Raw genomic sequence first — 71870 nt, 5'->3', positions numbered from 1 at the left:
AGACACCAGCTGCACTTGTTCTGCCTGCCATTGCCGAAATGCACGCAGGCAAAAGAAACAGGACCAAAGGAAGATCTGGCTGGTGTTCCCCCAGGAAGGGAGAGCATCCAGCTCCCTCCCAGAGGCTGCATTCCAGTCAACTGAAGGCTGGCTGAGGCTGGTCATTGGTGTCAGGGAGTGGGACCCCTGACATCCTGGGAAGCGATGTGCCGAGTCATAGGATGGCAGCGCGTTTCTGAGCGCTAATGCTCGTGGCACATGGCAGGACTGTCAGGCGGAGGACGCAAAGAACAGTTATTTCTTTCAATGAGTGGGGAATGTGACAGAGCTGGCATTTGGACCCTGTTTTTACAACTTCTTTGAAGTGTTTGATCTCAGCCGCTAACGATACAAAGGCTATCGAAGCGCTACTGGTGCTATCTTCAAAGGGTTCGGACGTTCAATGATTAATAGGAACCGTGCACGGGATGGGGGACAGGGACTGTTATGGGAATGCTGGGGGGATCCAAGATGTGTTAGGTACCTTTACTCTTTGACACCAAGGTATTCCCAGCCTCCCCTAAAACAGACGACTTCAAAGGCGGGGGTGTCGCAGGTCCCGGGTGAGCCCGGCCACCGCAGGGCGCAGCCAGAACGGCCCCAGCGCCGAGTGTCCGCTCCAGCCGCGGCCGTCACCGCCCGCCCCAGCACCCCGGGGCAGGGGACAAGCCGGGGGGCTCGCAGAGGCTCCCACCCGCCTTTCCCTGGGGCGGGGAGCCACGAGCACTCGTTCCCCGCCCGGGCAAGGGGCACCCCCGCCCTGCCGAGGCTCCGCGCCGCCGGGAGAGGCGGCGGCAGGTGCACCCGGGCTGGCGGCGGGGGAGCGGGGATGGAGGCGCGGGGGATGGATCCCGGCTTTTCCGGGGCCGCGGTAAGGATGAGATGGGGTGGGCTGAGACTTACGTATCTCCGTAACTTCTTCTCCGGCGGTGACTTTCGGAGCCAGCCCGAGCACACCACCTCCCCGCCGCTCATCGCGGCAGCCGGGCGCCGCCGGGCGCTGCCTCCCGGCGCTCAGCGCCGGCCGCGCCGGCCCATGGAGGGCGGGCGGGGGTGGGTGGGTGAGCGGATGGATGGATGGATGGATGGGTGGAGGGAGGGAGGGAAATAGGGAGGGAGGGATGGAAGGATGGATGGGGGGGCGGCGAGCGCCTCCCCCCGCCGCCGCGGCCGCTGGGCTGCGAGCGGGGAAGCAGGAAACTGGCTCCTTCCCGCTCACCACGCCTCCGCCCGCCCGGCGCCCCGCCAGCCGTGTTAAAGACACAAACCCCGCGGGGAGAGGGGCTCCCTGGCCCCACGCCGCCCCCGAGGGGCTGCCGCTCGTCCCTGTCCCCCCCGCACTCATACAGTGCCCATAGAGAAACTTTATCCATACTGCAGCAGGTGATCTCTAACAGCGCAACGTTTCCTTAATTAAAAAGTGCAGCTCCCCCCAAACCTCTCCCCTGTAAGGTTTCATTATCCCAGGACCCTTCCCCTCTCTTGATGGAAAAGGCCTTCTCACCTCGGAAAGGAGAGGCTGGCTTTAGCCCCACTGTGCTCAGGGGCTTGTGCCTGAGATGAAGGTGCCATAGGAAAACAAAGAGGTTGAGCAAGAAACAGCCAAACACCAGTGATGCCAAAAACCCTCCTGGAGAATAAAAATAGCAATAAAAAAACCACGAGGGAAATCAATAAAAGCTTCGAATTTTATTATTGATTTTTAAGTAATGGAGCAGTGGCCACTGAAAGGGGATTTGACTGCCATTGGAGTCTCAGGCAGACAAGCCAGGTTTTGTATTTCAGTGTATTATACCCTGGCTGAGATTCACTATCAACTTTCAGATCTCGAAACATCATACATTTCGAAGCCTGATCCTCTCCTCCCCAGCTCAGTAACTAATAAAACGTCCCTCCACAGCCCTGCAAGTTGGGTTATGCTCTAACCCTCCTTTCACTGCACCCTTTAAAGCAAAACTTGGGCATGGCACCCATAAAAGCTGACTCCTCTTAGCCCACGCTCACATGGAAAACACAACCCATTTGCTAGGGATGGATTTCTAAGACCTGTCTCTATACAACAGCTCTGCCCCAAACCTGCCTGGGCACATTCAGTCATCCCTGCCTCAGCTTCCCTGCCTGTCCAACCTCTGTGGGCAGGGATGGTCCCTCCTTATGTGTTTGTACCGTAGCTGGTGCAATAACTCCATGCTGGCTGGATGTGCTACTGTATGTCAAACTACAACCTTTATATAATGCTGCTCGAGCAGGGATCTTGCATCACTTTAGAGCAGTAATTGCAACTTGCAGTGCCTCTGGGAGGTAGGAACAACACCTCTTTTCAAGATGGGGACAGCACGGTTAAGCCATATGTTGTTTATCATCTTTGTGAATGCATAAAGTAGGGAAATAACCCCTTACAGAACAAGTCAGTCATTTGTTAGGAATGTATTTTCTCAACAGCTTTGTTTTCCTGCCAGTGAAATGCAAAGGCTACATAAGAAGATTTTTCTACCTTCTCATTACCCAAAGGAAGGGCTTGATCCTACCCCAGTGCTGGGCAATCTCTGCACAGAGAGGCTATGCTCAGATCAGCTTGCCCATCTCTGCCAACGTGGCATGTGTGATGGGGCTGAGAGCAGAGGAGGATGGAGAGACCAGTTTTGTGCTAGCCTCAGCCAGCATCACCTTATTCAGTGCACTGGAGCTATATCAATTTACACTGCATGAGAGCAAGAGTCTCACCCGCAAACTCTCCTGGCTTAGAGGCACTTTGTACATTCGTAGAGAAAACTGTGTCCTGGTGACCTGCACTTGAGACATCTTCCCAAAACACACAGTAGTTTCAGGGAGGCCAGTGAACTATTGGGGATTTAGAAAGACTCAGTCAAGAACAGATGATCATGATTAATACACAGGTATTGTGCAAAACTATTCCACGGTGTATGCTAATGATTCACAGGTTAGGAATTCACTCATACTGACACCATTGCAAAGTGGTATCAGTTTGAAGATCAGTTGCAGTTGCAGAGAACCCTGGCTGCATTTTTATGTTAACAACTTCCACCACACGGGGTTGGAACACTTCATTTGGGTGATGGATGTTTAAAGAAATGCTCCATAATTATCATTGTGTGAATTTTAATGAATTATTCTATGTGTTCTCTGACAGCCCTTGGTTTATTACCCTGCTCCTTTGCTCTACTATTCCTTCTCTCTGCTCATCCCTTGTTCTGGATCATATTTACTGACTTGGTTATATCACAAGATATATCTGAGCAGTGTCCAAAACATGAAGAACCCCTGTGAATTCTTTTTTCCATGCTTTTGGTGATGCCTGACAAATGTATCTCAGATTGCTGGGCCTTTTGGATGGGAAATGGTTACATTTTCTGTACATTTAAATATGCAGCTGTCTCAGATGTGACATAGAATCATAGAATCATTAAAGTTGGTAAATGCCTCCAAGATCATCGAGTCCAACCGTAATATAAGCTCTGTGCAGAAAAATGCTTCAAACAAAGATGCTGCACGTGAACGTGCCTTCCCAATTCCATTGTGGCTGTACGCAGAGTGGGAACAGTGAGTTAATTCTGGCATCGGGCTGCCAGATTACATATGATCCAATGCATGTAACATTACAGCACCTTATAATGCTGGCCCTCCTTAAAGCTTTTGGCCAGGAAGATACACAAATACTACCCTCAGTGCCCCTGGGAGTTAAAGACAATGTCTGTCATGAGCACGGCTCTGATTTGGCAGCGCTTGCATGTTCGTAACAGCTTTACCAACTTCAAGCTGTTCCTCCAACCGGCAGTGGAGAATGAACTCAGGCTGGCCCCAGCTGACTGCGTAAATCTCTGGAGTGTGAGCTAACAGCCAGCAGCCTTGGCGGAAAACTGTGTGAAAACCACATCCCTGTGTTGGAAAAACCCAGCAAGGGAGTTATGTGAAGCCATCGAGAATCCATCTCTGCCAGCAGGAGTAACTGTAGGAGGAGCAGCAGAATTAGCAGGCATAGCAAGGGAGAAATTAAGAGATGCCATGTAAGAAATAATGTTACTTGAACAAGCGTAAGGCTGAGAGAGAAACATTTTTCTAAGAAGAAGCCCTTGTACCGTCTTTAGCATGCTGGGGTGCACGACAAGTGACACTTTCTTCTGCAGAAACCCCTGGAGTTTTGAATCACAACCTTCAGTGTGATTTCTTGTTCATCTCTGAAACTGAAATCTATGAAAAATCAGAACTTCTAAGAAAGAAAACCACAATGTCCACCGCTACTTCTTCCTGCTCCAAATTTATTCAAATGAGCTGTGCCATCTGCTGGCAGACGGGAAAGCTGCAGGCGGAGCAATTCCCCTCCTCGCTCCCCGTCGCCGGTGCAAGCAGTCGGGATGCATGGAGACACTGGGCATTTCCTGTGGATTAGGGACCAGCTGGCTGAAACGCTTCGGGCTACTTACCCCAGCCAGGCACAAATCCCTTGGAAATGCCCTATACGGAGGTTAATATAAACCGAAACAGGCTGGAGGAAAAGGCTTGAAAAAATCTGCTGTAAGGCTTGGTGCTCCTTGCCTGCTTTTAATTCTGAGCAAATGCTCAGTCTCCTGAGATCCAGCTCCACAACAAGAGGACCCGACTTTATCTTCATGCAACAGTTCCTGCAGCAGAGCAGGATGGGAGCAGCATTTTGATTTCATGAAGAATTTTCAAGGTTAAAAAAAACATAAATCACCTCTTTCAAGAACCCGAGTCTTTTCAAGCTTTCCACCCTCCGTAAAAGAGCACAGCAAGCCCTCCAGAACAACTGCAATTGAAGCCAAACTACAAGACAGTCCTTTCCTTCTTGTGACAGACAGCAGCTCCAGCAGCACTGGCTGCTTTCCATGAGCAGAGGGAACAGTAGCACAAGGTGCTTTGATCAGATAATGAGACAGTTTGAAGCGTCTTCAGTACAGTGTTGTGGGAAAGACGGGCATCAGAGCTCTGATGCCTTAATACAGGCTTGAAACAGAGAAAAGGGAGATGACTTGCAGGTCAGCAGTGTTCAAGGCACACAGGCTCCCTTGGACTTGATGGTCCTACTTTGTCCTCTTTCTGTTGGAGATCCTGGCTAAAACCAGCACATCTCATCCAGAATGGATACAGGGAGGGGCCTGGGGTGCTGAGCTGGACAGTGTCTGTGGATACAGACGGAGGACACTTCCAGTCCTCACACTTAAAGATTAATAAATATGTTTTCCTATTCCTAATCAGTCCACACTGAAGCCCAGTCCTACTTCTCTCACCAAACTAGACACAGAAATAACTGCTTGGAGCTGAGCTGGGACAGAGTGCTACTGATGCATTTCTCAGTTCTGGACCCAGGTAAAGTTTCTTCATGTCTGGTGATTCCTTCTAGATCCTCATGCAAACTCTGCTGCCTGGATCCAGACACATTTTTGGCAGCTACCTTTACCTCCCTCCCCCCTCCATGCTATTTTTACCATGGAAGAGAAGGAAACTGGGAGTTTTCCCATTTTTTTCTCACCTCCTCAAAACAGAAAACCATTATACAACTGCCTGGTGGAAAGTGCACCAGGCAATGCTCCAGACACAGACACTATTCTGACATAAGCATAAAGGCCACTTCATCCTTGTTTTTCCCCGATGAGACCAGCAGCTTGGTATGGGAAGGACTCCCTCTACGGACACTATTTGGCACAATGAGGCTTTGACTGCAGCTGGACCCAGGGCAAGCAACCATAAAACAAATGATAATAAAACAGGCAGGGAGAAATCTTCACCGGGCTCCTCTGCCTGCTTACCCGACCCCGGTGTACTCTCACATCCTTAGGCATTACTTCAAGAGCAGATGGTGCTCCGTGGTAGAGCAAACGAGCAATTATCCTCCCGACACCCTGCAAGGCCTCCCCACATGCGATTGCAAGAAGTTACTTTACCCCAAGCTAAGAGCTGTTGTCTGGCTTTTCAGCATAATTGGATGTAATCAAGTTTAATTTGGTTGGTGCAGTAACTCTGAAGACTTTTGTAACTGGATTACTGTTGGCTCAACAGTCATGTGCCATTATATCTGCTGGCCAAAACAGAAGCCAGAATAAAACCAGATGCTTTTCCCCTACTCCTCCTTCCAGTGACACCCCTCCAGGATATGAGCTTGCCCTGTACAGCCAATATAATGAACTAAAAATTCTATTAGAAGAAGGAAGTCATTGCTGTTGTATTATGTCCAGGCCTCTTCTACAAAGTGTAAATTACTTAGAATATGTATCTCTACATTTGTTTACAATTATTGACCGTGCACAGCTTAGAGCTAAAACTACTGGAACACAGACCTACTGTGCACGTGAGCTTTTAGAATTATAAATCTTATTACTCTAACCATACAAGTAGGGAAGCTGAGACCATGAGAAGGAGTGAGTGGCTGATGAGGATGGACTCCCCCAGGTCCTATGTTCCACTGTACACCACCATCTGAGAACAAGGAATATACAAAATGCTGTGTTTATAGCAGACCTATAGCTCTACTGCAGGTAATCTACAGGTGAGAGAGGGACATCTGGTAAATGTAACAAAGCCAGCAGAGTAAAGACCTCCAGCTACTACCAGTGTTAAGCCATGGAAGAGGCATGTGAAAGCCATCATGCTTCAGGTCAAATTTTGCAAATCCAAGAGCCTGTTGTCTTTTGTAATGCCCCTCAAATGCTGAGAGTTAAGACATGCTGATATCCTCCTGACAGATACTGAGGCCAGGCAAACAGAGACTGAAATATGGCACTTTTTTAACAGTGAAAATAATCACTGGAGCAGCACGTGGAGGGGATATGCCCTTGTGGTTTCAAAGCATTTTAGCCCCTCTAGAGTGTATTATATTCCTGGCTGAGATGTTGATTTCATTTTAAACAGACATCTCCTAGAAGTCTTAAGTGTGAAGAGACTTTGCTGAGATCAGAGCAAAAGCTGCTCTGCAGCTGCCAGTCCCAAATACTACGCAGCAGCCACCCTCCCAGCGGAATGCTGTTAAGCTGTGGTTGCAGGCATATGCACCTCTGGTTTTGGCCAGATGGCTATTTCAAGTTTCTAATGATCTGGGAAATTAACATTCATAATGTTCTATCTCAGAGGGTTTAGCACAAACTTCCTTCCTTTTATCCATGGCAGCACTGTTACAAATAGTACTGGATCTCAATTAGGGTCTGGAGTAACACAGTACTAAAAACATCGTGTTTTAGCATGTACCCCAAGGACATGGCTATATAATCCTGCCTGGCAAGTCATCCATCAAGTTCATTAACAAATAGGCTCATGAAATTTGTTAAATACTTGAACCTCATACTTCCTAAATCACCATGAATGCTAATAATTTATTAATGCCATTAGTAATACTGGAATTTGAAAGACTGTTTGTAGCCACTGCATAATCCAGGCCCTCGGATTTGATTTGTATGGTTATTTGAGTTTTGCAGGTGGCAAAGTTCAGCCGTGGAGTGTGATCTGGAAAAGCACCACCCATGCCTGTTCACAGAAAGGCACCTAAAGCACGCCTTCCCCAGCACTCCAGCTGCTGTGCAGAGCCCCATCTTGGCAGCTATGACGCCACAGACACGCTGCTGAGCCAGCCTGAAAGCACACGGTGATTTATTTATACTAAACAACTCCAGAGGTCATTTCAAGTGCTTCACAGAGATGCCATCATGTGAGTCCAACCTGCCAAAAGGAGACCTCCTCAGTTACAGTGATGATAGAATCTCTGCAGTAGGTAAGTGCTCACATCTGGATTTCCTGAAGCTGCAAACTGGCTACTGGTTGAGCACTGAGTTTCTCTAACTTTGTGCAGAAATCGCAGAAACCTGTTCTCAACTCTGATAGGACACCCTGGAAATTGATCCCTGATCCTGACTCTTGCTTCCCTCCACAACCTCTGGCAAGCCCCTTCATCTGCCACTGACCTGGAGTGTCCCAGCTGTGTGAACAGCCCTGGCAGCACCGACACTGCAAGGTCAGTCAGCCTTTGAGTTGTCTGTGGTGGGGGTTCAGCTGTCTCCCACTTGAACGGGCAGCTCATGGCCACGCATTCTTCAATGGAACAGCAGCAAAGCTGAGGGACAAGCAGAAAGCAGGAGACCTGTGTCTCAGAAAAATAGGGATCATACGCCTGCTTCACACAGCTTAACCACGGTACTGAGCACAGAGAGCCCAGGATCTTCAAAGGGCCATCAAAGATATTGGAATTATTGCTCAAAAATCACTTTGAAGGTAAAGTACCTTATAAATAAATACCACAGAAGTATTACTAAAAAACCATTTTGTTAATGAAGTATAATTATTTTCCACTGTGACTGGAAATGCAGTCTCTTTTTGAAGCCACGGCAGATAGTAGGGAAGAGTCCCATACTGAAATTTAAATGTTTACATGATTTACGCAGGCCTCCTCCCAGACCACACTGATTTTTTTCTGAGCAGTTTGCATACTTTTTTGCCAGCAAACTGGATGATCAGTGACTTCTAAAAACTCTGAACTCCATTCTTTCAGCACAAGTATCAGTACATTAACCTGCTGAAGACAGTAAGATACACAGGTATCAATGAAGAGCAAAGAGCAAGATCAAGCCTTGCAAAGAAAATTAAAAATCTACTCTGTCGGCTGTCTCAAATTATTCAGGAAAAAAATCAGTTGTAAGAGTAATAAAAATAAACAGCAGGACTTCTATCTCTGAAAGGCCCCAGGACATACAGGGATAGATAAAAATCACTGAAACACAGTCTAAGATCTTAGAAATGCCAAAAATGCATTTGAAACCAGATCAGTTGCAAACATCCTGCTTTACTTCTCGTGTGGCAGTGCACCCACAGGCAAACAGAAGCAAGTCTTGTGGGCAGGTGCCAAGCAGGGATTTGGTTGATTTGGGTCAGATCCATGCTTCTGCCACACATCTTCCATAACCTTGGGCAAGCAGATTAATTGCTCCGTGCCTCAATTTCCCGTAGTAAAATAGTGTCAGCAATAAGAGCAACATGGATTCTAAAGTAATTTCATCCGTATTTCACTCACAACAGAGCCTACAATTTCTGATGTAGCTGGTACATGACTTTTAAATGGCCACACTTGTCCCACATGGTCTTGTCCCTCTCTTGCCCCTTATGAGAAAGCCCTTCCTAATACAGCATCTTTTCTGTACACCTCATGTAGCAGACACTGCGGCACAGCAGCCATAAAACAACGGGAGCCATAATTTCTTTGAACTCTGGGTCAAACTTGTTGTTAGCCAAGTCTGTAAGAACTCGTACAGTAAATTACATATGTCTCTTTATCAGCAGGATCATAAAATAAAACTTTACAACCCCTCTGAAGGTCATGGCTCTGCAACAAACAGTAAGACAAAACAATAAATTCACCCGAGACCACCATTATTGTGGCTTTGGCAGCTTTGGTTAGATCTGAGGAAATTAGAACTCTGTCAATCTTTATACAAAGTCTTTCTTATTTCTCCTTTGGACCCATCTCTCATTTCTCCCTGAGTGTAAGGTAAAGGCTAAAACAACCGTCATAATGGCTGTTACTGCTTTCAGCAACAGCAAAGCCACATTTATCTCAATACACACATTTAATGGAAACAATGACAAAAGTGTTTCTTGGCAAATTAGTCCCCTTCACCCCCTGAAGAAAAACACATCTATAAGCTATTCCCAAAACAATCAATATTAGTCCAGCAAGCAAAACTGTACGTTATGGTTCCCATCAAAGTCTTGGCATTCCCTCAAACAATGTGATGCTTTATAAATTACTACTACTACCAAATAAACCGGAGAGAGAACTGCTGAGCTGGGCACCTTGCTGCTTTTCCCTCAGGTCTGGGGACCTGAATGCAGGTAACTCAGCTAAAATCCCTGTGCTGGTCTGCTGGGCCCAGCAATGTATCTTTTTGTCTCTGCTTGTACAGAAGGTAGTACAACAGTCCAGGATCTGACCACTGCCACCGTATCACAACAGAAGGGAGAGAACAGCCATCTCTACTTCTCGCTTCCAAGTGTGCATTTGCTCTTCTATGGATTTAAAAATGAGAAACGTGGCGTTAGTTCTGCAGGTATTATTTTTTCAATTAAAAATAGAGTACTTTGGGATACTTTGATCTTATGCCTTAAAAAATTAAGTGAAGGGATTATCTGATATTCTTGAAGCAAAAAAACCAGACGTTTTCCTCTAAACACTTCTGAGAGGCTGGCATTTAGTTATGCAAAGTTTATGGTGTAGCTCTTTTATCTCCCATCACTCTGCTCTAATGTTGCAAAGCTACTGACACAGTAATCAATGACACTCATTCCTTCCTCTGAAGCTCAGAGTGAGGACAAACTTGAAAAGAGGCAAGCACGGGCTGCCGAGGAACTGAAATTTCAAGAAATACTTAACAAAATGATGACAGTCCTCGTCACCTGGGCTTGAGAGCTGACTGCTTATGGCACTAAAACCACCCCAGTGTTAGCTACTGCACTGCATGGTCAGCCTAAGAGATGATTCCTGTGTGCCAAAATAACAGCTTTTTACTTGAAGAAGTGTCACCGTCTTTATCTGGCTTCAGTCACTGTCAGGGTGCAGTCTCTAAGAGAAGATGTAGCAAGGAAAGCTGCTTAAATTAAGAAGATCTTGGTGCATTTCCCTGCCTACATGTCCAAGGAAATGAACTCCCCATCCCCCAGATTAACTTCCGTTTCATTCTAGGGAGGGAGATTCAAAGGAAATACATGACATTCCACATGGAAATCCCAGAAAAAACATGTCGCATTCCTTGGCAATACCAGTCCGTGTTATATATACACAGCACGAGGTGAACAATGCCAGCCTGGAGGGAAACAATGGCTCCCACCCTTGCTGGCTACCCATAAATCAAGGTTCTCACAGGAACACCAATCTCGGTATTAACCCTGAGCAGTATCATAGTGCACAGGGCCTCAGCCTCTTCACTCTCTCTCACCACTAGTGAAAACAGCACGTGTTGAAGGCTGTTACCAAGACTAGACAACCTTTCCTTCCCCTTCTGAGCCATCTGGTTACCTCTCTTGGGACAACCCTGCTCAGCTCCTGCTTCATCTGCCAAACTACTGGGGGTAGTTTTCTTGTGCTTTCAGACCCAAGGGCAAAGCCCCCTTAGCTCACTGGATACCCAGCTCATCAAGCACCTTGAAATGAACCAGGACATGTAGAAGACTGGGGAGACTGCTTCCTCATGGACAGCTAGTTGGAAGCAGACAAAAAACCACTCACAGTACATCCTTGTTCTTTCTTTCTTACATACGTCTACCTATCTACAAATCAAAGGTTCAACCTTTACCTTCAGTCCTGCAACAACCTCTGAAAAGGGCAAAGAACAAAAGGCAGATTAGACCAGTTCTTTGTTCTTTCGGTGTCACCCTGACAGCCACCCTGCAAACCTGTTTGAAGCAGTTATGTCCTTCCCTGTACTTGTGACTCATGCCTAGTTAACCTAGAACTTTTTGGCACCTTCCACTGTCTTCTTTTTTACATCTTGTTTTTCACCTGTCGCTGTTTGGCCCCACCTTGCCCATCAGATCTGGCATCTCACAGAAGGATCAACAACCTCCTGCTGATGCCAAAACCAACACAGGCAGCCCAGAGCTGCTGTTAGGGATTGACAGCAGAGTGGACAGGAGATGTTTTGCTATCCCCCCACTCTGTTCTCAGAAGATGGGCTTCCAGTTCAGGCACTCTCATGTACAGCGACTGTGACAGAATCAGTGACTAAGGACCTCAATAAGGACCCCTGCTCATTGAAAGTTATTTAGGGAACATGCTATGGATGGGGCTGTTTGGCAGCTGTACTCTTTCCACATATTTCTGCAGAGAGAAGTAATTCCAAAACATAAAGGCCAGAAATAACACTTAAGACAACATACTAAAGGAGAGATGGTCCAAATGCAGGAAGATACTTGGGTGTCTGATGTAGGAACTTCACAGTGGTTTCAAAAGGAAGGCAGGTGCTTGAACTGTTTTGTGGAACCAGACTTGTCAACTCAGGGCTGTACTGGGAAATGCAAACCAGCAAACGCACAATTAACAGCCGCCTAATCAAGTGGATGAAGGAGACATGAAAAAGCCTTGATATGCAGGAGATGTCTCAGTGCACGCAAGAAACCCCCCAAGTAATGACCTCATGGTGGATGCCTGCATGATCATAACAGGTAAAAACCCCAGCCACAGAGCACACCGAGACATGGCAGGTGCCACATGACATAAACAGGTATTTTTAGATACTGCAGGTGCAGTACTACACAGCCTTACCAGAGAGAACTGTGACTGCACTATTACCAGTGCACTGCTAGTTGATTGCTATTTTTCAATCTCTCCCATCTACTTGGAAAAGAAGTCTTCAGGGCTGTCCTGCAACCACTTCATGTAGTGTGTGCCAATTTACACGGGGTTCATCAGCAGTAAGGCCACTACCTTGCTTTTTCTCTTTATATACATTGTTTATACTCCAGCAGTAGTGGGCTCCAGAGCAGCAAGCACTGTGCAAATGACCATTTGCTGGATTGCAATAATTTGGAAGGGAAGAAGGATGCTGGAAACCCTCAATTCAAGTCCCAAATAAATTACTGGTTTCCAGTTGCCTTAGGCAAGTCACTTGGTCTTTGACAATAGTCTTCGAAATAGAAATGAGTATTTCTTTACCTGGCAAGAAGCTGAGAACATAAACCCATTAGAGACTGCCAAGGAGTTCAGATCTTAGAGTGATAAGCAATTACTTCATACATAGCAATGCTTGGGAGCATCTGTCAGTTGTTTTGCAATAAAGACCAAACTGCTTGGTCCGATGAGCACATGAGAGATTTTCTCAATAACAACAACAGAAAAGCAAAGCAACAACAAAACCCCACCATGAACTCCAAGTTGGCTCTGGAGAGATGAATGGATGAATGAACTCTCATCTAACTGAACATTTCTGTCTGCTATGAATGTGTGCTTTCTTGGAGACAGATACTTTCTGCAGAAGTTGTGCAACTAATTTGGTTAGACAGAAAACGAAACCTCTACCAAAGACACTGAAGGAAACTCTCTGATGCTGAGACGTACAGTTTTGTAACAGAAGAAGAAACCATACAGAGTTATAAAACAACCCAGTGTACATCTTTATTGATGATTCACAAAATCAAACATCAATTCACCAAACTCCCTCCGGCAGTTCCAATATGACATTGTTCCTTGCTAGGTTTGGCTGATTTTTCCAAGGCAAACAATATTTGCTTTTAACTTGGAGTGGGGAGAATCATGCTTTGCAGCAGCCATTTCATGACAGCAAGTGCATCACAGCCATGACAATATTTTAGGCCACACTTCCTTATTAGTATTTCACATAAAACCCCCTGCTACCTTGCAACGATGCTTGTTCAGTACTTCCATGGCTTGTACTAGTCTCATGAGAATCGTAACCCTTTAGTTTAGTGGGATTTATTAATAGTCCCGAAGTGCACTGAAGACACAAGCTGCTATCAAATTAACTGCCAGTGTCTTTCTATAATCTCACCAGAACATATGTTATTTTCAATATCCCACATTAAATTGACCAAGAGTTTCATTGATATAAAAATTATCTTGATTTCCTACTAAAACACACTCGGTCATATCCTGGTATGTTATATACACATAGTTATGCCAGCAGTTTTCTCCATGTGAGTCAGCTGCTGAGCTACAGGAGACAGGAGTGAGAAAACCTGGGGAAAGGAATAACATCTTTGATATTGTCAACTCCCAAGATGTACTGCAGGTAGCGTTCAAACCCCATTCCAAAGCCTCCATGAGGAACTGATCCGAATTTCCGGAGGTCTAGATACCTGTAATTTAAACAGACAGTTACACTTGCAGCACAGTTATGCTCATGCCATTAAAGTCAGCTTTTTATCTAAGGTTTTGCTTTCCATCTTAATTACTTCCCTTTGACCCTAACCACTGTGATTTCTGTGTTGGTCAGTGGTGTGAAGAAGCAGAATTGTGTTAGCAGAAACCCCAGGTTTGAACCCATTTAAACCAGCATAGCTATGCTTTGCCAATACCCTACAGCATATTTTGTTTAGGAGCAAGAACTTATTTGGGTATGAAGTACAGCTTGAGCACCATAGCTCTCCTCGTATTGAAAACACCTTTGTAGTTTTAGTACCTAAAATATTCCTAGCAGAGGCATAAACCCAGGTTCCTACAGAATCACAAAGCACTTCCACTACTGGAGATGAAGCTCTCTGCTTGGGCTTGTCTAGCCCTTGCCATGCTGGTGTTGAAATCTGCCCTGCAAGTTCTTTCATTTTCTGTTTGCTTTTCAGTAGCCTAAGTCATTTCATTTCCAGTAATTTCTTCAGAAGCTTAAATGGGTCTTGCTTCTGTCTGCTCAACATTCCTTTTTTTTTTTTTTCCTTTTAAGGTAATTATGATGGCTTTTTGCTATTATTTCCCCAATCACTCTTACAGACTGATTCATTTATTTCCATAGTAAGCCAGAAAAAACCCCTTGAACAAATCTCTAAAAATGAGATCTGGAACAAGACATTTTGTTTTGCAGAACAGCAGCGGTTGTGCACAGAAAATTCAGAGAACGTTTGGAAGCAGATACTCCGAGAATGTGGGTGTCAACAAGATTATGATGGTTCTTCTATAGTTACCCATTTCCCAGCTGGACTGTGGCTGATGCGATACTGTATTTGCAGCTATAAATTGTCACCAATGGTTTTATTTTAATAGAAGTGAAGAACATCTCAGTGGGTCTATTGATTTGTGGGGCCACTTCTGGGATTGCTGAGGGCACAAAGTTATTCTGCTTTATATGAATGCACTAGTAGGAGGGGATTGAGCGACTCCAGATGTATTACTTGCTTCCAATCTTGGTGTATGAATATTTCATCATCCCAGTTAAAAAAAAAAATCAAGTGCACTAAAATATGGATGCATATGTTTTACTACTTATGCAGTGGAGTAGAGGGGAGGGAAACACTGTGAAAGAAATTAAGATTGGATTGATTGCAATAAATGGCTTCCCAGATTTTATATACTGTTAATAAACTGCAAGGAAATATTATATTTGTGTGTATATATACTTACATATGTATATATGCTTATACATGTATAAATATGTAAAATATACGTTATGTATATTTGAGTGTACTTGCTTGGACATCAGAACTTTCTGTATTTTAACAGAGTGAAGACAAAGTAAAGCCCATCATCACCCTTACTTGCAAAATAAAAGTAGTCTCCCACAAATTCTACAGCTGCAAGGTTGCCCTGTCACTCAGTTTGATAGTATGCCTTTCATACCATGAAATACTGTTTTTCCTTACAGCTCATTAACAGCAGTTAAAATTTGGGAAACCATTTATTACACTCAATCCAATATTCAGGTTTTTTCTTCCCCAGTGTTTTTCCCCACCTCTCCACTGCCCAAATAGCAAAAAGAGAAGCAGAGCTTACTTCTTCCTAGTAGCATTGACACACAAAGTACAGTTTGCAGGTTGAACAGGAGGCCCAAGAGTGGGACATGTTTTCTGATGACTGGGACCCATGTGCTTTTCTCTCTGTGCTGCTGGGTGCTAGCTTGGCTCACTAAGGGTCAGTGTATGCACCCCACACCTTGTGATGAGGATCATGCTTAGGATATGTTGCACACATAGGCTGTGCAGCAGTATGGTGGTGGTCTTCATCTCTATCCACTTTACACAGACTGCTTTAAGAAGAATTTGTGTCTCTGCAAATACCCTGGAACTGCTCCCGTGGGAGCTCCGCTGCGTAGCTGTACAAGGGTTTGCAAGGAAGGTGATGGGCAGACCTGATGCTGAGGGTGGTGACTCAGGAAACAGGAAAGACCTCAGAAATGTGAGGGATATGGGTGCTGGCCATGGCAGATCAATCTGACCCAGCTCAGGAGTGCTGAGCAGAACTGGCAAGCCAGCTGGTAACTACTTTAGCTGTAACTAGGAATACAAGTAACAGCATAAACTTTTGTGATGATGTCTGTAAGTGCATCAGCCTGTGCAAAGGCAGTTGAGACTAAGCCCAGCATCTTCTCTCCCTTTTTGCTGGCAACAGAGTTTATAAAGTCATTGTAAGAAGATGAAATAACTCAGCTTCTTCCAGAAGTACAATAATAATAATAAATTCTACCCTTGCTTATCCAGGACTTTGATCTGTAGATCTCAAAGCACTTTGAGAAGCCATTTTGGCAAAAGGAGTGAAACAAAACCCATCAAAGTTAATGGAAAAAGTCCATTGAATTAAAATGTGCTGAGGATCAAGACTGTGAATCCTTTCTGATGACTGTGCATAGAAGAAGCAGAAGAATTGAGAAATTTTCCATTCTTCACAGATGAAAGAAAAAGTAACTGCCTGCAGATGAAGAGAAAAATCTCTTTAGGCTGGAAAATGCTCCCTGAGGTTTTCCTCCATTCAATAGTCTACAGACATTGGATGTTTCTCACCTCAAAAAGAGTTGTGAACTAGTCTAGCTGTTTTTGCTAGTAGCTCATACTTAAGAAGAGAGCTGAGCACTCCACTGGCAACTGGTGGACTGTACAGAATTATTCCATAGGGGAAATAAGTTTCTGTGACCCCAGCTAGCCCTGGTGTTCCTGTTCTGGACCTCAGGACTGGTAGGTCTTCAGAGATTTGAATCTTACCAAAGTGTGTGCTGTAACAACATCCCCCAGCAATGAATTCCAGGAGCTCATTATGTGCCATGGTAGAAGAGCATTTCCATTGATCCTTTTAAAGATTTATATTCTTTTATCAACATCATGAGCTGTGTTGCACAGCAGGACACTATGAAGAGCAGTGCTCTCCTAGTGACCATTCATAAACAGAATGTGTTCTTTCCAGTCTCTTTTCAAAACAAATAAAATCTCAACCTTTTATACAATCCCCTTACTATACTGAAGCTTCTGTGGCCAGTTTGAAAAAAGTAAGGCTGAAAGAACAAAGATACCACAGTCCATGAAACTGAATATTCTGCTGGGGAGGTGTGTGTATGTGTGTTGTGTGTGTAAGGAAAAAATCCCTGACTTTCTGCCTGCCTCTGTCTGGCCCAGCACTGTGCTCCAGTTTCTTCTCAAAAGAGGAGTAATAGGACCAGGTGGCTGCCAAGGACAGTGATGGGCTACCTGTTTTCACTGGGCTCTGAAGAAGGTTAAAGGATGATGTGAATGTAGTCACTGGCCATGGGCTGCAAGTGGCTCACCAGTGCTACTTTTCCCTAAGCCCGACTCCTCCTTTTTACCCTGCCACACAGGGACCCAACAGAACAACACTCTGACATTCAAGCTTCAAAGAAAATCAGAAGTTAAAGAGCCCAACACAGCTCAACCTTCTTCATTGACAGCAGGAGCAGGGTCAAAACAACACAGTAACATCCACTTGAAGAGAGCAGACAACACCTGCTCTTCTACTGTGTACTTTCACCAGGGTTACACCAGAAGATCAAAAAGGTACCAGCTGCAAAGGGTTCTGTATGAGACAACTGTCTCCACTGAAGCACAAGGTGATAATCAGAGTAAGGAAAGCGGTGCCTAACACATAGGAAGACTGTCTGAAACCCTGCTCATGCTGATGGCTGTGGGAACACATTGGTGATTACAAAGTACCTGCTTTGTTACTTTTAAGATGGCACGTGGAGGCTGCAAGCAGGATCAAGTCCCCTGTTCACAAGGCAATACACTTAATACTCCCTGGTCACAGAGAAATCAAGTGAACTCCCAGAGTACTCACATCACTCGACTTTCCCACCTCATTTCCACAGACCTCTCAGTTTAGCCAAGATCATCATCTATAGCTCTGAGCTATTTTCTATCTACAATTCAAAGCAAAAAGTGTGAAAATAAGATAAAATAGCTACAAAGTCATGCCAAATACTACTCCAAGTCATATTCTATATGGAAAGAAACCTGCACAACAGCAAAGATGTAGTAAACTGAAGAAAACTCACAGAGTTTGACCATGTCACTCTATCTATTTTCTGAAAAGCTTGCTAAAACGTAGGAATGGCAAGAAGCAGAGCAGTATTTCAGATCATCAGTTGCCTCTGCCCTACAATTCTCCTACAAATAAGACAATCCTGAAACTGTCCTAGAAACAGTCAGACCCCACAATATCCTCTTGCTTACTGGGGCAAAGAAGACAGGTAGAATCAGAGATATAGCAATGGTTAAAGAATTTCAAAGAGATCACATTCAAAAGTCAGCAAATATTATATTTAAAAAGGAATGACTCAACTGTTCTTCCAGGAGTTTTTGAGCCAGCTTTGGAGACTCAATTCAATCACTAAATTGGAGGAGATTAATTTTAGTCTCTCCTGCCACCTCCACTGAAAAGATGGATGCTGGCAAACCACCCACCTGGCAGATTTTGGACTGCAATTCAGAAGCATCCAGAATTACTACTGTCCTGCACCTTCCTAGGACACCAGACCCTGCTATGGCAGAGAGTTAACAACAGCTTTCATCTTCTCCAGGAAGTTACATTGTCTGTGATGGAGCAGAGGGAGTAAAGGAGGAAAGAGTCTCCAAAACAAGATTACAGCAGGAAGAGTTTCCAGAATGTGATCACTACACATCCCATGAGAATGCAAATGGGTGACATGCAATGCCCTAATCTTTTTCTGAGGGAAGCATGAGGCAGGGCTGTGTGATCTTAGTAGTGCTGGAAGGCTCTGCCATTGAACACCAAACTTGCTTGGGCTGTATCTCAGTATCTAACCCCACAATTTATCACCCTTGTTCAGGATAACCCTTCCCTCAGATAAAGGGATATGGTGTATTCTGGCCCACAAATACAACAACAAAGGAAGAAATTAAATTCACCATGTTTGCACGTGGATGATATGAAGATCTGCCATACACTGGGCTGTTCCTCAGTCATTTCACACGGTGGAAAGGGGAGAGTGAAGAACCTATACCTTGCTTTCTTTCAAGGTGGCCTTCCTAATGATCAATCCAAATACTGCAGAATATTTGAATATACTCTTCTAAATTTAAAATTCTCTGCACCAGCACTCTCTCAGTAGCTATGACGAAGTATATGCCAAGGAACAATTGTCAAGAGGAACACTAAGAACCTTCTGTCGTTTTAATAGGTTAAACTTTTAATTCAAAGGTTGATCTGTCTCCTTAGAAGGACAGTTTTAATTGCTTTAACTGCTTTGCTAGGGAAGATTTTTCGACTCAATTGCCCTGTCAATTGCTAAGGGAGTTTTTCATAGACCTGTTAAAGGTCACAAATTGCTTGTGGTTCTGTAACCTGTTTATCTCGTGCAGAGTGGTCAGAATCTACCCAACTTCAAACACAGCCTAATGATTTAATATCAAAAATCATTATGGGTTGTAAATTAATCCACCTCATGCAATCCTTAGAGGAATGACCTGTGCCATGACTGGACAAACTGCAAGCATAAACTAAGAAGCATTAGATTAAACTTTGTTTAAATGAACTGCCTCTTTCATTTAGACTGGCAGTGATGGCAGGGCAACAGGCCAAAAAATGTTCCCTCAAGAACAGGACCAAAATTTTAAAAAAACAGAAAACCCCAGCTGCTTAAATAATCTCAAAAGAAGAAATAGAGCTTGCATCTTACCATTGATAGGCATCTGTGAGTCCTAATCTGTGAAACAAAAAGAAAACCCCCTGTAAGTAAAGGAACAGTTATTCTGCACAAGCAGCACTTGCCTGGAAGAGGATGCTACAAGAAAAGAGAAAGTCTGGTGAATTAATGCATAAGGAGACAAGAATCCTGTTCTTCTCTCTAAGGTTATGCTGGTTCTGCAAGAAATAGAATTCAAAGGTCTAAAGTATTGGGGCTCAACAAAATCAGATCCTGAGGACTCAAAATTAACAAAAACGTGAAAGGAGGTGTGACTTACTGAAGACACACCCCATTTGTATCTTGAAATGCTTTCTGTGACTTTCCTGACAAACAAGAAAGTCTGGCTTGAAACTCCACATGGACCATTCTCTTCTTCCTGAGGACTGTGGACTCAGATACTGGCAAAAAGTTTTGATTGAAAAAGTGCAGCAGGCAACACTGTACTTTACATCAATTGAAGCATCCCTACCTCAGAAAACCTACAGGGAGAGTAGCAGGAAGCACAGGGAATATCATTATCCTATACTAACAACAGAGAATTAATGTTCTGGTGATTTAACTGTCCTGTGCCTTTTGGATTCATTATGCTGAAATAGATTTTGCTCTTCTCCACTGACTAGACCTATCTGTGTGAGCATGTGGCTGATTTAAACAACAGATTAATTCCCAATGTGCAAGTGGTGTTACTCTGGGATTAACCTTCCTCCAGAACTACATTGCACAAGTGTATGACTGGCCCAAACAGAAGTGTTCAGGTGCTGGATGGGACTTTGCACAACCTGATCTCATGGAAGGTGTCCCTGCCCATGGCAGTGGGGTTGGAAGTAGATGGTCTTTAAGGTACCTTCCAACCCAAACCATTCTCTGATTCTACAAAATTTTTGAACAATCAGATAGGATCCAGAGAATAACTGTCTATGGAGAATTACCCCATGTATAACATCAATAATTGTTAATTAAACAGCAGCTTTGATATTCTGACATTGAAGTTAGCCTAAAATTACCAAAAGGAACAAGATGCTGACCTAAGGCAGCAGGGAAGGAAGGGCCCACATGACACAGTATAGGTCTTGGGCAGTTTCAGTGAAGTTTCCCATGAAACTATTAGCAAAGAACCATATTCTCTGAAATCAGGCCCATCACTGAGGCCAGCTGCATCACAACTGGCAAAGCTTCTGACCAAAACTGCAATTCCTCAGTTACACAACGTGATGACGGATATCTAAGTTCTGTATATGTGACAACTTCCACCTTCACAATCCACTTTCAGCCACAAAAACTGTGAAGAAAAGGCTCAAGGATGAAGTCTCCCACAGCAGACCCTGCTCCAGACAGTCACAGCAGAGCTGAGGCATTCTCCTGCCTTGGCCTCTTAGCATAAAGAAAACTTTTCTTCTCTGGTGAGCTAAAACAGAGAGGCCCTTTGCACACCTACAACAGAAGCACAAGAATCTACTCAGATAAATTGATATCACAAAGACAAAAATAGGCTTCTTTTAAATACTATTAGCTGCCCTTGCACTCCTCTGTCTTGCCAACCACTGAGAGCTGCTGAAACACTCTCTTGGTCAGGCTAGTCTCCTGTCATCTGCAGATTTTCCATACCTCTGTAAGCGTGATTTGAGGAAGGGCAGTCGCTCCTCTCTCAAGCTGCCTCCACACAACTCCCCTACTCCTGGTACAAGGAGATCAACAGCTGCAACCTTCAAAGAAAGAAAACTAATTCAAGTCATGCCACACAGTGATTAGCAGAACAGTTGACACTGATGGTTTTTGATAAAACCCTACTGTAATTCTTCCAGTGTCCAGGACACTTACATAGGGATATGCACATACCTGAGAAGTCTCCTGTTGACAGAAGAAGGCTGGGAGGAAATTTTGCAAGGATAAACATCACTAATCTACAGAAACCTAAATGATAGCAGTGATGTCCCAGATTGAGGACATCAACTGCAAGTGGTTTGAACTGAATCTCACCAAGTTACTCTGGTGACAACCTGTGTGAGGTTATAAAGAACCCAACAGCAGCTCAAAGACAGCAAGACACACGGGCAAGTTTTCTGAAGCCCTGATTCCCTACTCTGATGCTGTAGCTTGTGTTCAGCCCTTTCTACCCCCATTCCTTGAATGGATATGGAAGCAATGGCACTCATGTGCTGGATCCAAGTGTTAGGATCCAAGTGTTACCACTTAGGCTGTTAGGTTTGGGCTGTCTGTCTTCTCTGTTTTGTCTTCTAGGGTTACTTTTCTTATCCCACAGCTGAAATGTTGCTAGAATTAAAGCCACTGAAGCCACAGTGGTACATGGTGGAGTAGTTGCTCTGTTTAGCACAAGCAATGCTTCAGGTTGTCTCAGTTCAGTTGAGAAATCACAATTTCAAAGCATGAGACTTGATAAAGAGCTTACTTCTTGTGCCTATCTGCTATTTGAGTATTACATGGATGCTACATTTGGATGACGAGAATCACAGACTGCTTGAAACCATCCAGTTCTAGGCATTTCACCTAACAGTACAAAAGTTTACCAGGAAAAGAAATAAACTATGATAAACTTGTCTGAAGGAAACTAAACAAAAAGTTAACACTATCCCAACTCCAGAATCTTCCTCCTCCTGTTGTTCCTGCTTTGGGTATTTTTTCAACAACAGGAAAAAAAATGGACAGGATCACCTGATGGTCGTATCTTATCTTGAACTTCTTGAGGGCAGGCCCAGCAGATGATGTCTATCAGTAGGCCAAGACATGTGCCTAGACAAAGAAGTGGTAGAGGTGTGACCCATGGACTCACTGTGTGCTGAGGTCCATCTTCATTGTCCCGCATGTAGAAAGGTTTGAGGTCATATGGGTAGTTAACCACAAACACAGGAACCTCACCACAGTGCTTCACCAGGTACTTCTCATGTTCCGTTTGGAGGTCACAGCCCCACTGTAAAGACAACAAAAGGGGCCTGGGAATCTGCTTTGGTGCCTCTTGACCATGGTAAGAGACCCAGCAAAATCCCTGTACATATAGAGAGATGTGCTGCTTCGAGTAACATGAAACCAAGCAAAGCAACTTCTCATACAGGTCACTGGGAAGTAAACAGCTTCACAAGTTTTCAGGCAGAGCAAAGCATGGAATATAATATGATTTAACTTCACAGAACAGGGCTAGATCGTCCCTGCATCAAGCCCAAGCATCTGGTCTCAAATCAGGAAAAATCCCAAATGAACAACCAAAACCCGCAAACCACACTCTGCATACCTAAAGGGAAACAGGCACCTATCCGAGGCCAGCTTACTTGACCCAGCAAACCAGCCTTCTTTCAGTATTACCTTTGGTGTATAGAAAGCAGCTCTCCTAGGCTGATTGCTCTCTTCCCTGCTGTGTCCTGTTACATGCTACATTAATTCTCACTTAAGAAAACCTAGCATCCTATTAACCACTTCTTTGTCATCAGAAACCTTGTCATTTGCAATGCCCCTCACTTTTCCTTTTTTCCAGGGATGTTATAAATCCTGTGGCTTTTGACTTGAGACTCCCAGTCTGTTTATAGGACGTGCAAAGAATATTGGGGGAATGGAAGGGGAAGAGTCTAACAGACCTCCCCCAGACCCTCTTCATACTAAAATATCCCAAGTTTTCTGTCTCAGATCCAGGTAGTTCAGATGCAAGATTTGAGGTTCTACACCCACTTGTGCACAGAGATGAGACAGTTACACAACTGGCTATGAGGGTGGCTTCAGCCAGAGGGTTATTTTCCTCAAAGTATCATAATGAGATAATGATTAAACAATATACACATAAGATGAGCACCACCACAAATGCTGTCTCATACTGGAGTGTGTGTGTGTTTGAAACTGGCCAAAATAAGATTTTTAGAAAACCATAATCTAACAGCTTTGAAAGACTAGCATGTTACTCTTTTTCCCAGTCCATGTCTATGCTTTGGAAAGACAAGGAATTCCCTTTACCTACGTTTAGAATACATGGTATTTTGACATGGTATTGGTTTATTAATCCTTGTCAAACTTTCAGTGCTATCCTCTTATCTTTCCTTTTTTTGAAAACTATTACAGCAACTCTTCTTAGAGGATTGCTACTGAATCTGCAACACTCTCAGCACTACTCACATACAGGAAAGAGAAGTGCCTTTGCTAAAGCCTTGGTCCTTCAACTGCAATCTCATCACTTCCTTCCCTCAAGTGTTACATGTTCTTCTGCTACACATCTCACTGCTTGTATTGCTTCTGTTTCAACCCCAAAGGACAAAAAGTTACACCTGATTTACAACCCAGCAAACAAAACACCCCAGGAGGCAGATAATCTGTGCAAAGTAACAACTTTGTGATATGAGAGAAAGTGCTGCTTTTCTGGAGAGCTGAGGGTGGACAATCCCGTGTGCCACGACCTTCCCAAAAAGAGTGTCCTGCAAGGAACAACTCCTCCAGGGGCCGTGGTTGGCTTCCCTGGGCAGCAGGTGATTTCAGCAAGTGTAGTGATTTCTCAGCTACAGGTGATTCCAGCTCTTGTGATTCAGCTCTTTGTGAAATCACCCGAGGCAAACTCGGGGACAGAGAGACAGGAGCCTCGCATAGCAGTTCCACAGAGGTGGTTTTTATTGTCCAGCAGCCCCTGTGAAGGGGAGGCCAGGGATGAGAACTCCCTCCATCAGGGCTTGGGGACAGAGGTCATATGGGGAAGGCAGGGGGTAGGGTAGAAACCAACTAGCCAGCTGGGTACAGGCTATTATCATATAGAAACAAGGCATGCTGGGGGTGGTTCACTTTCTCGACATGACCCAGAGGAAGGTTGCTTATCTCTGGGGAAGGTCTTCTTGCCCTCAGGCCTCTCTCCTCCAAGGGAGTGCAGAGGGCTCTTGTGCCAAGGGCTCCCAGCCCTCCACAAGAAAGTTCAGGCTTTACATAAGGACACACCAGCTGGTAACGACCTACCTCTGGCTTGAAAGTGAAAGTTTGAGGAGCTTGCTTCAAAATTTCCACTGCTTCACTGTAGGAAATTCTGCCAGAGGAAGAAAAAAGTCTTTAAGATAACTATGAAAGAAATAACAAAGTTTTCTGGCTAAGTGCCACGCTGGAAAATTAAGGACGCATTTCCCCACTACCATGCCAACTTGTGTGTAATGTCAGACTTCCCAGCAATGCTTCTTTGGACAGAAACCAAAAAGCATTTTATATGGCAAGAATCCTATGCTTTCCTGTGCTTTGGCTACATGCAGGGCAGGAAGTGCTAAGCTCTCAACACTTCTGCATTATTGCAATGTTGCATTTCAGTCAGAAGTGAGCTCTGCAGAGAATTGCTTCACAGAAATCTGTGGATTTTTTAAAAGAAAACAGTATGTCCACATCAGCATAGCTAGAACAACATAGTTCAGGGTGTGTTAGGCAAAAATAACAGCCCAGGGTGCAAAGGGCTTGTAGCTCAAATGTTTCCACTTTACTTTGTAAAAACCATGCGATTTATGTACACCACTGTTTCTCTACTTCTCTGGCAGATTTGAGAGCAGATTCTCCGCCAATTTCCACCAGCACAAAAGAACAGCATCATGGCAAAGCAAACAGAAAAAGTGCAGTGAACACTGCTCCAGGTTTGGTAACTGGAAATCAAGACTCACTGGAAGATAATGTGGCAGCCAAGTTTTCCACATACCAAGCAAAATGTTGTGGACAGAGAGAAGAAAGAATAATAAATGATCACAATAATTTCATCTTTGTATCACCACCTAAATCCAACTAAAACCAAATTCCCTAAGGAGCACTCTTTACACCCTGTTACAAGGTTTCACTAAACCACGGAAGGCTTCTGGAGGAAATACCTCAAGAAGAAATATATTGCTCCACATGTTTGGGTTATGTGAGGCCACAGACCAAATGAGGTATATCACTGGCACACGTTCAACACATGTAACCAATGTGTGTAAGCCAGGAATGCCCCAGACCTGCCAGCAGCTGATGAAGGGAGAGACAGAGAGGGAGAAAGGGATGGTCTGACTCTCCCTCCTTTTCCTTGGAGCATGGGAGAAGCTGGGTGCAACTTTGTCCTTTCAGGAACATCAGTTACGTCCAAAGAGAGGACTGAAATGGGGAGATGGTAACTTCACTGAGGTGTCCCCTGGTGCTCATGCAGGCAGAGGCACAGGGGGGATCCATGATCCTGTTGCCCAAGTGTGGCTGTAGCTGCTTAACAAGATAACCAAGGCTGGGATGAGAACTCCTACAATGTTCTGTGGGATAAATGGAGAGCTCCACCATTTGAAGAGACAAGCAGGAGTAGGGAGGATGTGGCACTCCTGGGGGCCAGTGAGGGATACCCAAACCCTTAAGTTCTTCAGCACGAACAGAACTGGGATTAGGAGTTACACAATCAATTGGGAATAGAAAACCAATTGGGATTTTTAAATAGCATAAAATACTTTCATAAAAAGAGAGCCACTGGAGTGAAAGTGTGAATGAAAGCAGAGCATCAAAGCCAAAACCAAGCAAGACTGTGAGCAACCATTGTGCAGGTACTGTGAGCAACCATTGTGCAGGTACATTGTGCAGGCTGGAAGGAGAATACTCTTGAGGATCTTGTTCAGGGGAGCAAAAGCCAAAGGCCAGCAGATTCAGGTGTCAGTCTCATGCAGAGGTGAAAGGGTATACCTGACAAACAGTAAAAGGGAACTGCAACTCATGCTCTTTTAGAGACATTATGCTAACCCAGAAGACACTGAGTTGTGAAAGAAAAAGAACATATACAAAATAGGAACTCTTTCCCCAAAAGCCCTCTGCAAGATCATTTTGAAATAGTACTTACATCATAAATTTGTGCTTCAGTATTTGTTCCAGCCTGCCCTTGGTCAAAACAAGAAAAACATAAACATGTAAAGCTACCCTTAAGGGTTCAGGGGAAAACTCAGGAAAGTGATCTCCCTCTACAGTGCAATTTGTGGGACTGCTTTCTGATCTAGATATAGGTCAAAATCCATTCCTGGCCATTCGGTGCTAAAAGGGTACCCAATTATTGAAACTGCTGATTCAGAGGCTGCCAGATGAAGTGAGAACTACAGTCCTACCACACTTGCTACCAGCTACACAAAGTTGTGTGTCCTCTCTCTGTTGGCCTGAACAACCACTTAAGCTCAAGCTGATATTTAGCTTTTTACACTTTCTTAACACAGGACAACACAGTAAAAAAAGAAAAAAAATTAAAAAAAAATAAGCCTTCCCATAGCCAAGAACCCCAAAAACACAGGACAGGATTGCAGTTCTTTCCTGTCACATGCATTACCTTCTGTGCAGGAGCTATGTATTTATGAAAAAGCTCAACATCATGAGGACATTTGGAGAGCACAGTGCTTGTCACTGTCTTGAAGAGATCTTCCATAACCTAACAGAGAAAAAAGGAATGCATGAAAAATGAACATTGCTTAGGTGTCCCAGACTATAAATGAAACACAATACACATCAGCCAAAGGGTACAGAAGGAGCTTCTGTCCTTCTGCATGGCCAGACTGCATAGGAGGGAACCATCTTGCTAATGCTCCTAATCAGCAGGCTTGCTTAGTAGCTGAAGATGACTGGAATCTTTATTTTTGCGATGGGTTTAGGGCTTCAATGTCAGCTGATGGTCTCAGTATCTTCAGTCAGGTATCTCCAGCAAAATAAACCACAGCTAAAATATTCAAGCAGCAATCCTGGCCAGCCACAGACACATGTTACAACCATTTGTGGCTCTGGTCTTGACTAATTCTTAGTGAGGAATCTGTCCTGTGATGAACAATTCCAGATTTATGCTTTGTTGTTAGAAAAGGCAAAACCGAAGGAAAGAGAATAAACATGTAGTATGTAGAGCAAACCCATCAAACAGATCTCAGCTAGGGAGACTCCGTGCAGTAAGGGCAAAGATGAGTAGAGAGCTAAAGCAGAGGACACATCAATGCAGGGATGTTTGAGAAACTAAAAAGATGTGGTTCCATTTCCCTAAACTAATGTGGATTAACTAAATGACATTATCATCCAATTTGGATGTACTTATCCAGTAAAACGGGCTTCACTCATTAAGAAATTAAAATGCCATTAAAAGCCCCCATATGGGATGCTACTGCATTTTCATCAACCCATTTTCTCTTTTGGTTGAGCAAAGCATCCAAGCCACTTGCTGTTGTGCAGACTAAGAGTTCCCATGGCTCCCTGTAGTCTTACACCAGCACAAAGCAGGTAGTTGACACCTGTGGTATCAACTGATGATCATCCCACCTCTTCTTCAAAATCACCCTCCTATTCTCATTTCCTTTGTAAGAACAGAGCAATGCAGCTGGGGCTGCACATCATCTCAGCCTGGGATGGGACAAGGTTTTTCCTAACAAAAAGCATCTCAAAGTTCTGGCACATTCCTGGTTGGTTTTTTTGATGAGCATAATAACTGCTTTATTAATTGCAGATGATGCCATGAAGACTTTTTGCCTTTTCTTTTACACCTTTTTACAACTTCTGTATTCTTAGTGCTTTTTGCCTTCATTCTTGGACTTGTTTGTCAAACTAGGAGACTAAACATCTTAGAAGCTTCGTAGTTAGGGATCAGTGTGCCCCAGACCCCAAGGTCCTCTCCAGAACACATTCTGTAAACCAAGATAGAACCATCCAGGGGAAGGTTCCTTGGGGAGGAGGGCTCATTTGAGCCTCTCACTGGGCAATCTTTGATAGATATGCTAATTAGTAAGACATATAATGTTATACCAGATCTATTGTGGGTGGGTGTGCATTGCTGTGTGCATTGAGGTGCATTTGACCTAAACATAGTGCACCTAAGGATCCTTAAAATAAATACAGAGGTAAAATCCCTTTTTCCCTTCTAACAGTGTCTGACTCTTGATTTTAAGACCAGGAAAAGGCATCACAGAGTTGACAGAAGTGAAGTTTCCGCTAATGATACCTAGGTGAGCAGCAGCCCCTAGATACCACAAAGCCTGTGACTGAAAAGATGAACCTATTGTTCAGTCAGCAAATCTCAAGAAGAAGAAGCAGTAGGTCTATGCCTTAAAAGGAACCAGATCTTACAATGTAAGAGGAACACAAGGCACAGAAACAAAGGAGCTAGGCTACTGACATAGGCAAGATGAGATTTCAGGCATGTTGTTCAAACTTATGTTTAGAAGAACATCCTTCACACTTGTGCCAAGCTGCTGAAACACTGCTCTGTGCTGGTGAACAACCTCTGCATCCCACCAGCCTAGTGAAGCAAAGCAGTCCATTTGGACTCCTCTGGAGCCAAACTCAGACTCAAGACTCCTGCATCAACCTGGGCCCTCCTTTTAAAAACGGGAAGATGCAAATAAGGGAACAGCATTATCATATGCAGATGAACAGTTTTACCCCTCCTAATACTCACAGAGGAAATGAAAAGCCAGCATTCCTGCTGCTGAGTGGCAAATAACCAAACAGTCAGCTTTGAACTTTCTTCAAAGTAGCTAGAAAAAGGCTTATGCAAATGAAATTAGAAAACTTCTTGGCAATTCATCTGGTTTCACCAGGCAGAGACGAAGGGATTTTACATTAAGCTTCCTCTTTCTAGAAAATGAAAGCATCATCTGGTTTCAGAAAAGCATGTTGTTTAATTAGCACTTTTTTTCCTCACTGTGCGATAAAGTAACAATTAGGTTCCCACAGCACTCAACATAAGCAGCTTCCTCTTGTGGAAAAAAGATGTGGGTGGTATGGGAAAAACAATCTGAGAAATATTTCCAGGTTTGAGACTGAGGTTTTATCCTGGCAAAAAAGACAGACACGTGGGTCATACACTGGCCTCCTCACTGCTCTTATTTATGACAAATGTGTACTAGGCACAAACAGTAGATGGAAAAAAAGAAAAGGAGGGAAAAAATCACTCAAACTGAGAATTTATGTCTTTAAGCAGAGAGTATAATGAAGGACTGCAAAGTAGGCTATAGGAAAAATGAGTGCAGATGTGTAACCACTGGCTTGCTGGTTTAAGGCAACACATGAGTTTGAGATACAGGTGACTGGTTTGAAGACACTCTGGAAGAAACATGTTTGACAGGAGACCTATACAGGGAAAAAGGCACTGGAATCACATCAAGTAGCTCATCTCACAGGTGGGACTCCAGATATCCCAAAAGTCCAACAATGTGGTTGCTTCACAATGGCAATGTGGAAACTGTGCTGGTAGAAGGGCAGGTAAGGACGACAGAGGTTAAATCTTTCTCCCTTCCTTCAACCCTTTTAGTCCACCTCTTTTGATTTTCACTTTTGAAACTTCAGCAGTATCAACCTTGGCCTTCCCCAATGTTGCTCTGTTATTTAATGGTTAACAGTTCAATTTTGATTAGGAGCAGCTCCCAAGGGTATTGCTTAATTGTACCCTGGATCTTTTGATACTGCAACTTACCCTCTTCCCAAATAAAATTATGACCAGAGTTGAAACAGAGCAAATCATCAATAAAGCAGCAGTAAAAGTCAGCAGCAGCAACTGAAGATGCTGTGTACTCCAAGGAAGTTCAAATAATCATTTTTATTACGTAAGAAAAATCACATGACCTGCCAGTAGGATTTTTATTTATGTATTTACCTGGGCATGCATATGAATGCAATGTAGATCACAGGCTACTTACGTATGAAACACTCACCAGTGGCCCACTATTTGTTGCCTCCATGCTTGCTCACACACACTGTACATGTGTGCACACACACACACACACACACACACAGAGGGGAGGATTCACATCTGGTCTTGGTCATAAAATCTTTTCTCTCAGCAACACAACCAACAGGTCAGGCCCTACTCTGGAGAGATGCTGTTGCTGTGCAAGGAAGGAGACTTGTCTGCCAGACCACTGCTCCACTGGCCATTGAAGCTGAATGCTGATAAAAGTTAGGGAAGAGAAAAAGCCTCAGCTATGGCAGCTGGATGCCACCTCAGACAAGGCACCTACAGTCCTGTAGATACCCCAATGTCCCTAAAGAGTGTTGTGCAAGATACTTAGAACAAACCTCTCCATGTGATTACCAGTGTTTGCTCCCTCAAAACTGCAGCCAGACTTGCCCAAGTGCCTCAGACTTGGTACTGAAGACAGAATGCTGAGTGTAAGCTAGTCTGGAAATCAAATCACATACATCTTTTAGATGCAAGCTCTCTAAAGCTGACACCCAAAATCGGTGCTACTGATTTCATTTCACACCTGACCTCCCCTCTGTAAAATGGAGGTAACAATGCTCCATGTCACTAGGCTGTAATGACAGCAAATTAACTTTGATGAAGTACATAACCAGTGGAAGACAATACTTCTGCCCTCAGGACAGAGCTCAAATACTGAGTGTTAAATTGTATTCTTCATCTTAAAGAGACATATTCTCCATCCCTTAAAGAGACAGTGGTGCTAGGACGTGATCTTGTTAAGGAAGACTAACACTATGCATAAACTCCTGAAAATGCCCTCAGGAAAACTTCCTTCTGGCATTTCCTAACTTTACAGCCTAAATAATGTCTTTTTTAGTAGCATCGCTTTGTATGTGCTTTTGATGAAATTCAATAATGACTATATCATATAGCCTCTCTGAGACTCCATTAGTGTCATGAATGAAGGGGGATCCTTTAAATCTACTGCAGTGCTGAGACAGTGGAATGAAAAATAGAAGACAATGGCCTACAAATACAACTACATGACACAGCATTGAAGAGAGAGGGAGAGACTGATAACAGGCATCTCAGGGAACAAATGAAACTGGAGACCTGGGACCTCCAATTCAGGTACTGGAAGGCTGACATCTCTGGTGAGTCCAGACACTTCCACAATTGGACCTCTTCCACTGCTACCTGACCTTCTTCTAAATCCTTCTCTTTCTCATCCATTTTGGAGGAGAAGTACCTTGGGGCAACCTGGCCCAATTTCTTAACTGGACTTAAGGAAAGAGGCTACAGAAGTCCCTCCTTAGATACCCTTACATGCACCCTGTACACTAAAGCAGAAATACTATCACCCAGCCATGCAGTGTAAAGTGCTGCACTGAGCACATGGGACTTTCCACAGAAAGCATTGTGAAACCAGTATTGTGAGAGTTGAAGCTTCTTTGTAGCACTAAAACATGTTCTGGCACAGAACAGAAATTTAGATTGCATGATTAAGACACGTGAGACTTCACAAGAACTGTGCTACTAATTTAGGAATAACTGAGCACTACTCTGTGCAATTACAGTGGGGAAAAAATGCTGCTCTAAGATTTCAGGCTCTTTGTTCCCAAATACATGTAACTTGGTTATTAAATCATCTTTTTTCCTTTTATTTTGTAAGGAAAGCTATGTTTCTTTTGGAGCTTTGGCTGAAAGATCTCAAGCCTCATAAGCAAATGGCAAACGTACATCTTTGTAGCAAGGCTCTTTAAAGGTGTGTATAACCAAATACTTCAAGACGTCCATGAAGAAGCTGAGCATTCCCAGCATGCAAACTTACTCAAGTGAGAGATACTTAGTCCAAATGTTGAATAGCAATTTAAAAAGTAAATTTTAAACAATCCAGCTCCTTATGTGAGGACAAAGTTTGGATGCTAACCCTGGCCAAGAGCCCCCAAGGCTTTCAACTGGGCGTTTTGCACTGAATAAAGAACTTGCAGATGACAATAAACAGACAAAACACCCGACGGGCAGATACGTAAGGGAACACTGAATTTAGGTCAGTTACACCAGGAAAGAAACTTAGGGCTTTAGAGCAACTGGCAGGGTTTTCTGTTGGTTACGTTTTTTTGTTTGTTTCGTTTTAAGAGAGATTGCCCAATGATTTAAAAATAAACAAAATGGGAACTCCACTTCTGCAAGTAAGAACACCAGAAAATTAAGCCTGTTGCAATACAAACTCACTATGAGAAATGCAAAATAATGGCTACTAGGAGATTTCCTGTTATAGGGAAAGCTGCTCGTAAAAGACTTTGGGACAGAGGGAAGATTTAAAAGAGAGCACAAGCTGAGACTTCACAAGATACTTAGCAACAACAAAGGCAAAACTGAGGGGGAAAGTTCCGCCTTTCACTACAAATAAAAGCCCTACATATTCCAAAACAGTTCTCAAATCTAATTCTCTGATTGTCTGAACTGGCTGTTTGTACTTCAAAAGCCAGGAAATCAGGGTTCTCCACACAAGATATGTTGACTCTGTGTTGAAGGGCTCAAACACCACATTCACTGCTTGTTATACTAGATAAAAGCAGTGAATATTTCAACTGGCTCCTGATTACCTAGAGAAACAGAGGGCTCAGGAATTAAGGTATGCACACATACATAGGCTGTGCTTTACAAATGCTGTTGTGGAGAAAAGGAGAGAGAAGAGGAAGAGCAGGATGCTATTCATAATGGAGCACAGACTCCCAACAGGTCAGTCCACACAGCCCAGTGCCATCCAGACATCCCAGATTCAGAAGCAGCACACAGAGCATGTCAGCTCTGCTCTCAGGCCATGCTGATTCAGCACTGTATATGACCCATGCTGAAGAAACCACCACCTGGATGTTATTTTATAAATCTGCAGCCAGTGCCCCAGGTATTTTTTTTTATAAGGTTATTTCTCCAATCGCTTTCCACAGAGCTTATCTGATAAATGAGAGTGCGTGTGGATGTTTACTCACAAGTCCTACTGGGTATAAGCTGGCTTATGCTGAGACTAGTAAGGTGCATTAGCATCCCTCATGTGGTTAAACTGCAACTGAGAGATCAATCCTGAAAAATCAAAAGCCAGCTAAGGATTTCCTCCAGTCTTCCACTAAAGCCACAGTGAACAGTGTATGCCAGAAACTGTTCTTCCTACTTGAGATTTCAATGCAGATTTCAAGGAGGCCTTTACAGAGAACACCAAGGGACACACTGCTTAAACACTGCTCATTCAGTGGAAAGGTGCTGAACATTTTGAAAGGGAGACTGCCACTTTCATTAGCACTATTCAAGCACATTTACGTTCCCTGGCAATACAGCAACTTTGGAGCTTCCCACTCAGATGAGGGCTGTGTGCACCTGTATCTTCCCTTCCAAATCCCCTTTATGGCCTCATCTCTGCTGAGAAAACCCTCCTCCTTGGGAAATACCTGTGCAACCTCTACATGGCTCACACAAAGTGAAAGGAGCTGTGACCTCAGCTGAGGGCAGGGAGCACAGCTCAGGAAGGAGGTAGGAATTCTGGTACCACTCCTGCATTAACATCTGGAGTGCCCACCTGCATGATGTCCTGAAGGCTTTCAGTGAAGGACAGCTCAGCCTCCACCATATAGAACTCTGCCAGGTGCCGGCGACTCTGTGAGTTTTCCGCTCGGAACGTTGGGCCAAAGGTGAACACGTGAGTAAAAGCCCTGCAAGGCAGCAAGAAACAGGTAGGTCAGGTCCAGCACACAACTGAGTCTGTTACACCTAAAGTCCTCACTTTTCTCCCAGCATCTAGAAACAATCATGTTTCCAATTCATCTTCGACCAGTTTAATGGCACTGCTGAATAAGCTGCTGTTCCTGTTCCGTTCCTTCATGCAGGCATGGAGAGGGGTTATTCACAGCTCCAGATGCAGGGAGGTTGCACACACACTATTCACCTTTCTCTGAACACAAGTCGTGCTCAGGACACTTTTTGTGACTTTGTGGGAATAAAACCCAACATTCTGCAGAACCACATAACTAGAGAAGCACCCAGATATTGTACCAGTCACGCTCTCCTCATCCACGTGCCTTTACATTTCTTTGGCTGCAGTGCCTGACCTTCATGGGTGCTGTGAGACCCCAGTGCTCAACAGAGCAGAGTGGGCCCTGCTGCTGGAGTTGTTGGGCTTGTGAGCACTGAAGGGTGACCAGTGAAGCCCAGCAGGATGGGAGGTCTATGGCGTGCAGTCCCCCTCTAGTGGTAAGACAGAAGTTCATTGCTCAGAGAGCCATCGAGATAAAGAACTCGGCTCTTCCACACAGCTAAAAATGGTTCAGCTGAAAGGGGTCCCTACTGCACAGAACACATCTGGGATAGAGGCTGATGCTGAAGCAACCAATGCATTTCCTATTATGAAGCCATTTCTCCAGCCACCTTTTGAGGAGTCTATTTAAATACATCCTCTCTTGTTCTCCAGTCATGTCATGCTGTGTTTCCACTTCCTCCGTGAGAAACCTTCCTATCAAACACCAACACACCTTTAAAAGTTTTGATTTTATGCGGGAAGCTGCACTCCAAGCAATACCTTTTACACTGTGGCCTATGAACACTTGGGCTCCTGGATGCCCTCAAGCCAGTGAGAGGTTCCCAAATAGATGCTGTGACATCTGTGCTTCCTCTCATGCTTCATGGGAAGATAACCATGACTGGGGAAGAGAGCAAGCTGCTTCAGAAGAACCATGAACTGGGCAGCTGCCATCTTTGGTACATCTTTAACTTGATGTTATTTTTAGCTCCTAGCATGTAGGAGAAAAAGAACCCAATCAGTAGAGATTAACCACAGTCTGACACTCGAGAAAGGCTGCATGCTAATTGCTGGGGCTGCCATTTGACTTGCGTCTTGATCTGCAAGCTTTCAACTTAAAAAGGATGTTCACTGAAGTTTCTGAACAGGCTAATTTTGTTAAACTGAAGTTTAAATAAACAAACACTACAAAAAGCAGCATTTTTCCTTTGCCCCTTATGGAGACATCTGTGCTGCAAATAAAAGAACACACACATTCTGCTTCACTCATCTGTTCCCTCATGTCACATGTTGGTTAAAGGTTATGATCCAAAGAAAGAGCACTTTTTTTTCCTTGAGTTGCTAGTAGTAAACACACCAGAAGAAAGTTTCAGGTCAAGACTCTGAATACGTAGCCTGCCCGTAGGTTTCTTTTCCCCGTGGCTCTCTTTTCCCTCATCCAAATAACACACTTTCTGTCTCCACTTTGCTCTTGTACCTGCACTCTCATATATGACCACAGCATTTACAACCAGCTAACTAGATTTTGCAGCAAACATCTTTCTTCAAGCATAATTTTCAGCATGACACTTTTCCCCCTGCTGCCTTTCTCACTTGCTGCGATGTTACAGAAAACTTCTGCCACTCCGTCATCCTCCTTCAAGCTGCCCTTTGCTGTAGCATCTACAAAACCTCAGCAATGTTTAGATAAGCGATGTACCAAGACTATTACTCACTGCACAGGTCATTCATTATTATATCAGCAGCTCCGTGTGATCCCCCATCTGTAGCCACCTGTTGTCCTGGGTTATACAGAAATTCATGTTCTTCCTCACACAGCTTTTTGGTTTGTTTTTTTTTTTCCCCCATGTTCCTAACAGCACCTGGCACAACAAGGTCTTGGATCCAAAGCGTGAGAGCTTCGACTGCTATAGCAAGACAAACAACAAGTATGAAACAATGAGTCATGCAGTCAAAATCATTTTATGTTTAAGGCAGAACTGGTCAAAAGCTTTTGTTTTCCAGGTTGCAGATGATGGCCTACAGTGGAAAACAGGAGATAGATGCAGGTTCTTGCTCTACCTGTCCCCATGTTTCAGGCTTTTGCTAAAATATTTCAATTTGAGGCCCTTCAGTTAAAGAAAGAATTTTTCCTAAATAAATGAGTATAGTCACAAGTTCAGTTTGTGACTGAGCCAGGATCAGACACAAGATGAAAGTATTTTGAAAAGCTTGCAATTGCTGAAGTACTCACTCAGGTCTGCACAGTTTGATGTGCAGGTCTCTAATGTCTCACTGACATGAAGGCCTCAAAGTAACACTGAAAGCTAAAGCGTGACACCAGCTGGCGAGCAGGAGATCCTGTCCCACAGGGCAACAGTCTGGCTTCAGGGAGAGACATTTCTCAGCAGCTGTCCAGGCACAGGCACTGACACATCAGTTACTGTAGGTTACTGTGGCAGAAGGACAGTCTCCAGCAATGCAGGCTACTAAGACCCTTTTGAACTGCACTTACTTCCTACTGATCAGCAGCCCAAGCATGATGACTAGTTACTCATCTTTCAAGGGGCTTGCCGATTGCAAGATACCTAAAACCAATAAAAATTAAAATAAACCCCATCCTCTTACTGCTTCAAGGTGTCAACGATGGTCAAACACTTCATAGTCAGAGATCAATTTTGTACTGCAAGAATAAAGCCTCTCTGTGCCCAAGACAGAGCTTTTGGGGAGAGCAAGTGCAGAACAACTCTCACAGGAATCAATTTCTGTCTTTCCTCAGCTCTAGGCACTTGTACACTGAGAACCCCCTACATTTACAAAACAAACCATTAGCATGGCAACTCTACGGACTATCCTGAGGTGCCCATCAACAGTATATGTAAGGGCTTTGTGACAGCTTGTAGAACCTACCATTGCTGGAGTTAGCTCCATCACTGGTGTGGGGCTGTATTTGCCTGATCCTTGAAAGAAGGGAAAAACAACACTTCCCCTCCCCCCCCATCAAATAAACGCCCATCTGCAGGGAGGGGAGGAATCATTCATTTCTCAGGCTAACTGTAAAGGGAAAAGACAGAAACAAGTAACTGTGAGAACTTCACCAGAATCATGGGACCCTGGCAAAGGGAAACTAGCCAGATGTCACGCTGGCAAAGCGATCAAAGGAGCGCAGTAAATGCAAGTCATCTGGTAACAGCAATGTAGCACTGACCAGAGGCCTGGACACAGGCATAGGCTAACCTATGACACAGAGAAACACAGCTAAAAATACAGTCACTGTTATCAGCCCCGTGTGTGAACATATACAGTTTAGTGTGCCCTGCCACTCAAGATATTAAGCGAATGCACGCTGTAAAAATCCAGCCTTTATTTGTACTTCATCTGCTATAAAAAATGTATCTGGGATTTGATACAGTATCACACTGAGCACGTACAGATATATCAGAAAAGAGGGATGGGAGCTGACTCTGCTCCGATTTCGTGGTACTGAGAGCAAACCCAGTCATTTTGCTCTGGGTGCATTCAGCACCTAGCACAATGGAGCCTTAGTGCAGGGCTGTGACTCCTATGCTCTATGATGTAAATAATCAGTCATTTAACATTCCCAGACCTCTGCAAGACTTCCAGCATTTAAAAATAACTTGAAAATTCTGGCTAAGTCTCCAAAAGTGCCTAGGTCAGTTCGGGTTGTGGGCACTCAAGAGTCTTTAAAAAAAAAAAAATCAGTAGTGCTAATTCCTCATCTCCAACAAAAGCATACACACAGGAGAGGAAAAAAAAGCCCACTAATCTGTTGAGCCTTTTTCCTTAGCCATTACAGGCAGAGCAGTAATGTCTGTAACACTGTCCTTGTACGTGCTACCACAGAATACAAGAGAGGCTTTGAAATGGGTCCCTTTGCAGTCAGCTTTGCCCAGATCAGAGCTCTGGACAGCAAGCCTGAGTGCATTTATGCAGTTCACAGGCGCTGCTGGGGTCGACACCACAAGAAGGCACAGAGCCACTTAATTAATTGCTCCCTTCCTGTGACTGTATTTCACTCTGCTCAGTTCTCTGGGAAAATTCGAGAGCTTAATGTGGAGGCCAAGAGAATATCCCCAGCACTCCTTCCGACACACTGAAATGCATGAAAAGGCAGGGCCCCATCCTGCAAAATGCTGAGCTTGCTCGCCCCAGCCCAGGGAAGGGCCCAGCCACTTTTAGCTACAGGCTCCCAGGAGTCCCTTTGGACACCGAAGCAGTACCTGGAAGCGTTGCTGGGGCATAGCCATCCTCTGCACGGATGGTGGAGGCTCGCTGTTGCACAGGCCACACTTGTGTTCTCCACCCTAAGATCAGCCACAAAGGGAGAAACTTCCCCCCTTTCACCTTTATTTTACACACTACTAAAACAGTCTCCAGAAGCAGCCACCTTTGGGAGCTTTCTGCCACGCAGAATGAAAGCCCATTTCGTCTGAGTTCACTGACACTTCATTATAGAGGAAGTGATAGAAACCAATAGAGAAGTAAGAAGTATCCATACCCAAAGCTGCTTAAATCATTCTTTTAATTAAACTCATGCAATGTTTGTAGGCCTCAGCATCTCTGCCTCACTGGCAACTTTTACGGTGCAATCCAAATAGAATTAATTGTGCTGATGGTTCCCAAGCCAGGAATGGATTGTGCCCATTTTCTGAGCCAGGACTCCACACTGCTACCGAGGCAATAAAGACTTATTTGTGCTGTTGAACCAAGGGGATATAACTCTGAACAAGGCTATTAATCAAGAAGGTGCAATCCCTGCACAGTCAGCTTACAGCCAGTGCCAAGGTCACACCACACAGTAGTGACACAGCTGGAGGCAGAAGCTGGCTCCTGTGACTCAGGGCTGAGCACTAAACCACACCAGTACACACAGGGAGCAAAGATGTTTTTCAAAACTTCATCGCCCCAGTGATTCCTACTGTAAGCCATAAAAATACATTACCAACATGGCAGAGGGGGAACAATTCATTTCCATGGTGCCCTCACTGTCACTCCAAAATACAACACGTCTTTGTAAACACAAGTATATTGATTACTCTGGCAAGGTCTGCAGGGACGAGTTAAGCTGAACAGTGACTTGTGCCAAATCTCATCTTTGGTCATGCCAAATGAACACAGTATGTGACCCTTCAACACAGTATGTCCCCCTGCACCATAATCCATCAACCCCTCTGTGCCATACACACACTAAAATATAGAAAATCTAGAAATAATAACTTCTAACCCAAATACAAAACAACACATGACATCAGCAGAGGAGGAGAGAACAGCAAGGTGACCCTAAAGCCCAGGAGTTTAGCTTTATCTACCCACTGTCCTTTCCCTTAGGAAGGGAAAAAGTTAATAAAGTGAGCCATCTGATTTAATTCCACTCTGTTCTGTTATGACTATATTCACTTTGAGCATGGAGGACCTGCCTGCTCCACTGAAATAAGCAGGTGACTTTGCTCAGCTGCCAGGAGACACCAGTCGGCTGCAGTGCTTGACCTGAACACGAATGGGATTGCTTAGGGATGCTGAAATTTTTATGTTGAAAGATACTCTGGCCCTGTGCACAAAACCACACACACACAGACAACCACTCCAAATATCACCCCAATGTCTGCAGGGTCTAGTTTTTGGAGGAGATGGAAGCCCAGAGCTCCTAATGACAATAGTGAGGGTACAGGTACCCAGCAGTGTGGAGAACAGGCAGAATATTTTATTCTTGAGCTGGGTAGACTGTGTTAAAAAATACCTGTCCGAGCTGGACAGAAGTATCTGGGTTTTAATCTCAGTGTAAAAATAATACTCCCATTACTATTGTCTGGTGGGTGGGATTCTGCCCAATGAAAATGAACATTTCTGTTGAAAAGGCAGCAGAAGGGACTGAATTTTATCCAGAAAAAGCAGTTTTCAAAGACTCCTCCTAGGACATGCCATTTCTGCCTGCCCTCTGGGGAAATGCAGATGAGAAAAGCTGCGTCTTGACAAGGACTTTTGTAGCAGTATGTGAAGCTCAGGCCTGGCCAGCAGAGGTGGGGTGCTGAGTGCTGAGGTTTCAGCTCATGCTGCGACAAGATGGGACTGTACTTCCTTTTGTAAGCAGCCAAAATTAAACACATTAATGAAAAAAAAGAAAGCTGTCTAAGTTCCCAGACAGGGACTGGGAAGTGCCAACTTCCCCCTGCAGCAAGTCAGACTGAAGCAATGCAGCAGCTTCTCTCGCTGCAACCTCCAAAGGGCAGGGATGCACAATGCCCGTGAGGTCACAGGTGCACAGCACCCTCCTGCCATGCTCCAGGACCTGTTTTCCCCTTGCCACAGCTTCTGCTCCAGGTTCAGCGGCACAAAACAGGAGATGGGACAAGGATCCTTCCCAGGTCATCCCCCTCTGCTTGAATATGATCCAGGCACACTTGAGTAATTAACAACAAAGTGACCCATATACCCTAATTATCTGGCGAAGCACCCAGAAGTTTATTAAACCTCACAGCAGAGCTAGACAGTGGATTGTAAGTCTACAGATGGCAGGAGAATAGGGGAAAACTGAGACAAAGGACACAAGAGTTACTCAGAGCCATGTAAGTCGTGTGCTCCAGGCTCAAAGACATCATCAGCCTGGGTCCTCCACCCTTTTATGCAACAGTGTTGTACTTTATTCTCAGTGGAGTCTTGCTTTGTCCTAGTTTTGATATTATTGTTTCTAATTAAAGTCAATAAAATGACCGATTAGCAATGAAAACTCAAGCTGGGTTGATGAAAGCCACCAGAGTAGCTGAGCATTTATTTAAATAACCATGTCCCATGCTCTAGTTAACAGAAATATCCTACATAGGAGTGATACAAAATGTTTCAAAGATTTCAATAAAAACGGTAGCTAAGATGTTTTTCAAACTTAATCATCCCATTGACTCCTACTCTCTGCTATAAAAATTACATTACCAACATGTTGAGAGGGGGGACAACTGGGTTAAATCTTTTTCCTTTCAAAGCGGAAAAAACCCATGTTCTCTAGAAACTGCATTATAAGAGCCATGAAGAGGAGATTTAATTGTAATTTATTTTTCAGATGAACACTGGTTTTACAAACTCTGCAAATATCAATGACAACAAGAAAAAGCATCAGTGGGTGCATTACTGAACAAAAGCAGTCATGGTTCAGGCCACATTCTAAAGTTTGGGTGTAACTATTTAAAACCTCCAAAGCCTCAAATTCTGTACTAACTAAACAAAGTAAGCAACTGTATAAAAAAAATTACTAAAATCCACATAAAATGCAACATGTTCCAGCTGACTACAACATGTATCTATATTCTATTCTACTTCAGTACAATGACAGCTAATTGAAGAATTTCAGGGCATGTGCTAATGGATTTGTGCATCTATTTTAAGGAAAGCTGTGGAAGCAAATAGGGATGAAGCTGCCTGACTTCACATCTTATCCTGGAGTTGCTTCCCAAGGCATAGAGACTCCCTGAGAAGCAGGAGCTGCAGCCTGGACACAAGGCAGGTTCATGCTCTCATAAGCTATCAAGTTTGCCACGGCATTGGTTTGCCACTGATGGTCAGCTGAGCTGCCCACAGGCTTCTTGCTTGCCTCAGTCATAATGCCAAACAAGTTTGGAGAAGTCACCATGAATGTGGCTACTATGGCACAGGAACATGTGGGCAGAGAGCTGTAACAGCCCTATTGTCACTCACAAAGCCACAGCTTCCTGAACCCCTGAAGGTCTCAGCATTGTCTGGGCACACAGATGAAGTGGAGCTGCAAGGCCCTACACACACGTGGATACTGGGTTCTTATGACACAGATCCTACAGCACCTACCACTGATTGGATAGGGATGATGAGGTATTCAGCGAAGGAAAAGGGACCACGCACTGGATTCAAGACAGAAACATACTGGTTTAGCTTAGCTTACTTGTAAAATGAGGACTGAGAATTTCAGCTGATGACACCTTTCACCAGATGAGCACAAAACCTGTTCTTCTCTTGCTACCTGCACTTGATTTTTACAGCAAGGACATAATACAAAGACCACATAGTCCAAGACTGCTGGGATTGCATTCAGCCCTCCATGTGAGGACCCCAGAATATGGCTGAACTGCAGCTCTCCTCAGCACACACTCACCATGCTTGCAAGCAGATTACCTGCTTCTCCTCCCAAAAAGGTGGAGAGGAAAAAAGGACCAACAGGATACCCATGTGGACTGTAAAGCTCCAGCTAGCCAAGCAACTCTAGACTCGCTGTTGTACCTACAGAGTTCATGTATTTGGCTTCCCAGTAATATTAAGTCACTAACAATCACTGCAGCAGTCATGAACCAGACCGAAGCATGCAGTAATTGATTAAAACCAGACATGTCACGGTTGCTTTTTATAGATCCAATTAAGTGTCAGCCTAATTAATGGAAGTTAGTGCACTAATTATAAGAGTCTGCATTATGACTCAGACTGAAACAAACGTTGTGCAAGAAATGTCAGAAATTTTTTTCAGACATCCAAGATAAATAATTACACTTATTTTTGTTATTTCTTAGCAACAGGAATGTTATACAACTGGACATCATTCCTGCAGCTGCATTCAGAAGTATTTAAAATTATACAGTGTAGAGCAAATATTTGTTCAAAGACAATGCAATCTGTTTCATCATTAGCAAGTCATTTTGGAACCAAATTTTAAGAGCGTGTGTTGCCAGACTGCTGAGAATGAAGCCTCTTTTATGGAAGGCAGCCTCAAACACATCTCTGGGTTCTGCAGTGTTTTCTTGAACATCAAAATGACAGCTCTCTCTCTCCCATTCTCCATCCTCCATGCTTTGAAAAACACTGAAGCAGTGGCATTTTAAAAGTGAAATCAGTGTGATTTCAGCACCTTCTGCAAACAACAGGAAATTCACTGAATTCAGCTCTCTACAAACTCAGGCAGACACAGCCAAAATAGTCTGGATGACTGAGATGCTTTTTAGACTCTCTCTGCAACCTGAAAAACCAGTTGCAGGATTGCAGAGAATATTTGGATTAGGCAGAAGAGCAGCCTAATACATGATGGTTTAGAAATCAAGAGGATGTGCTTGAAGAGAGAGGGATTAATTATGCTGCAACTAAACCAAGTTTGATAATTAGGTGTTAGCAGGCAGAAGTCAGTAAGAAAGGCTGAGATTTTAAGATAGCAGGAAAACACAAGTCCTGGGGATGTTGAACTGAAATTGAGCTAGAGAGATAATTCACCAAGATGGTATTGTGCCTGAAATAGGTGGAGAGGACAATGAGAACAAAGGCAAGAAAAAACTTAGAAGAAGAAAATTACTTGGGCTGGAAGGGAGCTCAGGAGGTCATTGGTCCAGTCTTCTGTTCACAGCAGGGTCAGAAAGAAGGCCAGACCAGCTCAAGGCTCCATCTAGCTGTGTCTCCGATGAAGAGCACATAGTTTCTCTCATCTTTTCCAATGCTTGACTGATTTCTTCACGATTTTCCTCCCTAGGTCCACTGAGACCTTCAGTTGTTTCAACTTATCCCCACTGCCTCTTGTCCTCCTGTCATTCACCACTGCAAAGAGTGGGGCTGTCTTGTGGAGAACCTCCTTGCAGGTCCTAACAGGCTGCTATCAGGTTGCCCCTCAGCCTTTCACCCACTTGCAGCGAACTTCAAGAGGACATGAGATGAACAGGAGAGGAGAAACCTAGTGAAGGCCTGGTGAGAGAAAAGAAACAGGTCTAAGGAGGGCAAGGAATAAGGAGATAACTTATGCTGCCATTTAGGGAGGGGATAGCTCCCAGAAGTTTTAGGAAAAGCAATTTTATTTAAGCTCATGATGCAAAAGGCAGAACAGACAGTGCCTGGGATGAAATGTGGCACCAGGGAAAAACACTGATGTTAAACTATTAACAAGAGGGGCTGAAAAGAGAGGAGCAGGTACAACCTGGGGGAAAGGAGAAGAGAAGAGAAGAAACTGCAGCCAGCAAGCTGTACTTCTTGACAACAATTGGCTTTGGCTTGTCTCCAGTATGCCTCTGAATCATCTTCAGCTGTCATGGACCCTCCGGCCCAGTTCAGGTCCCCAAAGGGGCCTTTGCCCTCCCCAGAGGATCAGGGGGCACAGAAATGCCACATGGACTTCACAGCAAACCAATGACATTTAAAACAGATATCAGGACACAGACAGCCCTACACTTTTACCACACACACTGGTTACTGACTCATCTGAGACTGAGGAGACTGAAGGGGAGAGCTGTATTACTGAATAAAGACTTTTCTGGAGACCTTAAAAAGCCCATAGATTTACAGCAGCTGACAATGATTCAGACACGCTGAGCAGACAAGCTAGATGCCGTCACCGCTACGATGAGGCACAATGAAATGAGAAGTTGTGCCAAGTAGGCCATTTGTGTCACACTGAGAGACAAGATGAACTCCTCTGACCTTGCCTTCAATAACAAGCAGACATAGCACAGAAGACAGTCAATAAACGCAGGAACATCTCTCTCCCCACTTTTCCTCAAAGAAAAAACCTGCCAACTATAAATGGCTCACTGTTCTCTCCTGTGATCAGGAATAGCATCCCAAGCAACCCTGCCATGAAACAGAGCCCTGAGCCCTGGACAACACACAAGCATGGGCACTAAGGTGATACTCTGTGGTCTGCAGATGAACTCTCTGCAAGGACACAGAAGATGTGATTCCAGACTCATCTGGTAAGTCTTCTCCATACCTCCCCTTTCCAGCCTTTTCCAGCCACAGCTTGGAGGTTGCTCATGAGCTCTGTAAAAGTAAAACGTAACCCCAAAAATACGTGACTGCCTATTTGACCTTCTGTTACCTACTACATACACCCCCATGGACAAATTCCTACCTGCCTCTCATACCTATCCTGCTCCGCCTCTGGTTTCTAATGGACTTCTGCAGGATCTGTCTGCCTCCCAAGTCCTGCAAGTCACAACAGAATATGGGCAAAGAGTGGATGGGGAAGCTTCTCCTAGCATTTCCATCTCAGTCTCCTCCCACAAATTCTCAGGGACAAAGTGTTCTTGAGAGCCTTAAGACTGCAACATGTCAACACTGTATTTAAGCTAAAGGTAATTTTGGAAGCCTGGATCATTTTATGGACATGAAGAATTTAGTCTGGCTAAAACAAAGGGTAAATTTCACAGAATCAAATTCAAAACAGATAAATCTTAACTGTTTTACCTGATTTGTTTATTGGGAAGACCAGAATATTTCCATTTTGGAGGTGGAAGACTCACTTTTTACTACTCTAAAGATTAAGGGTGAAAGTGTCAAGTCTGTCAAAGAGAGAGTTCTCTTTCATAACGGGTTTGGTCTTCATCTACACTGAATTTTCCCAATAAATTAACTAAATTAGTACATTGAGCTGCTGGAGCGAAATCAGCACAATAAGCCTTATTTGAAGGCACATTTTTCTGAGGACTTGCAACGTGGATTGTCCTCAGACATGGTACTTCAGCCAAATCATTGCTGGCCAGCTGATAGAGCCTGCCAGAGACCAGATCTCAGGCAGGTAGCACTGCAGCTGCTTGCCATGCGTCAAGCGGCTTCATCTTGCACTTACGGTGACTTTAAAAACACTTTTAAAGTGATCAGTTTCTGTCCAGTGGAAACCTCCTGAAAATGGAAGGGATAAAACCTAGCTTTGGAAAACATGAACTGTAGAGATCAGCCTTTTCATGGGGGAGTTCTGACCTGTACTTCTAACAGTATTTGCTGTCCATACTTCATATGCAATGTTAAGAATCAGTGCTGGAGTTTTTTTATGTAATCACTGTTGCACAGTTTAATTGGATGATGATAAATAGCTGCAGTGAAGTTGTTCAAAGGGCAATTTTTGCATATAAATCAATACATACAAATGTTTTCAGAAATCTCTTTTCTGCCTGGTTTGTTCTCCCTGAGAGACATGGTCTCTTCTCAGACTGGCTCAATGTCTGCAATATGCTGAAATACTCAAGCTACATGTTCTTGATAGACAGGATGTTTCTCATGTGGTGCCCCATCTGCTGTGGCCAAAGCACAGGTCACTTGGCAGCCAAAGACTGGCGTCATCTCAGATATTAGCTGGGGAAAGTCAATGAGGAAGAAGTTTCTTTAACTGAAGCGGGGGGAGGTTTTGGTCCCTGGAAGATGGGATGACATGCATTTGTATGCCTTAGACTTAACTGACTGTCATGTCTTGTGACCTTTACTGAAAGATATAATTCCACAATTTAAATAAGTCCAAAGAAAGAATATGGATTCTAATGATCAACCTGAAATACAATCTCACTCTATTACATCAGTCTGTACCCCTTAAATAGCACACAGCATGCTCTAAGATAGAGCAGAAAGCTGAAGTGGGCAAATTACCTCTCTGGTAAATACTTCTTCCATTGATATCACTCAGATGCACCTTGCTCTCTAAGGATGGATAAATAAAAAAATCAATGCTCTTCAGCATGCAGTACATTACAGCTTCATGTTCCTATTTTACAGTAGTGTGTTGTTCTTACAGGTATTTTAAATGAATCCACGGCCATCTAAATTTAGATAAGCTGTGTTTATTCATAATGAGCATAGCTGTTCTGGGAACCTGCTCCTTTTATTTTTATTTTATTTAAGTACACTGAGTTTTTGAGGCCTGCAGCTCAAGTGGTACTGAATCCCTTCAGTCTTCAAAAATAAATGAAGTTCTTCTGGATGAAAAAGCACTGCAGTGATGCATCACACAGCATTAACTCTCTAGATGCTGTGAGACCCTCCAGAGCATAAAATCATTGAATGGTTTGGGACGTGACCCCAAAGACAGTGTTGTTCTAACCCTCCGGCCATGGGCAGGGCCAACTTCCACTATCCCAGGCTGCTCAGAGCCCCATCCAATCTGGCCTTGAACACATCCAGGGATGGGACATCCACAACTTCTCTGGTAAACCTATGCCAGTGCCTCACCACCCTCAAGTAAAGAATTTCTTCCTAATTTCTAATTTAAACCTTTCCTCTTTCAATCTGAAGCCATCCCCCCCTGTCCTGTCACGCCATGCCCTTGTCCAAAGCCCCTCCTCAGTTCTCTTGTAGCCTCTTAAGTACTGGAAGGGGCTCTAAGGTCTCCCCAGAGCCTTCTCTTCTCCAGGCTGAACAACCCCAGCTCTCAGCCTGTGCCCATATGAGAGCTGCTCCAGCCCTCTGTCTAGGCTGGCCTCTCACTGCCCATCATCCAGTCACTGCCACTCAGTCCATTTCTGGCAGATATCTAACTGATACCAACGGGGCAAAATTACCAGTTGGGAATATCCCATAGACAAAAACTTCTAATTTTGCTCACCCTGCCATTACTTCCAAATGGAGCTGGCCAGAAACTGTCAGGAAGGCAGGCACATTGAAGAAATGGGTCTTTTCTGCAGATTCCTTTGCTTCACTTGATGTCTGTAAGTAATAAAATGAGCAACAAGTCAGACTATTAGTGTTTAAATAAAAAGCACAGCACCCAGCTTATTTTCACTCTTTTCAAAGCATTGATTTTCACTTTCCTACCAAGATGAACAGAGAGGAGGAAGAGAAGAATCTCTATCATTTGTAGTTTGAAGCTTCATACAGCACTGCCTTCAAAATTCAATTTCAAGCCTGATGAGAAAATGGAGGAGTGTTTTCTGTGTCAGTGCCACTGACTTTCAGAAAAAACTTTAAAAAAGTGTTATTTTCTTTTCATGGGGAAATGAATTTGTTTCCATTGGAAAAAGACAACCAGTAATCAAAAAAAAAGAGAACGCAATATCCTCTTAAGACTGTTAATTGAGTTTTCAAAAATATCACGACTGAAACAATATTAAATCAGAGACACATCACAGCTTACATATTACATAGGCACTGAAAAATAAACTATGTTTCATTTCAGCTTTTGCATGCTTTTTTCAGGTCATAAGATATTTTTAGCAGAAAAATCTACAAGTAATGGAAAATTTAGGAAGCTCAGTGTTCCATTATGAAAAACTTAAAAAAAAAAAAAAAAAGTCCCAAGAGACAATAGCCACAGATTTTTAAAAAGACACACAAAAATTGGTCTGAAAACAAGAATAACCTTTAATATTTACTGAGGCTGTCAAGCACCAGAACAAGTCGTCCACAGAGGCTGTAAAGTCTCCATCTGGGGAGATATAAAAAACTCAGCAGCAGAGTACTGGGCAACTTGCTCCAGCTGACCCTGTTTGAGCACAGTGAGATGGTTTAGATGACCTCTAGAGGTCACAGCTCTGTGACTTTTAAAGAAACATGAAGATAAATGATACTGTGCTTCACCATCTTGTATATTTCAATGTCATCCCTAAGCTCTGGAGGAGCCAAAGGTTCAGGAGAAAAACAGAATGAAACTTCAAAGCTAACCTGAGGTCTGGCGGATCTACATTCATTTCCAAACGACTTTCTTCTGAAATAAGTTTGAAATACCCACTTTTCAAAGTGTAGTTCCTAGGAGTTATGCTAAGTGTTGCTACCTCAGCTAAGTATGCCACTACCTCCAGCCACCCTACTCCTCAACTTGCTCTGTCACAGGGAGCCTTGTCTGCCAGCCTTTGATAGCCTACAACCTGCCATTTTTCTCAATGGGTTTGAAGGTGTTGCTTTTGTTCTCAAAAAGCTCTGCTGCTCATCACAAAGATGAAACAGTGACTTCCAAAAACCTCAGATCACAAGGCAGTTTTATCTCTTCACAGCATCACACTAAAGAAAATAGCAAGCTTGCCTTGTTCCACAGACATCAATGAAAATATGATAATTTGTGGCTGTAACCCCAGGACTGCTTCCTTCGTTTCAGAGGTTTTGAGGTTCTAAAAAAACCAAACACCAAACTCCAAGGATGCAGACGCATCCTATTGTTTTCATCAAATAAACCCAGAGCATTTGCTCAAAAGCAATAAGGATATTAATAAACATCAAACATTCACATACCACAGCCCTAGAACCATGGCCAGAACACTAAAGAGAAGAGCCATGTACCACTGGTTTCTCTCTCCCTGCAAGCTTACTTCAGCTCTATTTCCTGTTTCACCAGTGAAAAATCCCACCTAATCCTGTAGGATGCAACTTCTAAACAATGAGAAGGAGACAAACTGGAAGCAAGAAAAGAACAAGAATCAGCCATGAAACCTCAATGCTTCCCCCCAAATCCACAAACAGGTTACACCTGTCTCCAGGAGCTGGGGCCTGGTTCATTTATAATGACTTTGTGTCATTTTTCATTCTCCAAATCAGATGTGATCTCAGAAAGACATAGGGAAAATAGAAACACAGGAAATGACTGGAGAAAGTGAGACAATCTACAACTCAACTGGGCTTCTGAAAACCTGCAGCCCATTTGAGAGGACACTGAGAGAACCCAAGACGTATGTTTGCATTGTGAGCAGCTCCTGGATGGCTTCTGACAGAAGGTGAAGGGTAAACACAGCAATATTTAGATAAAATTTTACTGCCCCATCACCATTCGATCACCTCGCCTCTCCACAGCTGCCCACTTCCTCTCCCTCATCCTAAGGCACAATACTCAATACAATGGGTATTGTGAGCTGCAACACAGCTCATGCAGAAAACTTTTCCATGCAGGAAAAATTAAATGCCTCCCTTTTTGTTCAGAAAGGGCACCTTCAGCAAGGGGAGATGCCATAATTAGCAGCTGCACATTTCACAGGTACAAACATCAGCTAAGCCACTGGAGGTGATTCCTCCACTTTACACACTTGAGCACAGGCAATATTCCCAAGCACCTGTGCCCCAGATTCATGCTCAGCCTTTTAGATCAAGCTGGCTTCTTTATTACATGAAACCACAGCCACTGGTACAAGACAAATAAATGGTAGGGGACACTATCCCTTCACTGCTGACACTGGGTGAGACTGGTTTTCATGACCATGACTAGCAAAATGAAGCAACAACACTGTGGTGTTTTTACTTCAATTAGATGGATGTTTCCCCACTTCCCAACCCCAAAACACGGACTTGATAAAAGATTAGGAGGGAATTATGGGTGTCCTTTTAAGCTCTCTCAGTTCCAAAGTCGAAAACCTACCCAACTTAGAATGGGGGAAGAGGGAGAGGGAATCTGTATGAAACATCTTGGTGTCTCAGAGTAAATGTGCTATAAACATACTATTATTTGACATCAACTTCAAAGGCTTTTTATTCTCATTCTAAATACAAGAACAACTGGATTTAGTACCTGTTTTGTTCTCCATCTCCTCAAATGTCTAATGATTTAATTTAAAATTATTCCCTTTGATGTCAGTCTTGTATTAACTTCTCCTTGAGGCAATTAGCTTCAGGAAAGTACAAACTGTTTGATTCTGTCTTACACTCTATGCAAGCCAAAAGCATGAAGGGATCAGGGAAAACTTGAAAAGCTCTTAGAAATCATTGCTGCAGCTCTACCCCAGGCCCACTCCACTGCGCTGCTGCAGCTTCCCAGCAACACATGTTTAATCCAGATTTGCCCTCTGTGACACCCCATTATAAACATGATTGGATTTTCCTTTTTAGACAACCCCTGCAAAATTCCTAACTTCCAAGAAGTCCTCCTTGCAATTCCAGTCCTAATTCTGATCAGCTGGACTTGCACCGAGCAATAGCAGCTGGTTGTGCTAAGACAAACATAAATATGTACTGGAACACATAACATCTCATAAATACAGACTGGACAGGCGGATATGAATCAGGTAGAAACAAACAGAAACTGGGAGAGCTAGAACATGAAGAAGCAAGCCCTCCCTCATCTCAGGTGCAGCTTACCCTGATCCCTGCTGAGCACATCTCTGAAGTGCCAGTCTCCCAGGAACTGGCTGCCTCCCAGACCATCACACGTCTCTAGAAGGGAAAACACCTGACAGACACTAATACTGTTATGTTTAGCTGTGATTCTCCCCAGCAGATCCCAGCTTTCTTTGGTGCTGACAAGGATATTTTTCAGTAGTACCAAAGGGATGGTAGGAGTAAGTTTCTGCATGTTCAGCAGCAGGTACATATTGCTGGTGCCACAGCCATAAACTTACACCTTCAGGAATCTAAAAGCTTTGACATTCACTCCTGTGGGCGAGGGGCAAAAAACCCCCAAAAGACCAACACTGTACAATCTCCAGATGCATTTTAGAGAAGAACTATACCTGGAATGGTTCTTCAGGTTTACAGTTAAATATCCTTTCTAAGTAATGAAATGGCCTGATCCAGATTCTGGGTTCAGCCAAACACCATCCAGGTGCCATGAGGTGTGTGTGTGGGAAGAGACAAGCCTCATATAGAGCACATTTTACCTCCACTGGAGCCAACAGGTAGAATGCAGCACTCTTTACACGTAGAGAGAGAGTGGTCCCAGGAAGGGATAAGGCCACAGGCAATAAAAACTGCATGTGAAATCTACTTAAAGGAGCTGTGAATGCATGATACAGCTGCTGGGCTTTGGAAATCACTGCATGCTGAGTTCTCTCAAAAGGCTGCAGCTGGGCAACAGGGAAAGTGCTGTAGAGACCCACATTGAATAGATGGAGAGTCCGGGGCCAGACAGGCTCTTACAGAGCACAGAGAAGCCCCCACCTTCTCCACAGCACCTGTGGGTGGCCATACAAAGAAAATTTTCCAGGGAGCAAAGTGGAAAACAGAGCAAGAGACCCAGAACGCAGGGAGCCTTCAACACTGCAGACAGAGTGGGAGGCTACTGAAAATAGCAGGGAACAGACATGCAGCTGGGTCACAAGGACAAAAGTAAGGCAGATTTCCTAGGACGCAGCCACAGAAGGCGACTGGGTAAAGTTTCTTGCAACATACAACGCTGCTAAGAATTTTAGACTTCAGAAGAAAAAAAAAGAGAAAAAAAGCAAAAAAAAAAATGCAAGGAAAGAATTTGTGCTGAGGTGGAGGTGCTAAAACTGCTGGTATAGGGGAATTATTTTCAGATTAAAATAAAATAAGGGCTACCTGCCCCTGCTGATCTGCATTCTCCCTATTTCAAGAATTACCTTGTCCTGCTTTAGATGATACTACAACACTGCTTTCAACAGTCAAAGCTCTTCTGGTGTTTTCAAAAAATTTACTTTAAGGAAAGAAGCACAAACAAGATGCTTTCTCCCCTGCATGTTCTCACCACAGGAAGACAATGTCAACAGTGCAGAAATCCACAAGCTGGTGTTGCTGATGTTCTCCATGTGGGTTAAGGTCTGCCTAGTCATTTTCACACTTCTGGAAGTTTCTCCTCAAACCTACACTTTTCAGGTGCAGAAGTTTCCTCTGGAGTTGTTACCGTCTTGTGACTTATTTATTTTTTAAAATGTCCTCTGCTTACTGCACTCTTTTCACCACTGCAATACTTCATTTTAAAAACATTCAGTTGATTTGCCCAGCAGAGAGGGAATGGATTCTCCCCCATCCCAAGTCCTAGTATGAGAGCATCCCAGCCAAAGCTATGTACAGACTAATCAGTACACCCAAAACCAAACAAAGATAATGAGGAAGCTGAACATATAAACAAACACAAATCCTACAGGATTAAGAGTTTTAGGAATCAAAGACCATATTTCAAAAAGCCTTTTCATTCTAACTTCAGATACGTTTTTCCCCCATCTCTTCAAGTTCACATGTAAAAACATATTCCTACTCTCTTCACTTTCCATCACGTCTAAAGAATGCACAGGCCTGAGCAGCCATCAGACATTAGTCAAAGGATTAAAATTGTGCCAGTCAGAGAAAACAGCTATTTAAAGGCAATAGTTCGCAGTGGGTACAAAAGCAACCTCTACTTGGGTTCTTAAGGCTATGCAACTGAAGTTTTCAACTTACTCCACCTGCAGCAGGTCAGCTGAACTGGTGAGACTGTTAGTTCTATACACTGCCCAAGGGAACTGAAAAAAACCCCAAAAGGCAGAAAAACCCCAACCCGTTAACAGAAGATGTATTGTAACTACTACAAACTCAGGAGCAATAGGATACCAATTCTGGTTGCAACTATAAGATAGGTCTTAAAACTTAAGGAATAGGATTTAAATATTTTTTGAAACTGAAGAATCTAATTTGAGGGTTGCTTTCATCAATTCCATCACCAGAAATCTTAGCTCCTCCTCAAATATAAGAGGAACAGGAATTTATATTCTCCCTTGGCCTTTTCAAACAGTGAATTAAAGGCTAGTTTAAAAAGTGACTGAATAGAGCAGACAGGAATGTCTTGATAGCTGGTTTGGTTAAAAGCACAGGAAGATTCTGGGCTTTGTTGCAAATACCACACCCTCATTATTATGTCTGACACCCTTCTACCATTCTTATTTTGTGTCTGACAGCCTCACATGCACGGCCCAAGGCAGGCTTAATCTTCCCCACGTTTTCACTGTCAAAAAACAATGTCACTGCTCCAGTGGAGTGAAGTGATCCCAGCAGGATAGCAGGCAGTCTTAGATCTCTGCTAGCCAGGACCAATTGTGAACAGGGCTTTGCAGAAACAAAACTAAGTGCTAAATGAGGCCAGACAATGAAGCTGTACTCAAAGAAGAAACAGGAAATCAGGGAGAACTTCCACGTTCCCAGCAGCAAGTGGGTTTGTGAAGCCCTTCCTTTGTGGCACAGGCCATTTAATGGGGTCTGACTTGGCACTTACAGCACACCTTTCAAGCACAGCTGTAGCTACATTTCTCCAAGACAGGTATTATTTGCACCTCAGCAATCCCATTGGAGAGGAGTAAAATATCTGCCTTGAACCATGATCCAGTTTATACAAGTTTCAGGCTCACAGTTAAGCACCTAATTCAACATTTGCATCAGGGCTTCTGTCACTACCAGCCACCTACGCTGCAGTCCTGCATCCTCTACAGCTTTCAAGTGGATACAATTTGAACCAAAGACGCAATACACTGTACAGCTGCAAACTGCATAATGTTTCCATCATTAAGTGTCACTTGTTTTCACATCTTAATTTGCATGCAACAGCCCGGAGTGAACCCTGGGTAGCATTAAGGCATCTCAATTAAACAGGAACAATTTAGTTTAGCTAATCAACCCTATTGTCCCAGCAAGCAAAAAGCTGAGCCACATGTACTGGTCTGGAAGGGAATCACTGGTAGCACAGGTTAGACCTTGAGATCCTGAAGAACAAGTAGACAGAAGCCTTTTTTGTCATGAGGCTGTGCAGAGTGGAAGACACGATCCCACAGCAAGTAACTGCTACCTCAACAGTTTTTCTTTTGCTTACAGATGAATCACCAGCAAAGCGGGAGCCAGTAAGCCTAAGTGGCAAAGGATGCCGTTGCTTGAGACAGAAGAGTGAATTTCAAATACAGAAGTACAAAACTCAGATGGAATTCCGTATGATTAATGACTGTGGGGTCAGGAATCATGAGAAATCTGTGGGGAAGATCTTAGTGGTTAGGGCTGTGTTTCAGTTTCACAGGAGGTTCTGACCCATGATGTGAGGTACTCTTATAATGATAGAGTGAGGCAGTAATTTGGTGGTTATGGGGAGGCTTGACAATATCGGGGGAGAATTCTGACATACAACAGGTGTAGCTTGTAGGGACACACTGAAAAGGAGTTTCAGGTATTGCTGACTTCTTTTTAAGGATTATCTCATGGTGAATTATATTCTTTGTTTCAAAGCTAAGAAATATTTGAGTGTAGTAGTCTGTCCTGAATGACCCATCCCATCTCTTGGGCTCTTATGATCACATCTGTCTGTTTACTAAGATGTTCCACCTCCCTCCATTATTCCTTGCAAACTTTTCCACAGCACCAGGGATAGAACAACCTCATCAGTACAAAAGGTGCTGATTAATGCAAAAAATAGCAATAAAAAAAAAAAAAAAGATAATGCATCTGTTTAACTGTCTAAATTATAAGTTGAAGAAAAGGATCGCTATATTAAAAAAATAATCACAGGAGTACATAAAAGGGTTTATAAAGAGAGACATTTCCTCTAACCTTCAACAACTCAAGAATTGCTTTGCCAAAAAAAAAAAAAAAACCCAAAAAAACCCCAAAACTTTATGCAACCCAACTTACCCCAATTTGAAAGAGTTCCCCAGCACCTTCACAGTCATTGGATGTAATTATGGGGGTATGAATATGCACATATCCATTATCCTGGAAAAGACAGAACAGCAAAGTTAACGAGGTAAAGATATTGAATATCACCCTCAAGGATGACATCAACCAGCACACGGAACTTGGCCATTAGCCCCCAACCAGGACAGCACATGTAGTCTTTTGGGCAGCTTCTGCCTTACAGGGACAGATGACAAACTAAATGCCAGCACGATTTACAAAGCAGTGTTTACTACCTGTGTGTTTTCCTCCAGGCTTCATAACCCAAAGAGATTTAGGTCATTACTATGAGTTTTTTTGCAATGGCCTGTTTCCACACCATTCTCCTTTCTTCTCACTTCCCCCAGCATTTTCATATTTTTGGGCAGTTTCAATCAAATTCACCCCTATGACCTCAACACCTTGTTTCTTTCAGCTTTTTGGAAGGCAGTGGTTAGGCAAAGGACACTCTTCATGCGCTGCATTAAAATAAGCTATCAAATGTTTTAGATGACAAAAATCACACACAGGATGAAAGAGACACCTTAAAAACACCCAAACACCAATAAAGTGTCAGTCCTACCTTGCATCTTCTAAGATACTGAAGTCAAGCTGATTTTAAGAGACAGGGTATACCCTGGCTTGGTCATGTTCTAGGTACCTGCAGAATTACACATTCATGTAATAGTTCATAAATCCAGCAGAGGCCTCCAAAACAAGGAAGGCTGAATGAAGAAAGAGCCCCTGTTCTCTGGATTTCTCTGCAGTGCAGCCATAGGCTTTTAAAACAGCTGCAACCCAATATTCAGTGGATGGATACATCTTAGCTTCACAGCTTTTACCAGAATAATACAATTCAGTCAGTCACATGAGAAGTCCTGGTCCTTACCACCAGCTAGTTAAGGGGCTAGGAAGACAGGAATAGTATTTAGTGCCCACTCTCAGAATCAAACTAAAATTAATTTGGAATGAAAAGCTCATATGGACATGCAATGCCTTTTGTGGCAATACAATAACACAACCAAGAGGGAGCAAAGTCCCTGCAGTCAGCTCTAGGCTACCTTGGTTACAGGTGCAAAGACCTCAGCTCCTCACTGGGATCCAGTTACTGCAAAGAGAGAAGTTTTGGATCCAGAACAACTTGCTTTGCCTGGGGGAAGAAGTTTCAGTCTACCAGCACAAAATGTGGGCCTCTGACACAGTTCCCTGCATATTCAGAGCCCTGTTGGTTACATGGCCTCCCAGCTCTACAGGAGATGTTTGAAAAAGGCCTAAATTCCTCATACAGTGCTAGCAGATGCTGTAAAGAAGCACACTTCACACAGAAGATTCCTTACATGCTTTGGAAAGTCATGCAAACTGCACAGATCTGAAATAAGAGAATCCCCTGAAAACCTCTGGGATAATTCCCCTTATAAAAGCTTCTAAAATAATTCACGTTGCATTACTGGCCCTCACAAACCTGGAACTTAATGTGCAGAGTGGAAGTTGCCATACACAGTGCAACTATCTTACTGTGCCTAGGAACAATGCTCCTATCCTGCATGGACCACAGTTCTCAGGAGAAGATTTAAAGAGGACATTTTAGCTTTCAACATCCAAACCAAAGGCACTTGGCAGTAGTCATTCATTCCTGGAAATGAATAGGCTAAAAAAGAGATGCTTTTAAAGTTACAGAGAGTCTCAGTAATTTTGAGTGTGTATTCAAACAGCTCCACTTATTTTCTTCCACTATTAAGCTCCTTACAGCTCTGCAGAGTGAAAACGCTCATATTGTTCTTTGTAGCTATGGTATGTTCTGACATCGTCACATTGGAAATTGCAATATTCTTGGGATGATGCAGGTAGCAATTTTAGAAGACTTCCTTCCATTAGAAATGGAGCAAACAGATATAGTACAAACATTCCTGGTGCTAGGAGAGTTCTCACATAAGCATGTGTAAATATCAAGTCTGGGACCAAATCTTCCCTATTCCTTTAAAAATAACTTTAGTGTAGCTGCTGCTGCTAAATTGATGATACATTCTATTTTATAATAGAGCTCTGCTCTTGAGCATTGTAAACAGGAAGGTATGTCAGAGCCTGAGCTGGAGCTGATTTGGAGAAGCAAAGCCTGAATAAGACTTTTTTTGTATTTTGGCTGCCTTCGGTGCCCAGGTTTGGAAGCACATATCGTTGTAGGCAATGCCATCTAGTGGCTTGACACCGGCACAGACTGATTGCCAACAGAGCCAGCTTCTGTCTTAGGAGCAGGCACAATCCTGAAACCAGCACCTTTACCTGACGTGGGATTTCTATTAAGCTCTTAAAAAAACCAAAAAACACCCCCCACCCCAAAAAAACCCACAGAAGTCATCCAAATGCCATGCAATTCCACAGACACTTCTTAGAGCAAGCAAGCCTTCTTTGCCACTGCAGGCAACAAAGACCAGCAAACCTGGGACCAGAAATTCATCTTTACATTTCTAACCTCTTCCTTGGGCCACACTAATTATTACATATGAATTTTGTCATCAGAGTGCTCTGATGATTCTATTCAAACTAAAGCCAGCTTATCTGAACTAAAACATGTTTATTTCCAGGAATAGCTTTAAAAAAAGGGCTCAGGTGTGCTAGAAGACTTGTTACCTTTCTTTATCTACTCACACAAAGAATCACATGGCCTCTATGTGATCTGGCATCAGAGCCAATTCCCTGCCCCCCTGCCTGCCCAAAGCCTGTGCTGTGCCCACAGCTTGAGTGACACATTCAGAAAACACAGGTGGCTCCCACCCATCAGTTTGAAATGCGTCAGAACAGGAGTCTCCTAATGTCAGCCAACAGCATCCACACAGATTTGTACTGCACTAAGAGAAAGGCAAGAACTGAGAATAACAAGAAGCTCTGAGTCAGTTTGTCTGTGTTCCTGTATCACAGATTTTTCCATGTGGGAGGAGGTTTCTGTCCAAGGACCGTAAGGTCACTGCAGAGGATAGGTTAAACAAGTCCACATTATGTTGTGTTCCACAGACCACACGCTTGCAGGCAATTATATTGCAACTCTGTGAAAGGGATAAATAACAGGAAATGGGTGGAAAGACACTGACAGGCCACAGATGTGCTAACCTGATCATAAACAACAGTCTGGCCAAGGCCCAGGCCTGGAAAGAAAACCACTGTGTCCAAAATCCATACCATGCAGGCAAGATGTCACACTCCTTCCCTCCTAAGCTGCTCCCATAAAGCCAGCCTGGGTGGAGTGCTCTACACGTCAGGCTCAGTACAGAAGGGAGTACCTGGAAGAAGGAGTGGATGCCCGCAGTGGCTTCGCTGCGGATTCGCAGGAGGGCGCCCAGCGTGTTGCTCCTGCAGCGCAGGTGAGGGAACTGTCGGACATACTCCAGAGGGTGCCTCTCCTTCATCTTCAGGGGAAACGACTGAAAACAGCAGGGAATCAAAATAAGGGGATGAGAACTTGGGAGTCAATGCAGTTTTATTGCTGTTCACAGAACACCATCTCTCCCTACTAAAACTCAATCACAATTACAGACCACAGAAGAACTAGATGCTTTTGCCTCTCTTTTCTGGTTATTTTGTGTATTTTATAATGCTTACTGCAGAGCAAGAGCCATGAACACAAGAGGAGGTATTAGCACTCTAAAATGCTCCACCTTCTGGATCCTGAGCCCCCCTAAAACCCAGCTGTTCACCTCACTGCTGCAACAACGAGCTGGCTCTGAACGTGCCTGTGGTAGATACGGTTCTTCCAGCTGCACAACCTGGAGTGTCTTGCCAGTTCCGCTGTTTCTCCAATACATATCCGAGCCAAACTTACCAGGTAAGCCACCTGCACAGGTAAGTGCTTCAGGGTGGGACAAAGGCAAACTCTTGACTCAGCCTGAGCAAATTTTCCATGGAGAAATGGCTCTGTCCCAGAAACAAGCTTTCATGGTGACCCCATGTTTCTACTTTGATGCAACCTACAGACACTGCTGACAAATCAAAGTCTGCAGGACCACTCAGACTGAAAGAAAATACAGTTTCAAGTATGCTTTGCTGGATACTTGGACCTTTAAAACCTGATTTCCAGCAGTCCCACCCCTCTTGCTATAGTGACATACCCAAATATCACAAGGTCCCACTACACGAATGGTTTCAGCTTGCAGCTCCATGTTTTGCATCCTATGAGGGCTTTTGACAAGCTTCCCTTGAACTTCCACTGCACTTCCAAAAGTCAGGTCTCTAAGAAACCAAGAAAAAAAACCAGCTTAACTAGGTGCTGATACAACAACATTCAGAAGAGAGATTCTTGTTAATTTAGCTGGACCACTTGAGATCACAAGAGATGCTGTAGCCATAGAACTTAACTGATGAAATGAAAAATTATTAAGTGCAGAGGTGGGAATGTGAAGAGATTCAAAAAGCTATAGAAGAATTTAGGACAAGGCAGGAATGTTGAAAAAGTGGGGAGAAAAGTGACAGGTTTCTATTAGAAGGGGTTCTTGGTGGGGACAAACACAGTATATAGTAAAAAATTATTTTAAAAATCTTTAAAAAACCAAGTCACACACAGAAGTTTCCTGGATCATCCCAATACTCCCAACCCTAGCCCAGTAAGCAACTGAGAGTAACAAACAAAAATTAAGCAATAAAACAAGTGCATTATTTTACAATAGAACAGATGTGCCTATCCAGGGGCTATGCCTGGTGTGCCAGCCCTCCAGTCGTTACAGAAGAGCAACAGCACCCTCCAGAACGTGGGGGACAGTTATCCCTGGCTACCTCATGCCATTTCCAAGCAATTCCAACAGCAGACAAGAACGCCTACACTGCTGCAGCTACTAAGAAAATTGGGTCCAAACTGATCTCATAGGATTGATCAACTGATCCACAAGGCCTCAGCAAAGTGGAGACAAAGTAGTCTGACATTCTCCCTCCTAAAAGTGCATCTAGAGACCACAGACTGCAGTAGTGTTTTTCGTGTGGTCAGGTGCCAGAGGCTGGCAAGTCCCTGGCACAGGAAAAGAGGCCTGAGCAGACCCCTCCAAGCACTGCTCAACACATATATTTCTCCAGTTATTTCAAATGGACCCACCTCTTTTCCAGGCTGGGATCAGCAACCACCTGGAGGCTTTCCAGAGAACTCCCATCATTTATGTGCAGGAACAAAACTTCCTTCTGGGATCGGACAGAGCGGACCCAGCCCTAGAGGAAAAAGAAAAAGAGATTTTGTTATTTCTTGGCAGGAATGCTGTGAACTCATGCTCTTCTTCCAGCTGAGCTGGACACACCACTTCAGGCCAATTTCAGCTTCTTACTGAAATCAAAGTAACTGTTTCTTTAGGGGCAAAAAAATAATGATAATAAAAAACAAAAAGAGAAAAAAAGTCAGTGTCAGTTTTTCTTCTGACTTCAAAGCAGAGAGAAACAAATCCTCAGGCAGAGACATCCATCTGAGGCAGAGTTTCTTCCTGAGAACAGCAAGGATTAATAAGATGTACCTGCATCTTTGCGGAGCTGAGAATAGAGAGCAACAAAGTGCTCTGAAGATGTAATGTGTTTTGGCAAAGTACATATTCTAATCAGTGATATCCTTTCCAAACACTTCTTACTAAAACAGGAGAGACCAGTAATGCACCTTTCTTCATTACAACACACTCAAGATGGTTCTGATGGTTTTTAGTATCAGTTTTGTTGTATCCCTATAGAACGGTTACAACCTTTCAAATGTGTTCACTAACTAAACTGCTGGACTGCTAAAACAACGATGCAGCCAACAGATTCACATGAAAAGCTACATATTCATGCAAAACAAAAATAAAAATTATTGCATTAGATGTTTCTCCTTTCATCTTAAAATCAAGACTGCTTCACTGCGCCCATGGGAAAAAAAAGAAAGATATTAAGAAAAAAAATTAGAAATACTTTGTCCAGTTTCATGAAAACAATTAAACTAGTAATACCCACATTCTTTGTAACAGCAAAACAGTAGAACTGACTGTGTACAGCTCAGGCTAATGTCTTAATTTGTGGTTTTTTATGACCTATACATTTTATTTTCTTTTTAAGGGAAATATTAAGTCAGTACCAAGGCAGTAAGCAATAGTAAGAGTATCCAAAATATAACTCCCATAGTTGCTCCTCTGCTCACCAGAGTTGAGAAAAAGCTGGCCTTCAAAGCAAAATTATCTGCTGGGGGCCTTCAAGCTCATCTTCTAACAATACTGTAGAGAACAACCAAAACCAGTGCTGATTAAACAACCAAACTACCTCTTTTCCAACCAGTTTCATCTTTTTCTTAACTGGAAGGGACCAAATAGTCCCAATGACTTCAAACTGTGCTTTAGGGGCTTTATACCAGACAAACCAATGCAAATCCATCTACTTCTGTCACCTAGACAGAACAAACCAAGAATTAAACAGCACCAGAAGAAAAGCATGTTATAGTTTCAAGAATGACTACTAACACAGGCAAAGCATTACACAGGCTTGTATAACGTGCTTTCCATGTTTGATGTAAGAACCATGGAAGATTTTAAAGACATGAACCTAGTGAGTCAGACAGGGTAAACCCCTGCAGAGTGCTCCACCCGAACTGGTGCAAGAAACAAGATTATCTGGGCATCCTCGAATTTGTATGGTTAAAGTAAAAAACATTTCATACAGTAACATGCCTGAAGCTGTTGTGCTTATCCTCTGCATTCCAGCAAATCCCCAGAACACACCATGTATGTTATACTGGATGCACGTTTAACGTATAACGGCAGATGTTTTCCTCTGTTTCCTTCTCCACAAACGCTCCTTTACCAAAACACACACAAAAAAAGAAACAAAGAAACATTCTCAAGAGCTTTTTTTGCCACCTCCTCAAGCTGTTCTGGGCTCTATTAAATAATTGCATCCTGCAATAGGAAGTAAGAGCATACCCACAGGCCTGTACTGGAGCAGCAGAGGCTGCGGCAGCAATGTTTTAACCACTTCACACCTTACCAGAATGAATGTGCAATGAAAGTGACAATTTTGACTCTGATTAGACTGCACATTCCAACAACCTGGCCATAATAAGGTTGCATTCAAGCCAGACCAGATTCCTAGCCCAGTTTAATACAAACCCCCCACATTTTGCCAGCACAGGGGAAAAGCAAAGCAGCAAGGGTCTGGAGGGTAGGGAAGGGGGAAGAATGGCAGTACTGAAAATTTTAGCATCAGTTTATTCTAGCTTGCATTATTCATCAAACTACATCTGAAAAGAACCTACACTGGAAAAGCTTCTTCCTGCCCTATTAGGCTTCACCTATGTGCAAGCAAGAATACCAGTGTGCTACAAACTGGGTTTTGGGCCAGTAGAATCACAGAAAGGCTTGAATAGGAAGGGACCTTGAAGGTTATACAGTTCTAACCCCACTGCCATGGGCAGGGACACCTTCCACAAGACCAGGTTGCTTCAAGCCCCATCCTGGCCTTAAACACTTGCAGGGATGGGGCAGCTACATCTTCTCTAGGCAACCTGTGCCAGTGCCCCACCCCCTCACAGTACGAAACTTCTTTCTTACAAATCTAAATCTATCCTCTTTCAATTTTGTTTAAAACTGTTACCAAGTACCCCAGTCCTTTTGACATTCATCCAGAAATACTGACAACTGCACAGTTGTGCATTGAAGCAGGGACTCTGTGCGTGCAACCACTGCTCTGCCAGTTGGAAGCACCAGAAAACAGGGGAACGCACAATCCTATGGCAAGGGAAAGCGCTCCATAGCTAAAACGCCCATTAATCCCAGGCTACCTTGGTTCACAACAGGAGCCGAATACAAACGGCAGTGGAAGTGTTATCGATGGTTCTACTGACACTGCTCTAAACCTGGACGTACGTGGCACAAGACCAATGAAAAAGCTTTAAAAACAACAGAACAGAGGCAATGGCTGGCTCTCCGGAATAGAACAGGTGATAAAGCCAACACTGCGGAGAGCACGTTCAGTACAACCCATCACAGTGACAACGCTCCTCTCCACGTGCCGAGCGACTCCAAAGCTTCGTTGGCTCCGACAACAGCGAACTGAGCACGTACAGAGAGAGAACACACGGAGAGGCTCTGCACGACTGCAGAGCAGATCTGGGAGTTCAGCAAAACGCTCTGCAGGGCTCCCCCACTTCCCTCCCAAGCACGGGCGTGGGCCGCGCCCCTCCGGGCCCTCCCCTCGGCTCAGGCTCCGGACCGGGCACACTCCGGGCACACTCCGGGCACACTCCGGGCACACTCCGGGCACACACCTGCACTCTGACCGCGTCCGCCGGCTCCCGCGCCCCCAGCGCCTCGCGCACCCGCAGCCGCAGGGGCCGCGGCAGGGAGGCGCAGCGGCGGAGGGCCCGCCATCCGCCTCGGGCCCCGAGCATGGCGAGGCCTGGTGGGGCCGCTCCCCCAGACCCCCGGCCCGAGCCCGGCCGGCCGGCCGCCCGCTCCCAGCTCCCGCTCGGCTCCCGGCCCACTCCCGCACAGGCCCACGTGAATCGACCTGCCTCCCGCCGCCCCACGTGGCCACCCGCCCAGCCAATGGCCGCTCGGACCGTCCCCGGCCAGCCAATCGGAACGGAATGCGCGACTCAGCTCGCCTTTTCCGCCGCCCGGGCGCAAGCGCTCCTGGGAAATGTAGTTCCTCGTAGGGGATATCGGCTGCCAGCGGGACACGTGGGGATGGGATCCCCACGAATGGGGAGGAGGATCTTCCATGGCTGCGAGAGGGATCCCGTGTTGGGAGACAAGGGATCCCCGTGGCGGGGGAAGGGATCCTGCTGCCGTCCGGGACCACCTCAGCGGTAGCGCGGTCTGGGGATGGCGTACGGTGGTTCTCAGGGACGTTCAGCCACTGTCCCGTCCTCCTGGGCTTCTCTCACGGACCGTAACCCTTCGACATTCCCCGCTTTTCCTGATAAGGGGTGCAGGACTCGGGTCTGCTCTGCAGGCCTTGCTGACGAATAAAGCTTTTCTCCTGTCTCTCTTTCAGGCTTACGTCCCTCTGTCCTGCCAGCTCCTTTGAGTGGCAGGTGAGCAGCAGCCATCAGGGTCTCCAGCCCTGCAGGGAATGACTTGGCAATACTGATGGGCTGAAAATTGGACATGACCCAGCAATGTGCACTTGCAGCCCAAAAAGCCAATTCTATCCTGGGCTGCATCCAAAGCAGTGGGGCCAGCAGGGTGAGGGAGGGGATTCTGCCCCTCTGTTCTTGTGAGACCCCACCCGGAGCACCCAGCTCTGGGGTCCTCAGCACTGGAAACATATGGACCTACTGGAGTGAGTACAGAGGAGGCCACAAAGATGATCAGAGAGCTGGAGCACCTTTGCTATGGAGACGGGCTGAGACAGTTGGGGCTGCTCAGCCTGGAGAAAAGAAGGCTTCTTCCTTACTGCAGCCTTTCCAGACTTTAGGAGGGCTTATAAGAAACACAGAGAAACCTTTAGTGCAAAGATAAGGGACAATGGTTTTAAAATGAAAGAGTGCAGATTTAGGTTGCACATGAGGAAGAAATCCTCTACTGTGAGGGTGGTGAGGCTCTGGCTGAAGCTGCCCAGACAAGCTGTGGCTGCCTCAACTTTAGAAGTGTTCAAGGACAGGTTGGATGGGGCTTGGAGCAACCTGGTCTAATGGAAGGGTCTCCTGCCCGTGGCAGGAGCATTGAAATGAGAGGATATTTAAATGTCCCTTCCCAAACCCCAAACATTCTGTGATTCTATGTGTAAAGTCAGTGCTGCTTCCCCATACACCCTAGTCTTTGCTGCTCTACTTGCCCGGTTCGTGCCTGTCCCTCTTCTGCAGCATCACTGCAGGAAGGCAGCAGCTGAACATGCCTGCTGTGCTTGTGGTCAGAGGTTGCCTCATTTCTGTGCTTTGATCATTGGAGCACTGTGGGTGACACAAGAGACAGCAGCAGTGGGATGCCCCAGGGCCAGGAAGTGCTGGGAGGCAGCTTTGGTAGTGACACTGCTTGTAGGGAGACAAATCCCTACCTTGCTGTAAAGTCCCAGGTAAGAAAGGAATTGCTGGCCAGAGACCGCATGTAAAAGAAACAAGCTGGGCTCATGGGAAAGAGAGAGGAAAGCTTTGTAGACGCCTGGTTTCGACTTTCCCAAGTGATTCTTTTTATCTGTGCATGAAAAGCTTCTTGTTCTCAAAGTCCAATGCTGCTTGCCAGGGCCTTCCTTCACCTCTGCTTTCGCTCCAAGTAAGCTGATGTCCTCACCCCCGGCTCAGTCTTGACCTGAGCTCTGACCTGCCTTGAAATGCCATCCTGAGGAATTAGAGCTGCAGGGCAGGGGCACAGACATAACCAGGTGGATGAGAAAGACACTGAGAGGTAGGACAGGAGCCCTCAGGGGTGGGTAGAGGGAGGGATAGAAGCACATCCTCAGGCAGTGAGGACAGCTTGTCCAGAATCTGTCCTCTGTGCCACTGCACAGAATTGAGCAGACTGCCTGGACATGCACAGGTTACTGCCTCAGTGCTGGGTGGAAACACTGGGGCATGCATGTCTTGGTGCTCCTGAGTGAGCAAAATTAGTTTTATTTTAATGCCAATCACCATCCCCTCCTGTGAGGGCCAGCATTGGGCTTTGCTGTATGTTGGTACACTACTGTGGTGTGGTTTCTTAGAGAATCACAGTGCAGAAAGGAGCTGGTACTGCTGCAGCATCAGGCAGAGATACAGGATGTAAACTGGTGGGACATTAGGGCTCTGTCATTCAGGGAACTCCTGGCTAAATGTGAGAATTAAACGTGTATGTAATGACTGCTCAGCACATGTTACGTGTTCTCTGTGCCTGGTCACAGATGGTGCATTTATTACTGCTCTCAGCTATAGGTTTTTTCTCCTGTTCTGCCATACTGCCCAGAATATTTTTTCCAGGGTTATTTGACTCATAAAACCCTCTCCAGGCCAGATAAACAATTAATTTAAGGAAGAATTGGAGGGTAGCACCAGTGACAGTGACTAAACACACCAGGAAAGGGGTAAGGTCCTTCCCCTCAGACCCATCTGCTCCAGGACCACCCGTGGGTAATTGAAGGCAAGGGCATAACACAGGAAAGTCTGGCCTCACATGTTTTTGGACTGGACTTGAACTTTTCCCATCCAGCTGAATATCCTTCTTTATAAAGACCAAATGGTATCACTACACTTTTGGGGGGAGTGGAGGTAAGACCGTAGTCAAATCTTCTGTTCCTACTGTCATAAGTGGTGGGGCAGCCACTTTATCTGTAAATGAGGGATATCAAGAGTAACAAAGAGAGAGATTACAAAGGCTGTGGGTCTTGTGCAAGGGTGGAACAGAACTCTGACACCTTAGCATCACTCCGTCTTCCACCTCTTGCAGTGATGAGGGTCACCCAACCTTCACCTGGTAAACTATCCCCCCCCAGTCTTCCTGCCCACAGCAATCTCTTAGCCATGCATCTCATGGTATAGCTCATAGAAATCCCTTAGCCACACATCTCACAGCATAATCTCAGGGTTGTAGGCCTCAGTTCCTATAGCTGCCCATCTTCTTTTCACTGCTGGATGCTGTCCTCACTGGCCAGCAGTTTGGCAACATCAGAATCATGAACCATAGCCCCAGGGATGCACCCAGATCTCAGGTTCTTTGAGTAGGTCCATATGGGTCGATGCAGTGCTGAAGCTAACTCACAGCACTGTTCCTCTCTGGTACATAAATTGGCTGTTCTGGAGATGTTTCAGGTGTCAGCAAAGACATGACTGTGTCTGAATGTAGGTTTTGTTTCTTTCCATGGAGAGCAGAGCCCTTCTAAAAGCTCTCCAGAGAGCACCGGTGCTCTTTGTGGATCAGAGTAGTCATGTCAGTCTGGACTGGCAACCAGGATGCTGGTTGTCAGGGTGCCTGCAGGGAGGGAGGTTTAAAAGGATGGTGAGAAATAATGGTTCTTCTGTACTTCCATCTGGGTTTAGGAGATATGAAATGTTTGCAGTAGATATTTCTAGTCGAAGCAGAGTTTGTCTTCTAACATGGTCCTTCACTGAGGGAAGAAAGAAAGAGGATTGAAGGTGGATGTGGCTGGGAGATGTGTAATGTGAGGTCATATTGAAGACAGTGCATTTGGAACAAAGGATGCAATGACAAATGGTTTGAAGAAGTAATCTTTATGATGCCCATTCGTCCTGTTGCCAGGAGTGATTCCTGAGGAGGACTGGCCAGCACTCTTCATCTCTCTCTTTTTCAGTTAAACAGCAAAAATTTCTCCCAGGGAAACAGCTGTGAGGCTATCTCAGCTAGCTGGTTTCTTCTGCAACAAGGTTTTATCCTTCTGAAATGAAGATCACGTGCTTCAAAAATGAGCAGGAGGAGATGGACAAAGTTGTGTATGAGGACCAGATCCTGGTCATTTTGGAAATCAAGCCATCACCATGGCCCAGGGTAAGTGACTGGAAATGGGGAGATGAAAAAGTGTTGGGAAGAGCTGTTCTTAGCTCTATGGGAATAGCAGGAAATCAGAAGAGATATTTTGAGGGGAAGCAATGTCTGTGCCCAGGCCTTTACTCTCTGAACTCTTCTTTCAATAGAAACATGCTCTGGATCTACTGTGAGCAAAAAGGTGACTTGAATGTTGGGCTTGGTGCTGGCTTAGTTCGTGGCGGTACGATCAGAAGAAAAAAAAGTGAATTATTCATGAGCTAAGTAGAAACCCATTCTTAATGGGGCTGCAGAGAGTTATTTTAAAGCCTGTAAGGCTTCACTAGAATTTAGATTTACCATGATAATTTCCTTGGGTTCCCAGCATTCAAGTGGGTTTTATATGATCTAATCCAATATCTGCAGAAACCAGTGACAGCTTTTAATTTATTTTAACTGTTGTTAGATTGGGCTTTCACTGATGAGAAGTCATATTAGAACTATCAGCTGCTAAAAGGTCAGCCCAGTTCTCTGAGACAGAGTCCTTGGCTGTGGTTTCTTATGCGTATCAAATTAGCTACTTCATTCCCAAATGTCTCCACATTGCTTTGATGCAGACATATTTTGTAGACTCTGGAAGCAAATACATTCATACTTATTTTTGGAAGGATTAAATACCTTTCTTTTGCAACTGCACAGAGGAAAAAAGAGAGACAATATCTTCCAAAAAGCTGTATTCTTGTTCTCAAAATGCAGGTTTGCTGAGTAACAGTACCTTATTGCAGCCTTTGCTCTCTGCTTTCTAATACTTTATAATTATTAGAGTCGCAAACAAGTACTGGGTAAGCCATTGTTCAGGGATATCATTCCTGGTGCAATGAGGAATATCCCTCAGCTTAATCCTGTCCTGTTAGTTTTTTTCCTTAGCAAACTCCCTTAAGCAAGCCACATCTAATGTAGCCCTTTTCTCCTATTAATTCTCAGCCTATGGGTTTAGGTCTCCAGCATCAGGAGAACCTGAATTCCCTGCCCACCACCACAGCTGTTAATAACTAGGGAAAAAAAGGGTTGGTGCTAAAAATGCTGAAACCCACTTTGTTGGACCCAAAGTTCCCAGAGAACTATGATGAAAACAGCATACAGATTTCACTCCATAGGTGTCAGTTTTCCGGCCTGCCCAGAGCTTGAGCTCATTGCACCTGTGTTGTTCAGAGCCACACATTATCCAAGGGATAAATGCTTTAGGTAAGTCTCCAAGGTGATCTCAGAAACTGGATTCCTCTGCCATAAATAAATCCTTTACAAGACCAGCTTCTGGCAGTGCTGCCATGGGCTCTCTGAAGGACACCTGACCCCATAGACCTTAGCAGCTTTCTGCAGTGAAGTAGCGTGGGTTGTTGGGATGAACATGGAAATCACAGGGTGATCATTCAGTGTGGTGAATATGAGAGACTGCAAACAGGAGCCTGGAGGAGCCTTTCCTGTCCCTCAGCATAACTGGTACAGTGACTGGCAATGCTCCAAAGCCTGAGTGAGAAGTTCTTCCACCCATTCCTGCCCTTTCTTCCTGCAGGGCTGCCCTGCTTGTCTACTGCAGCCGCAGAGGAAGTTGACATGGAAAGGGACACACTGCAGGGTGACTTATGTCCGCAGCAAACCTCTGAATCTGTGTGTGTCTCTCAGAGTTAAGAGAAACTGTTGCTCCCTGCTTTTTTTCCAGCACTATTCCTTTCCTACTAACTGTTGTCCATGTTAGCAGGGTGCTGCCTCGTTCCCTCTCAGAACTGTGAATTTACAAATTGGCAGACTTGCAAGTTCAAGGGTAGTCTCAGGGACTGATGCTGGGTCACTGAGGCTTGAATGGAGGCTCTACTCCTGCATTAAGCAGCAAGAGGAAAGCTACAGCTCCCAGCCCTGCATGCACCTGGAGAGAGAAGAGAGGAGTACATAGTAGCGTTTCTAAGGAATGTTTTGTACTTTGAACGATTTATCTAAGGGTCTGAAAGGATTTAATAACTGTGAACTAATTAAACGTACTAATTAACCCAGTGTTTAATCTCAGCTCTTCGTTAGCTTTTTGTGCTGCTGAAGCAGAGACATAGTCCCATATATCATGACATGCAGCCACTTAGCTTAATTGTGATTCCTCTGCACATGGTGCAGGCACTGAGCCGCTAAGGTGATGAGAGGAACACAAAAAACCCACGTACAGGAGAAAATTAGAGGGGCGAAGCAGCCCTGTGTGACTAACAACCTTGAGATTATTTCCATGAAGAGGATATTGACAGCCTAATTTGTTTCCCCTCCCCATTATCACTGGTTTGTTCTCATTGATGCCGCTGTTTTGCTAAGGGAGATGGAAACAATCTGCTTCTGGGCACATGATGACAAAATGGCCAGGTTGTTCCTTTGTCCCATCTTTGTCACTACGGCTCCAAGCTGCTCTGCTGCAACCAGGAGGAGGACACTGCTCACTTTCACGTCTCATCATACTTCCCCGTGGACTTGCCTTTCCACACTGGTGCTACTGGTACTATTTTTGTGTAGAACCCACAGAGCCAACTCTCAGATCTCCATGAGCTGTTTTCTCAGTGCCACAGAAGAAGGGACATCTGAAATGAGTGCCCAGAGCCAGCTCAATCCAGAAGTAGATCAGGAGCAATGTGACTTTCTTGCTTCCAGGGCTAAATAATCCCTCCTGATTCTGGAGCTATGGGAGACCCTGGAGCAGGCTGGTGGATATGGTGGACCCAGGAGGCATGTGCTCCACTGCAGAAACAGAGACAGAGGACTCAGAAGATTGAAAATCCTCATTCTTGCGAGGGCCATCATCCCAAGACATGAGGGCCATCATCCCAAAACACACTCCTTGTGGATGCAGTATTCAGTGGGGGACATCTGAAATCCTATCATTGCTTGTTCTCACAGCTGGCCTGAAAACTATGCCTGCCTGGGAAGATACCATGAGCCCCAGACTGCCCAATCAAGGGCAGAATAATTTCCCCAACAGCACTGTTTAAACCAGCAGCTTCAGTTTGTTCCCAGCTGTAACTCCATCTCCACGCTGTTTACTTATTACTACTCACATAAATGTGGGATAGAGTTGAGCTTCTTTCAGCTTGGGGTCACGATTCCTTTAGGAGCTACTAGTTTAAAAGTGTCTGGAAATGAGTCTGTGTGAGCAAAGGGTCACTAAATTAGCTGAGGAAACAGGCTGCAGTGGGGGAATGCGGCAGTCACCTTCCTTGGAAATCACCAAGGGAAATCCAGGCACAAATCCATATCAGGGATGTCTTAGGAGAATGAATCAGACCTGCCAGGATATGGGGAGAGGGAGGAGATGACCCACTGGGGACTTTTACTCTGAACAAAACAACTAAATGATTTTATGAGACCAACAATCCCCCAGTGTCTCCTTGTGCAGCCCTATGCAGCCAGCGGAGGAAATTGGTAACTGTACCCAGCAAGCCTGTTTTTAATTAACAAATAATTATCTACAAATTGCTGTAATTATTGCCTTGGATTCCAGAGGACAGGGACGTTAGCGCGAGATGAGCACAGTTTCCTTGCGAGTGAAATATTTTCCCTGCCTTATCTACAGAGCCCTGCTGCTGTGAGGTTTGGGGACTCGGCAGCGCTTTCCTTTGGAGAAAGTGATAAAACAGCTCAGGCTGCCTGGAAGGGGAAGCATTCTGGAAAAGGCACTGGAGGAAGGGCAGTTTCTTAAATTTATCAGGTTGTCTGCCCTCATGCTGGAGTAGTTTGGGGGATGCCAATTAAGACATAAACCTCATCAGTGAGTGCCAGGAGGAGGGTGCTTACATGTCCATGAGCTGACAGAGCAAAATGAGCATCCTGATTTGTGATCTTTCAATGAGGAAAGGATAAATCCAGCTTTGGAAAAAGGTGGTTAGTGTTAACTCAGATCAAATGGAAAGCATGGAGGTTCCCTGAGCCATCAGCACTGAAGGATGCTGGTCTGGAGAGGGTACATCACTGGCCATGACCTTCTTGATCACATTTTGGAGGAAGGGCACACAGAGCCCTTCCACCTCTTTTTCTTCAGGTTCTGCTGCCAAACCTCATGGTGGAAGTCTGCAACAACTGCTTTTTCACAGTTGCAAAGACTCTTGCCCATGGTAGCCTAAGTACTAACACACAGAGATGTTTATTGTCCTGCAGGGCTTACACTCTTTTGACAAGTCTAATGGGGAAAATCTGCTCCAGTTTGCAGGAACGGCACTGAAAGACAGCGGTACATCCTGGCTGGATGGGCACAACCTGCTGAAGAGTTCCTGAGCCCAGACTTCAGCCCTGATAGGTGTATTTAATCTCTGAATTCTGATGCTTCCCAAGAAACTTAGACTTCTCTTCTGTCATTTCTCAGTGAATCCCCTCAATGATGCCACTCACTGCCAGGGTTTCCATGACAGCCTCTG

At 44.4% G+C, this 71870-nt stretch overlaps 2 protein-coding genes across 8 annotated transcripts in view; both read right to left on the bottom strand.

Moving 5' to 3' along the window:
- The window catches only part of GAB2 (GRB2 associated binding protein 2), a 93827-nt gene extending 92739 nt beyond the window's left edge, over positions 1–1088 (bottom strand). For 2 of the 5 annotated variants that reach the window (XM_042024163.1, XM_042024165.1), the window contains exon 1: positions 943–1088. In XM_042024163.1, coding sequence (XP_041880097.1) covers positions 943–1014 — 72 coding nt within the window. In that variant the 5' untranslated portion in view covers positions 1015–1088. The remainder of the gene's footprint in view (positions 1–942) is intronic. The other 3 variants (XM_042024167.1, XM_042024168.1, XM_042024166.1) reach the window with 2 other exon arrangements.
- Positions 1089–13137: 12049 nt separating this feature from the next.
- Positions 13138–63515, bottom strand: NARS2 (asparaginyl-tRNA synthetase 2, mitochondrial). Of its 3 annotated transcripts, XM_042024157.1 has the most exons (15): positions 63306–63513; positions 60132–60241; positions 59158–59278; positions 58333–58473; positions 55037–55117; positions 47346–47446; positions 44725–44802; positions 33836–33968; positions 26914–27012; positions 26440–26477; positions 24579–24645; positions 22432–22569; positions 21249–21346; positions 19635–19661; positions 13138–13863 (listed from the first exon to the last, which is right to left on the bottom strand). In XM_042024157.1, the coding sequence occupies exons 1-15, from the start codon at positions 63426–63428 to the stop codon at positions 13719–13721; spliced, it is 1500 nt and encodes a 499-aa protein (XP_041880091.1). In that variant the 5' UTR covers positions 63429–63513; the 3' UTR covers positions 13138–13718. The 3 variants fall into 3 exon arrangements, with proteins under 3 accessions (XP_041880091.1, XP_041880092.1, XP_041880093.1); XM_042024158.1 differs by lacking the exon at positions 19635–19661 and having other exon boundaries at positions 63306–63515; XM_042024159.1 differs by lacking the exon at positions 44725–44802 and having other exon boundaries at positions 63306–63510.
- Between the last annotated feature and the right edge of the window lie 8355 nt (positions 63516–71870).

This window comes from Corvus kubaryi, unplaced genomic scaffold (genome assembly GCF_017639235.1).
Source record: "Corvus kubaryi isolate FWS band 111438036 unplaced genomic scaffold, C.kubaryi_AGA036_p1.0 37260, whole genome shotgun sequence".
Taxonomy (NCBI): domain Eukaryota; kingdom Metazoa; phylum Chordata; class Aves; order Passeriformes; family Corvidae; genus Corvus; species Corvus kubaryi.
This window is presented reverse-complemented; position numbering and strand designations above follow the sequence as displayed.

Bases quoted from the DNA above. Each gene is read 5' to 3' on its own strand.
- NARS2 (XM_042024157.1), bottom strand. From the start codon at position 63,428: ATGCTCGGGGCCCGAGGCGGATGGCGGGCCCTCCGCCGCTGCGCCTCC. The intron at 44,803-47,345 runs GTGAGCAAAATT...GTTACGTTTTAC, and splicing joins CATTTGGAAGTAATGGCAGG to TTTTACAGAGCTCATGAGCA. The intron at 26,478-26,913 runs GTAATGCATGTG...GTTTTGACCAAG, and splicing joins ACATAGCTCCTGCACAGAAG to GGCAGGCTGGAACAAATACT.